Consider the following 60,063-nt stretch of genomic DNA (forward strand, 5'->3'; position numbering starts at 1 on the left):
AACTCTTCACTCGTGTCAGTTTTATAACTGGAAAAAACCATCGTTTTTTATTTATTAGAGCTTTAATTTCTCTGGTGAGCCACGGGTTGTTGTTGTTTCTTTAGATGTACCAGGAGATCAGTTTGGAAGGGATATAAGAATCGATGAGGTCAGCTAACTTGCCCTTGAACCATTTGCACAGCTTTTCAACGTTATATGTTAAGCTTAATTCAGAAAACACTTGAAAGTACTCCTCCAGGGTCCGTATCATTGGATTGTGGTTTCCTCTTTGGTACATGAACACTTTCTGAGGTCCTCAGATAACGGGTAACGGACGCTTGCAAAAAATTGTTTGGTTGCTACCGAAAAGCGGCTGAACTGTAGCAATGCGAATGGTCCGCATTTGTCCATACAATGAAAATATTGTTGAATAGGGATGAGGTTTAAAAATTGTTACAGCGCAAACACATATTGCAACCACAAAGTAACAAAGACGAGACACAAGCGCTGTTGTTACTCCCTGTTATTCCTTGTTACTCTGCGGATGTATGTGTTTGCGCAGTTACATTTTTTAAGTCAAGTAAGCACCAACTCGCCCAGAAAGCAGTTTTAATGAGGGATGAGGTATGTAGCGCTTATCTCTCCTATTTCATTGCCCCCATAGATGTCATTGTAAGGATGCTCAGCTACGGACCTGCTTTCATTAACCTCCTAAGATGCTAGAAGGAAGTAATCTTTACGGTTCGGCAAAAGCAGTTTTCATCTTAGATGTGCTATGGTCACTGTACTGTTGCATACGGCTGCCAAGCGCTGGAGATTATTATAACAATCTGCTCACCTCTACTATGATCATATTGTTATCAATGGTGCCACTGCTCAATAGGTCCCGGAAAACGCTAGTTTCGTTTTCTTCCTAGAATAAAAAAAACGACAATGGAGTGAATCTGCCAATATGACTTCATTAATCCTGCTATCACTGGCAGGTAAAGAATGTACTTGTCTAACACTGAAGTATAGGGAAGCAAAGGCTACTCAGCTCTAATATAATCATATCATTGTTATCAATGGCATCGCTTTCCCGCAATGAATCATGAAAAACTTCGGTTTCACTTTCTTCCTAAAATAGAAAAAAATCATTATCGCACTTAGGTTTACTGCTATAAGACCTGAAAATTGTGCTCTTTGTCATAAAGCTTTGAAGACGAACTAGGCGGTCAAAATAAAGAGAGATTAGGAAAACATTAAATTGTGTTTCGACTGATAAGAATAATTAAAATTACGGTCAATGTTCTATTTTTTTCGTTTCAAGCTGGAACCCGAGCACCGGTACATCAGTGTGACGTCACAGATGGCAAAGTATCTTTTCATTCTTAGGTCGTTATTTGTCAGTAAATGTTCGAGAAACTTGCGCAGCTTAGTCTGGTTTCTTAAAAATGTACTATAGTCCATTTTTGCCGATAAAAAAAAAGTAACTGTGCCCGAAGCAGACACCATCAAAATCCATGACGTCATTGAAAGCTAGTTCAGGAATTTCAAGGAAGCGTCGCCACCGCCTTTCCATCACTCACTTTTTCTGGCTTAGAAAGCATCTTCTCCCAGCATCTTCACCAGTGCGTTGGCGCACGCGTGTGGTATACTTTGTTTTTTACTGTAGCAAGGTAATTTACTAATTTCATTCAAATAATTTTTGTCTGTTGTATCTCTTAAATATACCGTTTAAGTGCCTCACAGCCTTAAGACTTGCCGAGTCTGCGTCATCCTTTGACGTGAGCGAAGCTACAGTGTGGAGAGGATCCACATATTCGAAAATTTGTGCCAGTGCGCCTTTAAAGCCAGAATTTCCTTCACGTTGTATTTTTTGCAGTATTTATCAAAAAATATTGACGCGTGTACTTATCTTTATCGGGCAATCACGTTTCGCCGCCTAACAAATGTAATCGCACAGCGTGGGACACGCCTGCATGTATCCGAAGTTTCTGGAAAGTTATCGATGCTTCTATCCGCTGTCTGTTGTCACCGAACCTTATGTTATCTGATTTCATCACCTGACGCGAATGGTGTAGAACTTTGTGGAAGGCACGCGGGTCCTAACGATTAGTGAGGAACATTCGGCGACTGTTCTTTAAAAGCCGACGCGCTTGACCCGCTGATCAGATTTCCGACGATCGCCGACCGTGTTCGCCGCCATCGTTGTGCTATAAGTGTAGCCTGTTTTGTGGGCGCAGGTTCGCCCAATAAAAGTTAGTTTTGCAGTTCACAGTATTGCTACTGTGTTATTCACCGTCACTACCACGTGACAATATTGAAGACCTCAATAAACATTTGCTCCCAATAAAATTGTGTTTTAACCTCCTTGGTTAAATCAGTAAAACTCACCGAAGCTGCTTTTCAGCGGCTGTCATAGAAAAAGCAACATGATTCCTGCGTTTTAGATGTGGGCTGTTAGAGGGGAAAAACATCTAATCTTGGTCCGCATTTTGGAACGTTCCGCTTCCTTTTATTACTACAGCAATTATGTGGACACTTCAGGTGGCTTTCTTTTGTCGGCGTCGCCGTCGCCGTGAACTTCCGTATCAAGTCCAAGGGCGATAAAATTGTTGCCGCGCGCCGTATCCTTATGTGCAAGTGAAAGCGCGCGACGGTGAGCCAGCGATGGCGGCGTAATCTCACGCTCGTGCGGCAGGGAAGCGGGGAGGAAGCCCGCAGCCTTCCGTCGCGCGCACGGCCGGGCCGCTGTATTTTGCAGGCGATCTGCGACGGGTGCGGGGTCCGCGCTGCGCGGTGTTCTCGCGGCTCAAGTTCACGTTGATGCCAGCGGCAGCACTAAGGTCAATTTGTTCGCTGCTGCTGCTGCGTTTCCTCAATGCAGCATTTGGACAGCGAGTTTGTGCGTTCATCGAGTGCGATGCCTCCGCGTTTTCTTGTGCGCGCGTGACACCATGCTTGTTAATTTACTGAGAATGCCTGGGCTTACAAATTAATACGGCCGACAAAACTACTGTCCTTACTTCGCATAGTTGTCAACTAATTTGCTATCGCAATCAATGCTTCGCCTTTCAGGCGAAACCGAAATTTTTTCAATCTCCTTTTCTTATCTTGCAGAGCGCTGAGTAGCCGGCTCCAGCAATAATGATGGGGAGGTGGCATGCAATTTCAGGGCCAATGATGGAGGGCGAGAAGAACAAAAGGAAGCTGCTCTTTCGCCTTAAAGGCGACACATCGAGAGCGATAGCAATGTATTAGACAAACACACAAAGTAGGGTTCCTATTTTTTATTGGGCATATATAATGCAGCAAGCGTGCGCATACCAATTAAATTGGCAAGCGTGATGTCACGCGCACCTAGACAAACATGAACAGATCTGACTTGATGACTGCGAACACTCACTCTCAGTACACTGGCATCATGAAGGGCGCAAACAGAGGGGAGTGAACGCTTCTACTTCCTCTTGCTTTAACGCGTCTCCGAAGGTTGAAGTACCGCGACCTGCAGTGCTAGGCGCGCGGAAAGACAGCGCCCATACAGCTACCAGCCATCTCGGCTCGCCTAGAGTTTGTGCCCACCGGAGATTAGCTCCGAGATAGCGCACGGGCGGTGTACGTGCTCAACCGCGCGGACAACCACGTGCATCTACGACGGGGCTAGCCGAGACTTTCGCTCGCCCTGAGCCTCGCTAGTTAAGCAGGCGCACCGAGGAACGCCGCAGTCTGTTGACTAAGATCTTTGAATGATCTAAATACCTGCATAAATTTTTTCTTCCTTCCTTCAACTTGCTTTAATGACTGCCCCGGCACGACACCAGCTTGAGATCACATCGGCCACGCAACCACTGTCCAAACAATATGCGCGCGCTTTGCACAAGACGTGATGCCACAGGATATAGGTACGTTGGTTTGTCGACTGCAGTCTCACCGAGCCAATTGTAGTAGACGGAAATACATATGCCTGTCTCCACACTCTTATCATTTTCAACTTGTCCTTGCTAAGTACAGCTAGCTGCTGGCCGATTCTGTGCACTGCTGATTGATTCCCTGGACACACAGGCGTGTGCACACGGGCCAGAACTCAGCTACATGGAGTGTTATATGGTCCAGCCTGTGCGTGTGGTCTGGCCGCTCAATCGGATTACGTTAACTGGCATAAACATAGCGATAGTGAGCTGCGCTTGAGAGCTTTAGGCCAGTCAGTGCACAAATCATCGGCAGGATTCCGACATTGCCTAGGCCACTAGGCCTAACCTGTGCTCCGCTCCATCGGGAGTTGGCGGAAGCTGATGTGGTTTGTGGTGGCGGTGTGGTGCCGAGTTCGGCAACGCCAGCTTTTTTTCTGGTAAGGATTAAGTTTGCCTATGCTGTATATCAATAACCACCAAACATCAGCCGGGAGTGACCATGTACACAGCCTCACCTCGTTGACTTCGTAACCATGCTCCATGATGTGTCCATAACCGAAGATGTCGCTGTATGCAGACTGGGTAAGAGCACCGCCCTCGTTCGGCTTCTGGAATGCCAAATACAAGATCACTTGCCAGTTGTCCTAGTAAGGAATGAACATGTCCCGCCCCCTCCTTTTCTATGCTGTATAATAGAGAGTTATACTCAGTGGGTTTATGGGTCAGCGGGCCCAGTGGGCAAGTGGAGATGCCACTGCACATGTGCGGTACACTAGGGCGGCCAGCGTGTTTACGCAGCGGGCATCCAGCTTGCTCGCTGGTATCCTCTCCCCAGTGGAGCGCGCGTAGCGGACGAGCATTTTTACAAAACAAACATGCCGACCACCCGCAGGAACAGCGCCATGTCGTCGGCTTCGTCTTCAAACGCAGCAGTGGCTCGCCTGCAGACTGAAGAGGACCTCTGTATCCTGCGAGAGGTTCCAGCAACGAGACCGTTTGGCGACTATTTGAAGTGGGTGAGCGTGATCGGGAACCTGAAGCGAGCGTACTGATCTTTTGACTGTAACTCTAACCTTATTCGATAGATGGCGCAGCAAAGCGCTCTGCTTTAGTGTCCCTGTACATGTATATATAGAGGAGCACTACTCCGATCGACCAAGCGCGTGATCGCTGAGCTAAAGCATCCTTTCGTGCGGCGCTCCGCTGCCGTCTCCACGTGCACTTGCCTGCTGGCTCATAAAGCCGCTCAGCTATAACTCCCTAATATTTCTCACCAAACATCACACACGAGTGACGTGTATACAGCCTCACCTGTGTCATAGCGAATTCTTCATAATCAAAGACGTCATCGTACCAGCACTAGAATGCAAAAGATTACAGGGTCACACATGCTGCCTTGCAATGGACTGTGGCTTCCACACGATCGATGTGCATAGAGCTTACCTCTTGTGGTGTTACTTCACTTCCAAAGATCTTGCTCTGCGACAATTCATCATAAAGATAGCTGCATTCTGCCCCTTCCTCCTCAGACACGTCATTGGCATTGCTTGAAGCATATTGTTTCTCGCTTATCGTAAGGAAGCTGTCACTGAAGCAGAAGAAAATGGATCAGTGAATGAGATTTAGATGCCCCGTGATCTAAAGAGTGAAATAGATTTTGGATAGTCCGGTGCTGTGCTGTTAAACCCTTAGAGTTGCTGTTTAACCCATAGAGCAAGAAGATTCACAGCCATAGGAACAAGTGATAGCTTGGATGAGGCCGCCGAGATTGTGCACATTACTGCATGACGTAGCGCACAGTTCCCATCATACCTGATTAGGGCTATGGAACGCTTTGCTGCTAACCGTAAAATCGTATATACGAAGCCAGCCTCGCAGGTTCAATTTGCAGGGCTCAAGGAGAGACCGCACGAATGTCGAAACCGCATATTTTCGATCGCCACATTGCGGCTCTTCTGTGAGATCCTCAAAACCTAAGAAACCAGTGTTGCAAATGAGGCGTGTGTGGTTAGATTGTAGGAGTATTGCGAATAGCCGTTTGCCCTCTCGAATGAACATGGGCAGCAGCGATTACTTAAGCAGAAATAATGGGCGCTATAACGTAAAACTATTCCGAAATCTTATATTCCAATTCTGCAATCAGCCCAGCGCGATTGGACAAAAACTTTTTTGGACCACCGCCACTTCACCTGTCTGTCACGCGACGTCACGAAAACCACGATAGGTCCCCATATAATGTGACGTGTACACACTGGTTATGCGTAACTTGACCGACCAAAACTAACATAGCTATTTCTGATTTGACGCCTTTTTGCCATTAGCCCTCAGCTATTGGTCAAAAGTTTTCGGGCTGCACCCACTTCACCTGCCTGTCACGCGACGTCACCAAACCGCGAAAACTTACAGCGTCAAAGTGACGCATACGCGTTGAAGATGCATTAATATGCCGAACAAAACTGAATTTTCTTCTGGGGCCCTCTAACGTAAAACTATTCCAATATGTTTCTATTCCAATCTCCTGACGTCAAATTTTCGCAACCACCGACGCAAGCACCGGGCGGTCACCCGCAGGGTTGTCTGAACACACCAATAAAACGCTCTCCTCTTTCATAGGAGGTCACTTTTGTTTGCTTGAAAAACGAATAACACTGCCTACACTGAGCGGCTTGTCGTACCTAATTGGCTGACAAGAGGCGAGGAGAACGCTCAAGTGGAGAGGGATTCGATGGGGCAGAGCCAGTGCACTGAAAATCGATAACCAGATAAAGAGGGTGGTGCGGCGTCTGCGATCGGTCAGCTTTCCCTTGCTTAGCTTGCGGTGGCTGGTCGAAAATCGCGGCGGCGTGCAACGGAAGCTTAAGAATGACTCTAAAAGGGACACTCCGCAAAGAAGAGTTGGCAGAATGAGGCGGTAAACGTGCCGAAAGTGCTCGAAAACGTTGCAGGGCCACGCAAGAATTTTTATTATGCGCAAATACACCCATGCTCTCCGGCAGGTGCGAGTAGCCAGCGCCTGAGCGATCGGCGGCAGCCATCTTTTATTCCTTTCAGAACGGGGCAGCCTGCGGCTATTCAGAAGAAAATTTCAGTTTTGTTCGGCATATTAATGCATCTTTAATGCGTACACGTCACTTTGACGTGGTGAGTTTTCTCGGTTTTGTGACATCGCGTGACAGGCAGGTAGCCCGACAGGCAGCCCGAAAACTTTTGACCAATAGCCGGAGGCTAATGGTGAAAAGGCGTCGAATAAAAAATAACAGTTTTTCTTTTTTCTGTCAAATCATGCATAATAAGTGGGTAGGCATCATATCAGATGGGGAGGTATCGCGGTTTTCGTGACGTCGCGTGACAGACAGGTGAATTGGGGGTGGTTGAAAAAAGTTTTTGACCAATCGTGGAGGGCTGATAGCAGAATTGGAATAGAAAAGTTTGGAATATTTTTGCGTTATAGCGCCCCTGGATAGCCGCAGGCTGCTCTGTTCCGAAAGGAATAAAATATGGCTGCCGCTGTTCGCTCTGGCACTGGCTACTCGCCCCTGCCCGAGTGCAGGAGTTTATTTGCGTGTAATAAAACATCTTGCGCGGCCGTGCAACGTTTTCGAGAACTTTCAGCACGTTTACGACCGCGTTCTGTCAACTCTTCTTTGCTGAGGATCCATTTTAGCGCCATTCTTAAGCTTCCGTTGCATGCCGCCGCAATTGTCGACGAGCAACCGCAAGTTAAAAGCGGACCAATCGCCGACGCCGTCACCACCCTCTTCATCCGGTTATCGATATTCCGTGCAGTGGCTCTGCCCCATCGAATCCCTTTACACTTTAGCATGCTCTTCGCCTCTTATGAGCCAATTAGATAAGACAAGCCGCTAAGTGCAGGTAATGTTGTTCGTTTCTCAAGCAAACAGAAGTGTCTTCTTGTGAACGAGGCGAGCATATGATTGCTTTGTTCAGACAACCCTGCAGGTGACCGCCCGATGCTTGCGTCCGCGGTTACGCAAATTTGACGTCAGGAGATTGGAATAAAAACTTATTGGAATAGTTTTACGTTCTTCGGCCCAATAACATTATAACGGACGCGCTTGGCCTGAGAGTTGAGAATCGAAGACTGGCGATATTGCTCAGCGCTGTTGCACGTGACTTTTTGTGTTGCTCGTTTTTCTGGGCACAAGCGCGCGTAATAAAGAGTTAAGTTCTCACCCCAGAGCATTGGCGTGACTTCGTTGTTTCGCGTCGCCGCAATGTCATCAAAGATTAAACGTAGAGATTGTTTACAATCTCTACGTTTACACGTAGAGATTACAATTTGTTTACACGACAGATTACAATTTGTGTACAGCACAGGGTTACAGCGCTCTAGACGGCTATGATGGAGAAGACGGTACAGAGAACGTTGTTCTTCACTGCGTTGTACTGCATACGATGAAAATACTCTTGAGCAATATTACAACCGAAGTTATTTGTGCGATATACGTTTTTAAAGCTGCCTCTACTTAAAATGAACACACACTTAAAAGTAGCGTTGCTCTCGGCGTTATGCGTCCAAACGATTTTGGTGGCATACGTGAAACGTGTCACGCTGCCTAAAATGTTATACCTGTTGCCATCGCAACTACAAGAGAACAGTAGCCGTCAATGGCAAATCACTTTCCTAACTTTAGCACTTTTTTATATTGCAAGGTAATTTCATGAAGGACAAAGTTATTTCATGATGAAGATAACTGGGATCAAGACCGGTGGTGGCATCTCAGCGATTATGCCTGCGCAAACATTCAATTAGGATCACTTGCCTGTTAGGCAGTTGCTTGCCCCATGACAAGACAAGGTGCGTCAGTGTGAGATTGGTGCAAAGACGCACCGCCATAGGATGCCAGTGAATACCGTCTTCAGCTCGGTATTCAATCATCATGCGAAGGTAGTAGTGAATGTCAACTACGTCAATTCCGTACTTCGCAGCGGTCTGTAATTACCCACAAAAGGAACTTATCAGTTTATGTCAACAATTTTGATATGAAGAAACAACTGTGATTTTTAAAGCGTGCTTGTTCTGAATGCCTGCTTTGGTATCAGAGTCATTATATATAACGGACATACAAGCTATAATGGAGCATCTCTAAAAATAGCAAAGCCTTCTTTGTGGATGAGACCAACTGTGTGTTGGCCGCCTACTGAAGAAGCCGCCAGTATTTCTTGTGCTTCTACTAAGTGCGAGTGGTAATTATATTTAAATCTTAATAACTTCATAGCTACCATTTCAATGCAAGCTTAGTGGAGTAATGCATTTCAAGATATATCACTTTCAATTCTTTACGACATGCAGCGTTTAGCATAGCTTTTTTTCCCGCAATAAGGAAAGCCGCTATGGCATACAACAAATGGGCCGCAATGGCTTTTTAATAGTATTGCCGGTTTCCTTTTAAGGAAGACGAGGCACTTTAAAAACTTTTTTTTTATTTTCTATACAATTTGAGTAAAATTCGCACAGTGAATGTATTTTTACCAGCTGTTTTAAAAAATGCAACTTAATTGTTTTTATAATGAATATTTCTTACGATATTCAAAAAGGTATGTTTTCTTTTGTAACCTAGTTAGCTAAACAACTTGCACGGTAACATACAGCACACCTAATCGATTGTGAATGTACATAGTGTGACGTAAGCTATAACTGATTCTAGTAGGCCACTTTGAAGCGAAGTTTTAGGTTGTCAAAGTTAGCCATAAAAAATGCCCACCTTGGTGGTAGCAAAATACCAGTAAGGACATTGTTTATGACGAAGTTTGACAACCTATAACTTTGATTGAAGATGGAATAAAACAAGACTTTATAGCTTACGATACACTACCCCACTCACAATAGATTCCGTGCGTTGTACGTTGTCGTGCAAATTGCTGCTAATCAGCTAATTAGTCTCCAAACAAAGAACACACTGTGTTGGATATCACCAAAAATACTTATCATAGAAAAAAATAATTGCATTTTTGAAATCAGCTCGTAAAAATACATTAACTGCGAATTTCATTCCGGTTCCTTGAAAAATAAAAAAAAAGCTTTTGAAGTGCCTCGTCTTAAGCGTGATAAGAGAAGGTAACGCGCCGCAAGAAATAAAAAATAAGAAAAAGGAACTGAGACGTCTTTTACATGTAATCTGCCAAGCTTGCATCAATATTATGACCATAATGTTGTGAAACAATTTGTTAATTACCCACTACTAATTATTCAATCAATGAGAACCACAGAAACACCGCAGGCTTCTCCAGGAGGTTGCTAAGAAAAAAACAATTAGTTTCGCTGATACAAAATAAGTATAAATTTGCTTTCGTTGTTTCTTTGAAGCATGCTTCGAGTAAGTTGACGCACCTGGTACATTAAAACCATAAATACTTCAGCAATGTTAAGTGCCTCACAGCAGCTACACGTCATCAACAACAAACTATGCTGCCAGCTTTCCTGCCATAGCGGAGATGATCGTGGCAATGACGTGAGCACACTCAACGAGTCGGAGAAACACACTGTTAAGCACCAAGGACAAAGCCGAGTTAATTAAAGCTTACTGGTGCATTTAACTCCGATAATGTTTGCTATACAATTCAAAATTCTGTTAATTATGCATTATCGCTTCCTTCGCGACAACAATCTTCCAGCCATCTTTTTATTCATTTTACCCAGGTAAATACATTCTCATTTCGCCTGCTGACCTCAAAGACCTACCGCCTCGGTGAAGCCTACTGACTCCGCATTTACTGATGGACGGATACTCGCAGACAGTCTAACAATATATGCAAATTGATTTCTGCACCACTTCCTCACCCTATGCACCACTCTCCCACTGAACATCTTCGTTTACGCGTTCTCGAATACACTGATCTGGGGGCGTATTCGCCGACAGTATCGCCTCGGCTGTCAGGCGCGCGCTGATTGGCTGGTTTACCAAAGTCGGATAAGCTGATTGGCTGCTAGACCACAACATCAAGCAAAGTCGATAGTGTTGCCGAAGTAAGCGTATTGTATTGTATTGTATTGGGTTTTATGGCGCATAAGCAACTCAGGCTATGATGCGCCAAACACATGGTATAATATATTTCAAAAATTGGGTATTCTCAGCGAAGGTCCTTGTCCGGACAAGGACTCTGAGGAGCCCAACAAATGAAATGAAGACCTCAGCCTTCTTCTCAGGACTGAGAAAGTGGGTGAGGTGCATCATAAGATGCGTGGAAAAGCTGGGTAAGAATTTTTAGAATTAGTAGTTCTGTGATATATTATATTTCGTTTAGGATCGCTGCGTCTTTCAAAAAACTAAAAACAGATGATGTTCCTACAAGTGGTTTGTCTCCTAAAAGTAGACTGGGATGGAAGGGAATGCGTTCATTGTAAAATTTAGTAAAATATTTTTTCCTTAGCCGTTCGAGTTGTGTGCACGAGAATAAAATGTGATTTACAGTGAGTTCATCTCCACATTTCTGACATAAGGGTTTGTCTTGTTTTGTCAGTAGAAAGTTATGTGTTAGGTGTGTGTGTCCGATGCGCAGGCGGCATAAAATTACTTCTATAAAACGTTCCTGATGTCTGCATGATCTCCGTTCTCCTAGAATAGGTTTTACTAAATGTTTGTTATTTTCTTCGCTATTGCATGGACCCTGCCATTTCTCTTTAAGCTTCTTTTTTACTAACTTCATGCAATCTGCATAGGGTATATTTACAGTACTGACATCCTTATGGCAGGCTTGAGCGGCGCACACGTCAGCTCTCTCATTGCCTCTAATTCCATGATGGCTTGGTATCCAACAAAGCTTAATTTCCTGTCCTTGTGTTTGAGCAGTTATGTTATGGATTATACTTCCTATTATTGGTTCCCTTACGTTCCTGGCTTTCATTGCTGTGATTGCACTCAGCGAGTCCGTGTAGATAATACTCTTTTGAATGTTCATCTCGACTATTTTTGATACCGCCACCGAAATGACATGACATTCGGCTGAGAAAATTGACGCGCAATGAGGCAACCGGACTTACTTTTCCCATTTATCTTGCACTACAGCACTTCCGACGTAAAGTGATGTTTTAGAGCCGTCAGTATAAAATGCTGTGTGTTCTTTGTACTTTTCGTCTATCGCCAAAATTTCTTGTATTATATGTTCACGTGGAGTTTGCTTTTTATGAAATTGTGTCAGTGTGTAGTCACCTACACAGGGAAAGGTGTGCCAAGGTGGCAGTGGTTCGGGTCTCTGGGCTACATCAGGCAGTGTGTCTAGAATACCTAATTCCTGGCAAATTTCTTCAAATGGGAGAATAAGAGGTCTTATCGCATTCGGTTTGTTGTTAAAAAGCTGCTTAGACGGGCACTTCGTAACTATGGAGTAGCAGAGATGTCTTGGCAGTGAACGGGTTTTTAGGACGTATGCACATGTGAGCATGGCTCTTCTACCTGCGAGGGCTGCTTCGTTACATTCAACATATAGGCTGTTTATGGGTGATGTCCTGTATGCCCCACTTGCAAGGCGCAGACCTGAGTTATGAACTGGATCTAATTGCTTCAGGCAGGACGGTCGAGCTAAGTTGTATACTATGCACCCGTAATCGAGGCAAGAGCGAACTATACTGCGGTAGATGTGTAAAAGGCAGGTCCTATCAGCCCCCCAGCGTTTATGTGAAAGCACCTTCAATATGTTTAATGATTGGGAAGTTTTTTTCTTCAGGTTCTTTATGTGTGGCAGGAAGGTCAGTTTTCTGTCAAAAGTTATGCCCCGAAATTTGTGTTCACTTATTACCGGCAATTCCGCTTTTTTCAGGTATAGTCTAGAATCTGTCTGTAGGCCACGTTTGGGCGAGAAAAGAATGGCCACTGTTTTCTGTCGGGAGAACCGGAAACCATTTCGGTCAGCCCACGTTGAAAGTTTATTTATTGTTAACTGCACTTGTCTTTCGCATGTTGCTATGTTTAAGGACGTGCAAGCTATCTGAAGATCGTCGGCATAGATTGAATACATAATTGACCTTGGAATTATTTTACTGATTGAATTCATTTTAACAACAAAGAGGGCCGTGCTTAAAACACTCCCTTGGGGCACTCCATTTTCTTAAATGAAAATTCTCGACAGGGTTGAACCAAGGCGTACGTGGAATGAACGGTTTGACAGGAAGTCTTTTAGGAAGTTTAGCATCCTGCCACGAATGCCAAATTCAGCCAAATCATGAAGAATTCCGTACCCCCAGGTTGTGTCATAAGCTTTCTCTAAATCGAAAAAAACAGCAAGACATTGTTGTTTATGTATAAATGCTTCACGGACAGTATTAATCGTCGCAGAAAACGTTCCCTAGCTTCAACATTTGAGAACTGCCCTTCGAATAACCATAAAGCTTTTCTCTTAAGTTGCAGAAGTTCTGCTTGAATAGCTGCTCGTTTTCCTTTAAGATCTCTTTTTTTTTCTGACGTCCGATATTTCTGATGGCCGTACTTCCTCTCTGTTGCTGCAATCCGCTACTGCTTGTACGTCTGACTATGTAACTCCCTTTTCTGTGGCCACTGCCCACCCCGTCAGCGTGTACCGTGTGTCCCAGCTAACATTAGTCAAGCTGTTCAAGGAAAAAAAGACATTTAAAAATGGTCCAAAGTACAATTACAAGACCTACCGTGTTCGGTCGTCAGCGTTCTGACAATCGAACAAGTTTTTAAAATGGTACCTTGCACTATGTTCCTTTATTCATTATTTTTTTTTTCTTCAGCAGCTTGGCTAACGTTATCTGGAACATCATGCATAGTATTTAACGTATAGTATTTTTGTTTCCTTTTCTACGGTTTCATCTCTATTTAACAAGAAAGGATGAAGAGACAAACGATCCTGGCGGTATTTCTTTTCAATTCGTCTTCACAGCGCTGAGGGTATTTTTACTCGCATTTCTTCAGAACAACGGTGCATTGGTTGAAGGGCTCCATCGGCGTAGAGAAGCAAACGCTTAACATAACTGCGTAGAGGCTTGGTGAGTGGGATTTGTCAGAAGAATTAACTATCGCAGACGGTTGGCACAAGAGGCATGGTTGGCGCCCAATGAAGCCAATTATTTATTTATTGCAACGTGAGAGCCCTGCGATGCATTACAGATGGGAGGGGCTCTGATAACATACACAAGCAAAATGCTGAAATGCATCATGGCGCGGGAGAACAAAACGAGCACAAGCAATGTCACCTATTGCGGTCATCGCAATTGGAGTTCACAACTTTGAGACGCAATTATATAAGCCGCAGTTGCAAGGAAAGGCCACGTGCGCAAACTAATAAAGCGGCGAATAAATGCAGGCGGTCATTTCGCTTGGGCAGCGCCAACAAAATTTGAACGAGACCACACACACCTGTTTGCAGAAGTAGTTGGCCTCGTTGACGTGAAATCTGAGTGAATACTTGAGGAAATCAAGTTCTGGCACCAGAAATCCACCGCGAATGTTTTTGGACAGCGGAGCTGCAGTCAGCCATATCACGAGGCAACTCTGGGGAAGGACGCACCTAAGTCTCCAGAAAAATCGGTGCAGATTTTTCTTGTAGTCGTCGACGCCCCTAGGTCCCCACCTGTGAATAAGTGCGCTTCGCCATTAACTTTTCAACCGCAGGTTCTCCCGACTCTCCACGAACATAATTGCACACTACTTCCAATCCTCTTCAAAATTATTTCGCGCGTGATAACTTGAAATATTCATTCCCGCTACAAAGTCAGATGTTTGCGGAACTAGATGGAAGTGGTGGATGGATGGAGGTTATGAGCGTCCCCTTTGGAACGGGGCGGTGGGTTGCGCCACTAAGCTCTTGCTATTATACTGCCTAATGTCCTCCGTGTAATGGCATTTTGAGCGACACCTTTCGAGAAATTTGGCATTGATCCGATTCAGACCAGTGTGCGCATTCACGGGCCACGCAAAGCTTCCGTAAAGTGCGTTCCGAATAACACGAGTTGAGGTAAGATTCCAAGATGCAAGCGAAAGCTGTTTTTAGCATATCGAACATCAAAAGATTATTCTTTTGTTCCCGCAAATGGATGTGTTAATTCCACCATCTAGGCGATGTATTTAAACAAGCAGTGTGTTTACCATGGGCCCTATAACGTAAATCTATTCCAATACGTTTTATTCCATTCTCCTGACGTCAAATTTTTGTAACCACCGAAGCAAGCGCCGGGCGGTGACCCGCAGGGTTGTTTAAACAGACAAATAAAACGCTATCCTCGTTTATAGGAGGTCACTTTTGTTTGCTTTAAAAACGAATAACATTGCCTATACACTGAGCGGCGTGTCTTATCTAATTGGTTGATAAGAGGCGAGGAGCACGCTCACGTGGAGAGGGATTATATGGGGCCGAGCCAGTGCACTGAAAACCGATAACCAGATGAAGAGGGTGATGCCAACGTCTGCAATTGGTCCGCTTTCCCTTACTTAGCTTGCGGTGGGTGGTCGAAAATCGCGGCTGCATGCAACGGAAGGTTAAGAATGCCGCTTAATAGGATCCTATGCAAAGAAAAGTTGGCTGAGTGAGGTCGTAAACGTGCCGAAAGTGCCATTGGTGGCAACCATCTTTTATTCCTTTCGGGACGGGCAGCCTGCGGCTATTCAGAGAAAAACTCAGTTTTGTTAGGCATATTAATGTATCTTTAACGCGTACGCGTCTCTTTGACGCGGTAAGTTTTCGCGGTTTGGGTGACAACGCGTGACTGCAGGTGAAGTGGGTGCAGCCCGAAAAGATTTGATCATTAGCCGAGGGCTAATGGCGATAAGGCATCGAACCAGAAATAACTATTTTCCTTTTGCTAGGTCCAACCATGTTTAATTAGAGTGTGCCCGTCATATCAGATGGGGAGCTATCGCGCTTTGTATGAGGTCGCGTGACTGACAGGTGAAGTGGGAGTGGCCCAAAAAAGCTTTTGACCAATTGCGGAGGGCTGATAGCAGAATTGGAATAGAAAAGTTTGTAACAGCTTTACGCTATAGCGGCCCATATTCGCCACCTATGAAATTCAAAATCATGTTTATTTTCCAAAGAAAATTTGGAACGAGGCCCGAACAAATAGTGGAAGCTAGTTCCCTTGACGAGGGTTCAGGCCCACTTTTACAAGGCACAGCGAAGGTGACAAATCGACAAGCAAACAATAGAATCAAGTATCCAGAAAAAGATAATAACTAGTGCACAATAACACAGGCGTACAAATGAGAACATAATCTTGTCGGTGATAAGGGCACGCTTGAAAAGCTATTACGCACCTGTAGAGGTTTCATGTACAGCACACACTACAAAGGCTAGGGAGACCTCTTACAGTTAGCATTCGCAACCAAAGAGTAGCGCGTGGCATATGAATAAAATATATTAAGAATGCGCCATCTAATTAGAAATAAAATTAAGCCATGTCCTTCTACGTCACAAAACATGACGTATTTGTCACGTAAAAGAAGTTGGAGATCTAAACCTGCCTACGACTACACGAGCAAAACAACTCTTTTCAGAGACCCGCAACCACAACGCAACACATCACCTTGCGCCGCGACCATAGTGTAGTGCATCGCCCACTAGACGCACAAATATGCAAAATATCATAAAAAGCCAAGAAACACTGACACGAAGGACAACATAGGGGAAATTACTTCTGCTTAAAAAATGAGATAAAGAAACGATAAATTAATGGAAATGAAAGTGGATGAAAAAACAACTTGCCGCCGGTGGGGAACGATCGCACAACCTTCGCAAGGTTATTCTGAAGCCACACATGGCATTAAAATACCTTCGTTATATGCCCATATCCACAAATAACTTTATCTCTTTACTTCGTCGTTTAAGACGATTAGTTAAAGAGAGGTGCGTTATAGAGAGGTTAGATTTTATAGCTTCCTGGTTGTTCGCTTGGTGCGTGATAGTGGAGGCTTTGCCAAACGTTAGTGAATTTAACGAAAACACCAAAAGAACGGGTCAGCATGCTTGCGGCAGGCAGCTGTGTTTGTTGCATTAAGAACCTACTTTCTGTTTGTTTTCTCTTCTCCGTGATCAAAGACACCTCCTATCTGTCGCACTCAGGCCTCGCTGCATCATTGCGTGATGCCGCCGCAAACCATTAGTAACGTGAAAGGCTGCTATGCTATATTGGCAACTATGACTATTATAACCATTACTAATTGTTGTAATTACAATTCTGATTGTCTGCTGAGATAGCAATGATGCTTCCTCACATACTTACTCAAAAATCCGAGCACACCTAAGTACTCCCTACGAGTTGCGAATGCGAAAGCGTCATTCTCCAATTGAACGCCGCTGAGCGGTCCTTCGAGTTACGAGCTCCTCGCGGGCGAGCGAGCACGCCGAGCCACTCGGCGCGTTTTGATTCGGCCTCACCGAGGCGCAGCTAGAAGGCAGGCGAGAGCTTGCGTGGACAAGGAACGCGTGTGTAACACGGCCTTCAGATAGCGAGGGTGATTTGGCGTGCGGCATCCTCTCGCGCAACACTTGGCGCGCTACTGCGGCAGCAGGTGTTCACATGGAGGAAGGAAAACGCCAGGGCAGAAGGCATTACGTCACGCATCCAGCCTTGGCAAGGAAACGCTCCGTGACGCCAGGCCCTTTGCTCAGCGTCGGCCCAGCACGCGACCTCTTGTGTCGAGATCACGGTGTAAGAATAGGCTATTCTATTCTTACACCGTGGTCGAGATCCCGGAACAAGAATCCAGATTTGCCGAGACGTCTGGTTCCTAGTAGTTTTTATTCGGTGCGCACTTGTTTGGATGCCATGACATGGCTCTACCAAGCACTCCAGGGTAATATTAGCCAATTAAAAAATGGCTGTGGCTTAGCTGAGGTTAAGCCCAGGATGCGAAGCATACTAGCCTTTATTTTAGTTGTTGAACCACTGTTTAGCCTGGTGAACTGCTGTTGCTTGGCTATATTTGGTTCGGCTAGACGAAGAAACAACTCATGCGTTACTCTGCTTCGCCTTCAAGAGTGGAACGCGACAGCGTTCCCGTCGACCCGCCAAGGGGTGTAAGACAATGGGCTACGGCGCAGCGACTACGCGCCCCGCATTGGACGCGGTGAGCGTCGAGCAACGCAGCGTTCGGCGCGGCAACGAAATGTGCGCCTGAGCAAGCGACGCACGCCTGAGCCTTAGAAACAGCTCGTTTCTAAGGCAACACCGCATTCACTAGAGGCGCTTTTGTACCGCTTTGAAGCATCGTACTCGTGGCTCAGTGGTAGCGTCTCCGTCTCACACTCCGGAGACCCTGGTTCGATTGCCACCCAGCCCATCTTGCAAGAGTGGAGCCAAAGCCACTAGAAACAAGCGCAGCTGCTTATATACCGCCGCGACGCCGCGAGCGACGGCGCGAGTTGGAGCCCCGTTTCTCCTCTGTCGTGACGTCACGGTATCACGTGGTATTGAAGGCGACACCGCCGCGCCTGAGGAGCTGGGTTGAGCTCTAGTAATATGCTTCGCATAAAAGCTAACGAATGTGCAGCGAGAAACATAAGCACCATTCAAAATTGGAACAAATAGACTTGAACACTGGAGCCTGTTGTGTCTGTGATGTCTATCTCATCTTTATATCATAGCACATCATTGCACTTACTGTTATTCATCTTTCCGAGCCGTAATGACCAAAAAAAAATACGAGGAAAGCTAAGGACTTATTATAACTAAAGTTTGCTAACCGTGACTTTTTTTCGTGCTTATATTTGCTATCATATAACTTCTTTGGTTGGTATTCAAGTGTTTCGCGCACATGTAATGTTTCCAACTTGTTTCCGTTGTGTCGTATCATGGTTCCGTCATGCTATTTTACTGTATCTTTTCTATTGCACTGCTAATTTGTTCTCTAGGTTGTTCCTTTTGTTTGTCTATCTATTTTTGTTCAGTTGTGCATGCTATCTGGCTGCCCCTATGTAGTGGGCGCCATGGGAGATCTTCAAATACACGTCATGCGACCCACTTGGCAAGGGGCGATTGGGCTTTTTGCCAGAAGCAAATCTTTAAAAATGTTTAAGCTAGGAAAGCGAAGCGGTGCATACAGTAAATTATTCCCTGCCATGTCGAGTAAGAGGCAGGTATTACCTCGGGGCTACTTACGATTTCCGAATTCAAATACACGCAACAAAAAACGTAGAAGGGCTTTTCCGAGACAACCACGGAGTAATAAAATTTGCTGCATTTGAGAGGAAATTTTACACTCTAGTAGCCTTATAGGGAAGAAGGTTTTCATTAAGCTAGGGCATAACATTTTTTGCGAAAATTCACGAATTTGCAAGTTTAAAAAAACATCAAAGCGCGACGTTTGCCAATACGTAACACCAAAACAGACATCGCAGTTCCTTAAGCTGCATTCGTTGAAGCACTTAAAGCCGAAAAATTTCATATATGAATTTACTGCTTGCATATATGTAAAACTTGTACAATGTGTAAGAGGGTTTCGGAAAAGTCCTACTAGAAAATAAGGTATAATTCATAGCGGTATATAATGCATCAATATTGTTCGCTTCAGAGGCGTTGTTTCGATGCAGGCGCAGTGTTCGCTGAGCAAAACAATTTCTCCATTCTCAAGCACTTAGATTGAAGCTGCCAAGCTAAAACTTTTAAGTGCTGTCTGCAGAATCGTGCATCTGAACATTACGTTCATGTTCAGCTGTGCCTAACGCACACATTACTCATTAAAAAATTGGGGTCTTTGTATTCGGATGACTGAACTGTAAGAAATTCATCTCTCGCTCTTGCACTTGGTGTTGCTGAAATACATGCTGACATACATTAATCGCCGCGTCTAGCACGCGATATACTGGCACTTGGTGTCCGTACTTTGTGCCTCGACCAGGCCTCTGCGTTCACTCCAACGCAGTATTGTGGCGCCACCTAGCAAGAACTCAATGAAAGAGTGCTGTTGACTCCGCAATTACGATACAGACTTTTCATGCTCCCTGCGCATTTTAGCTAGTGCATAAGTCAAACTTTTGTGTGATCTCCCATCTCAGAGAATATGACATAGAAAAATAGGCTTCAGACAAGATGTTCTAACTAGCATGACAAGTAATCAAAAATGTATTGCGAAGACAGCGCACTTGTGCAAGTGCACACACTGCATAATTATCAAAGGGAACAGGCGTTCAAACCGTGGTTCGTCAAAATACACAAGACAGAACTCTGCTATTTATTTCGGCTTGAAAAATCTTCCTGATTACGTTTTTTTTTCAATTACAGCCCAAGAAAAAAAAGGCCGGCTTTAATCGTAAATCTACTGTTCCCTTTCACATTGGCACTCAACATACGTGCAAATTACCTCGTGATATCCCAGACGCACGAGCTGACGATGACAACGTCCGGTGGTGTAACAGCCATGCGTGCCATGATTGTCTCCACATACTGGCTATAGATCTTGGTCAGAAAGTAAAAGTATATCGTTACTTCTGAATCGCAGAATATGCGCTCTTCGAGGTAACCTCTGCCGTTGTATTTCTTGCCATGGTTTACCAGGTAATCTCCATCATAACTTTCTTCCATCTGAAAGGTAGTTTTCTTGTCTCTTCTCACATTTTCCAAACACATACCAGCAAAGCAAGCGCTTTCATCCCACTCATAAAAAAAGAAAGGACCAGTCACTCAACATACACGGCTGGTTATAATTCCAACGGAGCAGACCGAGAATGAGCCGTCGTGGTGGCTTAGCGGCTACGGTGTTGCGCTGCTATAAGCGTGGGATAGCAGGATCAAATGCCGGCCACGGCCGCTGCATTTCGGTGCGACGCGAAATGCAAGAACGCCCGTATACTGTGCACTGGGTGCAGGTTAACGAACCCCATGTGGTCAAAATTAAGCCGGGGTCCCTCACTGCAGCGTGCCTCATAATCAGATCATGGCTTTGGCACATAAAACCCAAGCATTTAAGTAATCAAACTGAATACGTAGCCAGGGAATGCATGGGCTGAATGAAGTGTCGTATTAACTAAAATGTACATATGATATAGAAAAGCGAAATGACAAGCCAAACCCATATCTTCGGGTATCATTGCCTGTTTGCTTTGTATGGTTTTTCGTTTGCTCGTTTTTTTTTATCCTAACAAAAGATCGAGTCCATCGGTTCTTATTCCCGCTGGAGCTACCGGCTGAACGCTGGCAACATAACAATACGTCGACGTTCTGTGCATGCAACGGATAAAAGTCCTTTTAAGGTATGACTGAAGATCCAAGTACAACCATTGTGTAAACCATATATCACTGCCTTTGAGAAAACAGTCCTGGCTGGGTGGGGCTGCTGTAACACACGATAATATTAATAATAATAATAATAATAATAATAATAATAATAATAATAATAATAATAATAATAATAATACCTTTATTTCCAATAATGAACTCAGTACATTCATGCAGGCCTGCCAAAGCCTTTGAAGGCTTGAGCGGCAGAGCCCGGCAGGCAGCAAATGCATACACGGTACATTAATAGATTATTTATAAGCAGCGAACTCGAGTATAGCATATCAGAAATAAAGTTATTTTAATTTATACAGTGTCTAATAAAAGACTTTCCATCGAGAATAATTAAACACAGAAACGCAGCAATGCGTGTGAATAAAGTGACCATGAGATAACATAATCATACACCAATCTGACCTTCATGGTGCAAAGTAATTGCACAATCACATGCACGAACACAAGCAATAACGGTAAACAAAAGGAACAAGTACGCCTTTACAAATAGATACGCCTTAGCAGGCTCTTTAACTTGTATTTCGTTTTTGCATCGGAGATGCTGGGGGGTAATTTATTGAAGTAGGTTGGAACATAATGGGCCCGAGCTCTAGTGCCGTACCTTGTGGAACAATGTAGCCTCCAAAAGAGACCCTGGGTCTTAAGCAACGGGAATAAGTGTACAGAACTAGGAATTCACGGGGGGGGGGGGGGGGGGGGGGAGCAGAAGTTTTTAAAACAACCGTTTGCATTAAAAGATCGTTGAAATTCGGCATAGAAAGTATTTTAGAACGGTCTGTGTCAGCATTCAGGCTGACACAGAGAGGGAGTGCAGTATTGCATTTATTCTGTTGTGCCAGCGAACAGCACAGGGCGCGTAAATTGTTAGTCCATACCGCAGCAGACTGTAGCCTAAAGCGTGCATTATTGTTTTCCTTACCGATAAGGGCATGTCATATCTTATATTGTACAGTAGATATGATACAGTGCGAAGTTTTTTGCAAACGTAAGCAAGGTAGCTGTTCCAAGAAAGGTTGCTGTCAAGATATCGACCAAGATACTTTACAACAGATGAGTACTGTAATGGTCTACAAGAACAAGATAAACAATCTGAACAATGCAAAAGAAGAGGCTAATCAAGGGCTACCTTCCTCAAAGGATTATGGAAGCAGAATAATTGCGTCTTAGATACATTTAAATCAATTAGGTTATTTCGAAACCAGTTCATAGCTTTTGTGGCAGCAGACTGTAAAGAAGCAATCGCATCGTAGTAGCTATGGGCAGAAGTTACGATCATCGTGTCATCGGCGTATTCATGAAGAGAGATGGGTATCATGCTATAGAGGTCATTTACAAAAATATTAAATAATACCTGGCTGAGTATGGATCCCAGCGGAACTCCAGCTATAATAATGGAAAAGGCGAACTTGCCCAACTGAGACGACCTGACGCCTACCCCGAAGGAAATTTGCTAACAACGACCAGAAAGCACCCAGAAATGCTAACAAGAAAAGCTTATTTAACAACAGACCATTATGAACACTGTCAAAAACCTTGCTACAATCAAGAAGGAGAGCACAAACAATCTTATTATTATCGAAAGCTATATTCAACTGATCGGAGAAATCTTACAGAAGGGTCTGAGTGCTATTGCCGGGCCAGAAGCCATACTGACTAGCCGACAAAATGCTGTGGGCGTCCAGAAAGCTTGTCATCGTTAATAATAAGTGTTTTTCTAGTATTTGGGCAATAGAAGGTAGAATTAAAATTGGGCGATAATATTCAATTTTATTACGCGCACCGCTTTTATAAAGAGGTATAACTATTGCTGTTTTCAGTTTTACTTCACCACTTGAAATTATGCGATTGAGTAGTGCTAGCAAAACCTCTTGGATATATCCATATGTTCTGCGCAAGTCATTAATGGTAATACCGTCAATTCAAGGAGATTTATTACATTTTAAACTGAACATAAGCGGTCTTAGCTCTTCCTGAAAAATTGAAGGCAGATATGCCGATTCATTAATGCCGTGACGCAAAGTGCGCAGATCTACCTGTAAGTTTGTTTCTAATTATAGGAGAGAAGTGGTTGTTAAACTGATCAGACATATTCTGTCTGCCGCTGGATAAACTGGACGGAAAGTAATTCATTATATTAGCTCGCGTATTAGCACCTCAAAGCTCCTAATTAACGACCATGTTTTCTTACTACTGTAACTAGCAGCTTGAAATTTGTCTCCAAAATATATTCGCTTTGCGGAGATGACTATGGCAGTAACTTTATTTCTCAACGGCTTAAATTTTACGTGTAGGTCTGCAGAATTTGGGGTACGCAAAGTAAGCCTTTTTCTTTTATTGCAGCAGTATGTCAGACGACATCCACTTGTTATCCACGTTACGTTGTTTGACATGAATTGTTCGGGTAGCACTTTCTTTTACATTCTGGAACACTTCTACGAGGTTGTCATATAGGTCAGCCGGAAACACTATTGCTAAAAAAGATTTCTAGTCATATTGAGCCGCCAGCTTATCAAATAATCGATCCATCGATCTAGATTAAACCGTTTTGTGTGTAGTGACATGATAATAAGCCAGCAGATATGCATTTCATGGACGGCACGCCTTCCATCAGCGTTATTTTTACATGTACGCGAAGGCGATTAATCTAAAAAAGCTCCAGGAGGGGTATTCTGTAAGTGTCCACCTAATGGATGTGTCCTCTTCGTCTGCTGCTGATGTTCTGATTGGCCGTGCTGGGGTACGCGTCAGAAGGACCCAGGTGTCCCTAGCCAATCAGCACTTCAGCAGCAGACGAAATGGACATGTGCACTACGTGGACATATACAGAATACCTCCCCTTGTGCCAAGCTGCGGTGAAGGAACGTTTTCAGTGACGTTAGTTTTAGCGCACGCCGACTTGATATATAATCAGCGACGCTACATGTTGTGATTCCCAGGGCCTATGCACTTCTTGCAAGGGGTATCGCGTTCCGTATAGGCGCAGTAACTCGCAAAATTTCACGCGTTTTCATTTCATAGAGCGCCAGTTCGCCTGCGTCGACGAACCACTCGCCGGCACTCGTCGCGAGGAGACCAAGACAGCTTTGACATGACGTCACGGACGCCGTTTCCCACCGCGCTGTTTTTCCAACGTGGCGGCTGGGATGACGTCAGTATAGCATGTTCACCGAAGCGCGTAACCTGCTTCAGTTTCACAGGGACGCGGTCGGAACACTACTGGCGTCTGCGCCAGATCCACGCAAGGACCGATAATACCACCGCGCGAGACGCTTATAGACACAGCTTCCCATCGCGTGCTGCTGGTTGTCCAACACGGCGGCCAAGATGGCGTCAGTGCAGGCCCCCTTAGGTTGCTTTAGATTATCATTACGCTCCATGAACCGACCCTGAACTATCATAAATTCAAACTTGAAGAGCTATCCTGGAAAATTACACATAAAGTCTACCATGTAGTCCTTCCGCAAATGCATGGCTTGCTGGAAAACTTGCATTTACGCGAGGCTTGCCTGCACCTGTAAGACTGGAGAAATGCAGCGTCTCTTGATGAATACTGGAAATTTAAGCACGAGTGCATATGAATTGAATGAGCTACCAAACTTGTTAACGAACGCAGGTGATCGCTGCATCTCACGTCGTACAGATCGTATGTGCAGAGCCAATTGAAGAAGTCACGAATGGACCGCTTCTCTTACTCCGATGCTTAGCGTTCTCATTTAATCAATCACAATGCGCCCGAACTCAACGGTGGCAGTGGCTGCTTAACGGCTCAGTAGTAGGGTAGAGAGGTCTCTGACAAAACACTTTACGCAAATACGGCACTAGAACTTGCTGCAGAAGCTGCGCTGCTAGGCTATGGGAAGATGGCCGGTTAGACGACGTCATTTGAAGGGCGCTGCAGTTACATGCGCTTCGTTAAGGCCAATTCGCGACTACGAAACCACAGATGATGCAAAAAAAAAAAGGATACGCTGATGCGCTCTCAAAACGCAACGGTGGCGCACTAAATCATTTGCGTTTACATCCGCTATAGCATCGGAACGTGCAACAACGCGTTGGGTTTGAATTAACGTGTAACTGAAACCGCATACCTTTTGCTTGAGCAAATCATTTGAGATGAGCGAATTCCTGTGATACAAACAGATTAGGTCCTTGTAAATGGCTCGAACGTCTGGAAGGTCGAAGAGAGAACAAGTTTAGCACATTTACAAGAAAATGAAGTAGAACGCCTGCACTTACTTGAGCATCCCAGAAATACAAGGCGCTTTGACCTTAGCAGCGAACGCACGCGTTCAGAGGTGAATACGTGTGGCATTACGAGGCGCGAAATCACACAAATCAGAACTCAGACTGAGACATCGTACAAAAAATGCCGAGTTCGAAAAGCATACTACAGCTTCCAACGGTCTTCTTCTGCGGACGAGTGCGTGAGACTCATTCGAACGCTTTCGGAAGCGTGTTGATGATGATGATGAAGCCTCAATCAATGACACAAACCCACTATGGGGTATAGGCCACTAATCGGGTGGTAATATGATTGAATAAATAAAATAATTTGGTTAATAAATAACTAACACAAAAAGCAAAATAAATATATAATCCAAGATGAAAAAAAATTGTGTTGCGGGCGTGAATATCACTCACACACACGAAAACACGAAAGAAAACAACCCAATAAATAAGAACGTAAAATATTTCTTATGACGCTGATGGTGATCGCGGCTTGGCCTTATACCAGTTGTCGCGCAACCTGAATATACGCGTATCAACTAATAATGGAGTTATTTACACGTTCAAGGAATCATTCTTTGATTCCTCCCTTACGGATGACGCGAATACAGTTACAGAATACAGAATGGGCGTTTCCTCACCACCATCGTCACGTACCACATGGGGCTGAGTAGCAAGTTATTGATGCAGTGGAGAATTAGGCATTCGCAGTGTTCCGTATCGTCAACATATCACCGTATCGTCAGCGTATCGTCAACAATCCAACCACTCTTACAGCTGAGCGCTGCCTCTGCAGCATGAAAACAAACCGCTGTTATCAATAATAGTGAGTTTCAGAATGAGGGCCACAAAGAGCTTTGCGGATATTAGCCTGGAGGCACGCAGGAGTGAAGAGCTTTCGAATAGGGATTTGCGTTTGCGGATAGTGTCTTGCGTTTGCAGCCCCGCTACGGCGCCAGCGAAAAGATAGTAGAAATAGGTACGGCTGAGCTAGAGACGCGACGCGCACGCTTTTTCTTGCGGCCTGCGCGCCCGACGAGGTAACATAGGGTGAATTCTTGCTGGCTGGTTGCGGCGCTCGCCTAGTGGGGGCACGTTGAAACCATACCTCTGTGGCGAATGGACGTGCTTTTCGGGGTTCCGTGGCGGCGACGAAATCATAAGTTTTATGCGAAGCATATTACGAGAGCTCAACCCAGCTCCTCAGGCGCGGCGGTGTCGCCTTCAATACCACGTGACACCGTGACGTCAGGACAGAGGAGAAACGGGGCTCCAACCAACACCCTCTCAATATTCTTATTCAGAGGGTGTTGGCTCCAACTCGCGCCGTCGCTCGCGGCGTCGCGGCGGTATATAAGCAGCTGAGCTTGCCTCTGCTGGACACTCACGAGGTGAGATGCCTCCTGGAGGAGGAGCTGCTCGTTGGAATGAGAAGAGAAGGTTGCGGCGTGCTACAGAGACTGATTTTCTAGGTGGCTTTGGCTCAACTCTTGCAAGATGGGCTGGGTGGGATTCGAACCAGGGTCTCCGGAGTGTGAGACGGAGACGCTACCACTGAGCCACGAGTACGATGCTTCAAAGCGGTACAAAAGCGCCTCTAGTGAATGCGGTGTTGCCTTAGAAACGAGCCGTTTCTAAGGCTCAGGCGTGCGTCGCTTGCTCAGGCGCACATTTCGTTGCCGCGCCGAACGCTGCGTTGCTCGACGCTCACCGCGTCCAATGCGGGGCGCGTAGTCGCTGCGCCGTAGCCCATTGTCTTACACCCCTTGGCGGGTCGACAGGAACGCTGTCGCGTTCCACTCTTGAAGGCGAAGCAGAGTAACGCATGAGTTGTTTCTTCGTCTAGCCGAACCAAATATAGCCAAGCAACAGCAGTTCACCAGGCTAAACAGTGGTTCAACAACTAAAATAAAGGCTAGTATGCTTCGCATCCTGGGCTTAACCTTAGCTAAGCCACAGCCATTTTTTTGTGCATGCTTTGAACTTGCATCTGTTTTTGATTGGCTGATTTTTTAGCCTTTAAATAGTAATTTAAATAGTGCGCGGGTGTGTTTCGTGTACAGTTGGTTTTGCAGGATGGTTAGAGCGTCCTTTCGCGCCACGTGCTTCAATACGTGAAGCCGGGTGGGACGTTGAGTGTTTGTACCCTTTAAATTGTAGCTTGGAGATGGCAACACTAATAGGTATTAATGGTTTTACTGTGTGTGTTTTTGGTAGGAAAGTGAGAGCATGGCCGCGTGATTGTGCGCGTGCGAGAGCGTGTCATACCTTGGGTCTCCGCGGCATTGATTGCTTTTGAAACAGTGGTGAGAGTTGCTTTACGACATTTTGAGGACTTGGATCCTGTGCGTATGGGTTTTTGCTAAAAGGTACATGCTGTGCATTATTATAGTCTTATAGTATTTGCATTAGAAAATCCGGCCAAAACATGGCAAGAAAGCCGGGAAAGCAGGCAGTGTGCGGGGGGCCCCTCAAGGCAGATGAGGGGATGGATGAGAATGGAGAGGAAACCGAGTCAATCAGCACATACAGTGATGTCGATGCGTGGCTGAAGAAAATGGAGACTTTCCAGGAAGAGCTTGTCAAACAGGTTGACGAGCTAAAGAATGATTCTGATTAGGGAGCGTGATGCACGGAAGGTAGTGGGAAAAAAAGGACTTGAAGCAGCCGAGGAAATGCTGAACAGGGCCGCCATTGTGAACGAGAATGGTCGTGATAATGGAATACAGTCCCCCGACGTGAAAGGAGAGGGAGTACCAGCAAATTACTTGAAATGCGTGCAACGTGGTGAGGGGTTAGCTGGAAAGAGCGGCACCTGCCTTGAGGCCGCCACGCGGAAAAATCAGGAGCGCACGGGTCAATGCCCCTTGTCAAGTCCGAATTACGCGGAAAAGGACAAAGGGAAGCCGGGAGAGGCAGGAGAGAGTGAAATGGTGATTATCGCCGGCGACTCAAATCTAGATAGGTGCTCAGAAGCAATTGTGGAGAGGGTGAAAGGCGATAAAAGAGTAGTGTTCGGGAGATCTCTGGGACGGACGCTGGGTTCTTTCATGGAGCCAGCAAAAGCAAAGCTCGCGGAAAATGCCCACTTGCGCAACCTCGTCATAATAGCAGGTTAGCTAAATGACGTTCTAAACACGAAAGGGACATGACTAGCCAAGCGCTTGGCCAAGAGGGCGGACGACTTGCGCGACCTGTCCCCTCAGGTGAAGATCGTGGCGTTCACGGTGCAGGAGGTGTCTGTACGTGATAGTCACATACAAAGTGCCGTAGTGGCTGCTAATGAGGCGATATGGAAAATGAGCCGACATAAAGGCTTCGGGGCTGTCGAAGTAAACAGGGAAGTGAGAAGGTGTGGTGGTTTTCAACGAGACGGGATCCACTTCAATCCGTCTCTTTCATGGCGTGACAGCGCATGCGCCCAGCCCTAGTGAATGTTGCGAAACGTTTTGCAAGGGTCGCGCGCGTGGCCGCGGCCCGGTAGGTCCCCCGAGAAAAAAGCACTCGGATCGACGCACGCTGCTGCAAACACTCGAGCCGTGTACCGCGTTGAAACTCTACTCGACGTCGGTGAGGTGCCGAAAACGTGCGTAGCGTAAGACCGCAACTCCACTTTAAAAGAGAAAGCGACCAGGGCATCGTCCGAGTTGTCCGGACTGCACCGTGAGCAAGGTAGTTGCCGCCTTTTCATGACGGGCTCGTTAATTTAACGAAAACCCCGTGCGTTACACTTGGGCAGCACTTAAGTAGATCACGTTGCTGACGAAGTCTTCTTTCAGCGTCAGTCCTCACTTGCTGGTGGTGGCAGCGCTTTCCTGACTGCACGTACTCGTAAGACACGGCAACACTGGGTCGATACGAGACCGACACGACGCTCACTCCAATGATAGACCGACTATTGTGCGTCACTGAAACCTTTTTACCATGCCAGGGGCGCTATAACGTAAAACTGTTCCAAACTTTTCTATTCGAATTTATAGGGGTATTACTCAAGTTCGCGCGTGCGCACCTGACCCTTCTCTGGATCGCACAGCGCCAGCGGAGCGGCAGTCGCTCCCTAGCACTTTCGCAGCAGCCCTAACAGTCAGAGCTGTGACCCCTAACCAGCGGTTCGCAGTGAGTTGCGACCACGGCGGGTTCAGGCCAGGGGGGACAGGGTGAGTCTCGACCTAAGGTGTTTATTCACCTTAGAGTACAGATATACCAACTGGCAACAACAGCAACAACACATACAAATACAACACAAAACAAAACCACAGCGGCGGAGCGTTCCGCACGTCTGGGGCGAAGTACCGCACAATGTGGGAACCACAAAAGAGGCTGATAAGAGTTCAGCTCACCCAGAGTGGATCCGCGCTCGGGCCCTGGGGCGGTCAGTCGTTCACAAAGGCCGAACGCAACAGGGGGACGGCGTGCGGCGGTCTCAGCGGCTGAATTGAGATGCGGCCTGTCGCAAGCTCCTCAGCCGAAAGACAACGGTGCATCGGGGGAATAGCGCTTCTCCCCGAGCGGCGGGGAGAGCGTCTCCCCGGTTCCAAGAAAGGGAAAGGAGGGAACGGGATGCCTTGGCTGCAGCGTCGCGGCCAGGCGCGAAGAGCAGCGGGAGCGGCGAAGGTGCCCTCTCCCCAGCTACCCTCCGCGAGCGAGCACGTGATTTTCGCGTCATAACCGCGTGGCCGCTCCGGAGATATCGGGATGCGCGTGTGATCCCCACAAATTCTGGAATTAGCTCTCCGCGATTGGTCGAAAACCTTTTTGGACCACCCCCACTTCACCTATCTCTCTCACGCGACGTCACGAAAACCACGATAGCTCTCCATCTGATATGACTTGTACACACTGATTATGCATAATTTGACCGAACAAAACAAAAATAGTTATTTCTGATTCGACGCCTTTTTGCCATTAGCCCTCGGTTATTGGTCAAAAGTTTTCGGATTGCACCCACTTCACCTGCTTCTTACGCGACGTCACAAAACCGCAAAAACTTACCGCGTCAAAGTAACGCGTACGCGTTAAAGATGCATTAATATGCCGAACAAAACTGAATTTTCTTCTGAATAGCCGGAGGCTGCCCCGTTCCGAAATGGATAAAAGATGGCTGCCGCCGATCGCTCCGGCACTGGCTAGTCGCTCCTGCCGGGCAGCATCGGTTTATTTGCGTGTAATAAAACTTTTTTACGTAGCCGTGTAACGTTTTCGAGAACTTTCGGCCCGTTTACGACCGCGTTCTGCCAACTCTGCTTTACTGAGTATGCGTTTTAGCGTCATTCTTAAGCTTCCGTTGCATGCCGCCACGATTGTCGACGAGCCACCGCAAGCTAAGCGAGAGAAAGCGGACTAGTCGCAGAGGCCGGCACCACCCTCTTCATCCAGTTATCGATATTAAGTGCTCGGCCCCGTTGAATCCCTCTCCACTGGAATATGTTGCTCGCCTCGTGTGAGCCAATTAGATAAGACAAGCCGCTCAGTGCAGGCAATGTTATTTGCTTTTCAAGCAAACAAAAGTGAACAAGGGGAGCATTTGATTGGTTTGTTCAGACAAAATCTGCGGGTGGCCGCCCGATGCTTGCGTCAGCGATTACGCAAATTTGACGTCAGGAGATTGGAATAAAAACATATTGGAATAGTATTATGTGATACTGCTCCAGGTCTACAACGACGCAATTGACGAGCGGGAGTTGTACTGCGACAGGCTTTCTTGTTGAAGGCACCGGCAGAATCAGCGTGCTGACCATCGTTCGACAGAACCCCGCGCGATCGGCCATCGAACCGACAACAGAATAGCGACAGCGTCTTCGCTTGTATATATAATAAATCGTGCTTAAAATGAGTCAAGCACGCCCACCAAGTTGAAGTGCACAAGCTCTAACCCTATCAAGCCATGCCCATGAAGTTTGAGCCAATATCGATCCTGTTCAGCGAAGGTTAACCTGGCGGCGTCGAATTCGTGCACTCATTACCGGCGGACATGAACTGAAATGTCAGCAGTTAGGCCGAACGAAACTACTTTTATAGTTCAATTCTGGCCTTTTTGAAATCAGCTACACTTCGCACGGCGCGTGTACAATAAGCGGCAAGAGGCTACACAGCGCTGTGTCAACATCACCACGTCACTGTACCTGTAGGCTGTCGGCCGCATTCGCTACGGATATGGGTGGGCCTGTACCTGTTGCTTTGCCGACACATTTATCTGTTTCAGAGATGCACTGTTTGCCTCTGCGTCAAGCGGCAAAGAGACGGTGTATTCGGTATACAGCAGCATTAACAACCGCCTCGCTCGTTTATACCAACGCCGTGTGAGCGATGGCATCCGCGCGTTTTCGTGAGAGATCATGGCCTACAAATGAGCACTTATGCGTGCACAGTTTTCTCTAATAATGCTCTATGCCACGCTAAAACTAAGTAGGGTGGAATTAAAGAAAAGCGAGAATGAGTTAATTAAGCGCACGTAATATATGTATCTGGATCACAGTTGGCGTTGTTTAAGTGGTTCCGCCGCTCATATTGATTCGTCTCAGGGTGTAACAGCATGGCACGTATGCGCAGATATGCATGTTTTGCCACATTTTGACACTATTTCATATCAGTGATGAACCTTTTTTACAATATTTGACGATAACAATGACCTGCGGCTGTAGATGTCGATGTAAACAAGTGCACCGCTTTAATCGACGCAGAAGGCTGCGCTCGAATACTTTTGGAATATGTGAAACGGTCTAAATAATGTGTAAAAAGAATACAAAAAGTGTTGTCCAAGTGCAGAAATCAGGGACGAATTCCAAGGCAGCCGTGCCGCCAAACGGAACTCAGCGTGCCTTTATCCGCCGCACTGTTTGCAAACCAACGCACTCAGGCCTGCTCACCCAGTCGTTATTGAGAGCTACATGGCTTCAGGAACGACATGCTGTCCCGAATAAGCCATTAATAAGGATTCGCGATCCACGTAACGCACAACTGACGCGCACTCAACGTGGACGCAGGCACACAAATCAACCGGCGAAAGCCCCGGGACCCTTATGAAACGTTTTCAGCGGCGTGCGGCCGAGGGCAGCATAGCAAAATAAAAGAGGCGGATTACGCGCTTGCCCGAGAAGTGGGCTGGCGATTCGCTGGTCGCGCTGTTGCTTATTTAGGGGGCCTACGGGTGTTCAGGAGGCCATGGAGAGTAGGTAGTAATGAAGAAAGTCCCCTAAGGGAACCTCAGTATAGCATAGCAGTCAATAACAGAAAAGGGAGGAAAGCAAGAAAAAGAGCCCGCCATGCAATAGGCTACATAAACATGCAGGGCGGCAGAAGAAAGGAAAAGTGGGCAGAGATTGAGGAGCAGTGAAATAGCGAACAAATAGGGTTGTATGCGGTTTCAGATACGTACCCTAGAGATTCGGAAGAGCCGCTAGCAATTGGGAATTATGTTTGGGAAGGGTGCAACAGAACTAAGTTGGAAAGAAAGGGAGGGTGAGTCGGAATTCTCATCCATCAGGGAGCCAAATGAAAAACAGCAAATTCAAAATGTCAAGAGCACCTTTGCTTATCAGGTACAATGAGTGGGAAAAAAACTTGGCTGGGCGTTACGTATTTCTGGACCGGAAATAATTGCACAGAGAAGAGAAAAAAGTTAGGGGAATCCATAAGCGCTGATATTGAGGGTTTCGGGAATGGTGCTGTAATTGTCCTATTAGGTGACATGAATGCCCACATACAGGATTTAGATGGCTATACCGACAACAACGGGAAGTCAATGCTAGACCCTTGTGAGCAACATAACCTCGTTATCGTGAACACAGGGCCTAAGTGTGAAGGGCAGATCACGTGGGAAGTGGGAAACCGGCAGTCGACCATTGATTACTGTCTGATGACAGAATGAATTCATGATAAGTTGAGAAAAATGGTCAGTGATGAGGAAGAGCATAGCAGCATAGGGAATGTCCATAAACGCATCATTTTGAAAATGGGATATGTAGTTGGGAAAGAGAGCAAGGAGTGCAAGATGGTCAGTCCAAATTCGAAGTCTGACCAAATAGCAAATATAGTCACTAGAGTCGATGAAGAACTGGATGGCCAAGGAAAGAGTGGGAATATGGCGAGCTTCTAAGTACAATAACGACAGAAATACGGAAAGAGAAACAAGATGTTCGTTGGAAAGGAAGAAAGGAACCGAAAAGCTGGTGGAACAAGGAGATACGAGAAGCCATCGCCCAACGACAGAAAGCATCTCTAGAGCACAGGCAGGCAAAGAAGGCGCAGTTGCCACAGGATGAAGTAACCAGTACATGGGAAATATACCGGGAGAAAAACCTATGGTTGAAATACTGGTGCAAGCAAAATTAAAACGTGAAAGTGAACGTTGGTTGTGTAAGGAAGATGAGGAAAGTGCGCGCAGTCAGCAGCATCGGCAGCATCAAGCGCGCAGCAGAGGCTCGAGCTCGGGGACTGTTCTCGGTGCATCGTAGAACCGGCGGTCGCTACGAACCCCAATAAACCTCCTTTACAAGTGGTGGAGGTGCGGGGTAACGTTCCACTCTACTTCCTGCGCGCCATCGGCTTGCGGCTGTCGTCGACGAAATCCGAGGCTATCCTGATCCGCCCCTGCGGTGTTCGCCGCCGCACCGGCTGCGTGCTCGTCGAAGGAGTGCCCCTGCCCTGGCGCCCGACAGTGCGGTACCTGGGGCTCACGATAGACAACCGCCTCACGTGGTTCGCTGCTGTGCGCCGGCTGCGCACTGAGATGCGCCGAGTGGAGAGTGCGGTGCGCGGCCTTCTCGCCCGTGGCGACGGCTGCCCTGCCTCGTTCGCGGCGGCGCTCTACTCTGCGGTGGCACTGCCGAAAGTGTTGTACGCGCTACCACTGTGTCGTGTCAGTGCCCGGCTGTGGAAGCTCATCGACAGCAACCACCGCCGAGTGCTTCGCATGTGCCACGGCCTCCCTCGCTCATCGCGGGTTGCGGAGACGCTCGCGGAAACTGGCGCGTGGCCAGTCTCTTTGACGGCTGACCTGCGTGCCCTCGGCCACCTCGAGCGCCTCTCCTGTGCCCCGGACGCAGGACCCATCCTGGCCCTCATCCGCTGCCTGCCCCAGTCACGAGTGGGAACAGTGTGCGAACTGTATGACAGCCTGGTGGTCGACCCCCCGCCCGTACCGCCGACCTGGCCACCGCCACACCAGCGCACGCCACTTCACGTGTGTCTAGACCTCCCGGGCGTCCGCTCCAAACATCGCACGCCTCTCTGCGCTGTACAGCAGGAGGCTGCTGCCAGGATCGAGGACGACCTGGGAGGAAGGACGCACTTGTATGCCGATGGCTCCGTCCTCAGCGACGGCTCGGCGGCTGCCGCCTGTGTTGCTCCCGAACTTGGCATCACGAAGCAGTGCCGGCTCTACTACCGGGCTTCCTCTACCACCGCGGAGCTAGCTGGACTTCACCTCGCTGCGGACATCCTCGAGGAGTCGCCGCACATCACCAGCGCGGCGATTCTCTGCGATTCGAGGTCCGCGCTGCAGCAGCTGCTGCTCGACGAGCGCGCGCCGCCCCTTGCACAGCGCCTTGCCGTCCGTCTGCACGCACTGCAGGGGCGATGCAACCTACGCCTGCAGTGGATCCCCTCGCACGTCGGAGTCGCGGGCAACGAGACGGCGGACCAGCTGGCCAGGCGCGCACACGACCCGTCAACCGCGCTGACAGACCGGGTGAGCTCGCTGGATACAGCGCGACTCCACTTCAGGCGGGAGCTCGCACTCCGCCATCCCGACGACCGAGTTGCGCAGGGTAATCAAGGGACTTTAGCGCAGGGTAAAGTCCCTCAATCATTTAAAAGTACCGCCAGGCTTTGATCCAGCCGACAACGCCTGCGATAGGCTGATCGGTGACATGTGACCTTGCTCCGCCCCTTTGCCGCCATGAAAGTTCCTGCGCGCCGGGCGAAGAGCGCGCGTTTCGCCTGTTGTGCTTTGCACATCGCTGCGATAATTTCGTTCCGGGAGGGCGGAAATGCCTTGTTGCTGTGTGGTTGGTTGCCGAGACCGGACGAAGGATGGCAAGAAATTATTTTGCATCGCGCGCGGCAACCAGAACCTAACCAGGCGAAAAGTATGGTTACACAGAATTGCACGGACGGACTTTGAACAGTCGGTAACAGCACGACTATGCGAGGCAAGTAACATACAACGATACAACGGTGCGATAGAAAGTATACACGTGCGTGTGTCGAGCGGTGATAGTATTTCACTCGCGTGCATGGATGTTGAGGGCCGAAGTTTGTAGAGGTTATTTATTTTAGTTCGCTGTGAGCCCACTGAATAGATCGGTATGACCTAGGATGTGAAGAACCCAAATGCCTTGTTGCTGTGCGGATGGGTGCCGAGATCAGACGGAGGACGACAAGAAGTTATTTTGCATCCCGCGCAGCAAACAAAACCTAACCAGAAGGTAATTCTGGTTGCATAGAAATGGACGGAAGGACTGAACCGTCGGTAACTGCACGACTATGCGAGGAAAGTAACGTAGAGCGATACGAAGGTGCGAGAGAAAGTATACAGCTGTGTGTGCATAGGTGCAGTATTATTTCATTCGCGCGCATGAATGTTGACGGCCGAAGTTTGTGGAGATTACTGATTTTAGTGCATTACGAGCCCGTTGACTTAGCAAGTGCAGTATGACCTAGCATGCAAGCAAATAGTGGGGCAGAAACGCATTAACTCGCTGACAAATATCCGCATTGCGTTACGTGCGATAAAAAATAAAATTCAGCAGCGAATTCTACTTTTACACTTTCCTGTGTTTGTGCGCGCATTGTTAACTGCGCTTTACAACACGTCCAAAATGTAATTTCCAATATTCTAATCGTATTTTGTGCATTGCATGTGTGAATAAATATATTGCTAAGTGCCTGCATTACTCTATTTTTAAAAACGAATACTGCATAGCCACAGCTACTGGCCGTCAAATAATAAAGCGTAATACAGTATATCAAAGTACATTACATACAGCTGCGAGCTCGTTCCGTCCAAGTTTCCCTTACACTCGAAGATGTTTCAGTAATCGGCGATGCCATTTTACTGATGAAAAACACACAACTGCAAATTAACATAAGAAAAACGCCACAAGCGATACACGGATTGCCAGCAAAACACAGTGCAGTAATAGCTGGGCCAATCCGCGTGCGTTTCGTATAAGGGCCCTCTAATTCTTACGGGGCTTTAGCGGTACACGGAGGCGAAAAGGGATAAACACAACAATGCGCGTCATGATTCGAGTTTACGCGATGACGTCGCACGGTTCACGAGAACAGTCAACCGCATTCACACACGCGCACACACTACGCTTGATATTGGTGTGCCGTGAGATCAGATCGCGCTGGCAGCCCGAACACGATTGAGGAGACACGCTGACACGATCCATACCGCCTCTTCATCATGTCACGACAGTTGCACTGGCTCGTAGCATTGAACCACAAGACACAGCAGTCGTAGTGTAATCGCTACACGACAGACACACTCAGCGGCAAGAAGACTGTTGGCGCACTCGTTTCCACACACACACAGGATGTTGTTTAGTTGCCGTGAGGGTCGCGCGCTTTGAGAATCGCACGTTTGAGCCACCTTATGTCGAAAGTTTTTAGGTCCAAGCGACTGTCAGCCTTCATTTTTACACGACCTCTTCGTTCAATGCAACCGCTATGTGTACGCAGCACACTTACATGCAAAAGATTTCCCAGAGCAAACGGGATGAAGCGCAAGCAATCACCAAGGCTCGCGCGGTGATTGAGCGCAAACGAACGAAATGTAAACACGCGGAATCGAGGCGATCAAGCCCTCATTACGCTCTCTTGAGCTATTTTCTTGGAGCGCTCATTTGAAATTAAAGGACTAAATTTAGCAGTTCGGGTCCTTCTCTCGTTTTTCGCCACAGTCAGGCACCAGTAGGTTTTATTTCCGCGCGTATGCAGGTATTTTTTCACCTCACGAATACCGCGGCGCCGCGGTTTAGCGTGGGAGCCGTCTGCTACAGGAACTTCCTAGGTGGCGCGCGCGGCAGATGTCGCTACCTTGAAAATTATAGGCCGGCGCTGGGTGCACGCACGTGGCAGCAGACGACCCCAAGTGGGGTTCGCTGCTGCCACGCATGATGACGTCACAAAAAAAAAAGTATAATATAAGAGACATGAAACGCTAATATTTTGGTTTTATTGTTAATTATACTGCGTTTAAATAGATAAGTCGTTTTACTTGACGCCGTGTTTTAAAATCGAAAATGACTGTCGGCGTTTACACGCGCGTGCACGCAGTGGGGAATCGCTGTGGTTCCTAGTGGCCGTGTTGTGCGTGCTTAGTACTGTGTAGGATCTGCTAGTACGAATAACGTTGCTGTTACGAAGATAGGCAAGCTTTCAAGGAACTGTACTGTATCCATGAAGTGGCACTACATATCGCCTGCTATCGATTGGGGGTTTCGAAGAGTCGTGGTGGCACTGCGCCGCCGACTGCATGGTGCCGGCACAGATAATTCGTGTATTGCGGCGTGTGTTGCTCGTTTTAGTTGTGAGTGCGTCTTCTGATAAAACTGGATGCCATTTTGCGCTTAAACACTACGTAGAGACATTGCTCACGATCCACTGCTCGAAAATGCATAAGTCGCACACCAGTATGCATTGACGGTCGATATAGCATGCATATATACGTTTCCTCGCTATCTTTCTGTAACCAAGGGACCTTGCAAAATAGGAAAGCATTTTGTCGATGAACAAATTTCAATCATGCATTTCGTGCCTCTTTGGGCACGCAGAATCCTAGTAATTCGGGCAAGCCCACGGTCAGATACCGTGAGAATTGTGCACAAAATACAAGTACCATACGGGTAAGGAGTGGATGACACCACCATCATCCGTCTGTTTTCTGCGCAACTAATATGAATTGTGACCATTTGGCCCATATTTCAGTTCTGGTGTCAGCAAGTGTTCGTGACGAATTTTGAAGTCCGTGACATGTATACATCACAGTTGACTGCAGTGTAGGTTGCTATTAGGTTTTCGTGCACTGAGACAGAAAATTACTTGTAGAAGAGATACTGATGCGATGGCTTTTTCTTTTTTTTTTGGAATAGTGATTGTCATTATATAACATGAATGAGAATGCAATACCACTTCACTCTCTGCGCGTGTAAACGTAGTTTTAATATTTTCCGAGCGTGATATATATATGTCATCGTACCTTCTGTCGTAAATTATTTTCTGTGAATGATACCCATTCATCAGCCATGTCTTCATTAAATTTGCAGTATTTGGGGTTAATAAACATTTAACCCTTGAAAACAAGTCTTATTTGTTGTCCTTTCAACTTTACAACGTCGAATATTAGAACACAAATGCAAGAAAAGAGATATACACTGAGGTAGTGTTTGTCCTCTTTCTTGTTTTTTTTATTGTTCTGCACAATGTTTTCTTAATTATCACGCAAGACCAACTAGCCGGTTCTCATAGAGCATGCTTAGCTGCAACGAAATATTAAAAAAAAAGTTATTGAGCCCTTTGATGAACAACTTCTGCTATAAGAAAAAGAAAGGGGAAAGAAAGAAGGAAAATTTCATCTATAAAGTGACCTCTCTCAATGTAATTAGAAAGTAGGATTCAGGTACTGAATTAATTGCATCAAAATCATATTTTTCTGGTACACAAGCAAGTGTTCATTGCCAGACCTGTCTGTAATTCACATATTTCCTGCATGACATATACCACAATGACATGGTCACTCAGACAGTGTATGTGCATTAAATACAATGTTAAGGCTATTACACAGCAGTAAATATTAAGAATGACCTCTGTTATCATTATGTGGCACATTGTACTCATACTTCTAAAATGTGTAATCACTAATAAAGTTAAAAAATGGCCAGGCTTAGCTTGGTTAAGCCAAGAAAGCGTTGCATATTGTGTTGGGGCCCAGCTTTTCCTCCGGCTGTCGTGACGTCACGTCACGTGGTTGCGCTAAAGGTCAATGGTGGCTGCCCGGCCGCGCCCAAGGGCTGAACTGAGTGATTGCAATATGCAATGCATAAAACTCTAGTGTAGGGGTATGAGCCACCATAGTGGCTCATACCCCCAATGGTGGCTGCCCGGCCGCGCCCAAGGGCTCAACTGAGTGATTGCAACATGCAACGCATAAAAGAAAGAAAAGTATAATCCACATCTGGCAGTGCTCCTAGTGATCTTAAAGGGGCCCTCAAACCATATTCCAACGAATCATAGGATGGCCTCATTATTAAAGGACATATCAGGAATCTCTTGCCACAAAATTTGTTCAAATCCTTCACATATTAGTGGAGTTAACGCATCGATACATGGCTTTCTCTCTCTTTTCATCTCGGCTAGCAAGCTGGAAGCTACACAGAGAAGAAGCCTAGAGGAAAAAGCCGTGCCCTAAAGTTGAGTGTCTCAGTAGTGAAAGGGCTTGCTGTGGCACCCTATATCGGCTGCCCTAGTCTATGCCATGCAAAGTGCCACTATCCTCTTGTACACCACATGTAGACCGGCAGTGCAAAGAATAAATTATTTTCCTCTGTTTTTGAGGTGTCATACATGTATAGGTTTTAACTAAAAATAATCAGTAATGTATTTCTGAGAATGCTCTCGCAATCCCAAAATCAGCCAATATGAAGTGCTGGTGGGATCAGCCGCTTGCACTGACGTTGCTTGATGACAGTGCAAATGCAAGAGCAACCTATTTTTTGCTGTCTTTGACATGAGATTTTAAATTTCCTGCTGTGTGCAATGTTATAATACTTGGCTCACATTTTAACAACAGCCTTTACAACAGATTGGCAATATTTTTTTGCTATTGATACGGAACAGTTGTGTGGTTGCACTGAACAAGATGAAGACGACATCTTCCCGATTGATAAAGGGTCACCATCATAGGCTTATGTGTAAATATATTGTAAATAGCCTAATGCATCAGCTACACATAACACTATGTTTAAAAAGTCTCAAGACCCCATTAAATGATCACTTCATCTGGAAGTTTAAAGTCATCAATTGGAATGCGGCCAGCCCTAACAATTTCAGGAGGATCCGATAAACATGAAAATTGTCTGCAAGATAATTAGATGCATTATTGTTAACAGAAAAAATAAAGAATTCGGGAAAAGCTGCAATGAGCAAGCCTGCTTGTTACTGGAAAGATCGCATATAAAAAAGACTGGGGAGCATTGTGCTAGTGGGCTTTCCATTTCTATGTATGAAAAAGAAATCGGAGTCCTCAAGGCATACATCAAGTAATCAAATCCTTTTTTTTTCTCTTTCTAATAACGTGTCTGCCCATGTGCATATCATATACATATTTCATGACGACATTGTGGAATAAACAGCTTACATTGGTGCTTGTCCCATGTCTACCCTTTTATTTCATGCCATGCCTGCTTTTTGCATTCATAAATCACGTCATATATGCACAGATGTGTGCATACTTGGTCAGCATACAAGGCTTATATCATCTCGTTTTCTGTTTCTTTCATTCGGCACAGAGAGTGTTCGTGTATATATTGGCAAATATACCCGCTGAGATAGCGACTAATTCAACAGTAGCCTGCAATCAGCCACGTGAAACCCAGGAAAGCAGGCAAAGAAAGATTCTTTTTAAAAGTCCAAAAAAATAAAGTTCTAGCAGCATCAGTGCTTGAACTTAATAAAGCGGTCAAGCACATGCACTGTAGGAAGAGCAGATTATGAGTGAAAACATTTGCTTTATTTGATAAATCGAATGAACTAACATTTTTTTTTTGCATAGTTATTAGGTATACACTTTAATCTGTACAAAGCATCAAGCTTGAGATTGGTGAAAAATAAAAGTATTGTAAATGTAATCACTCTCTATTATGAATAGAACATTTAAACAATAAATTTGTACACCATCACAAGGTATTGAAATAACATAACTAATTCACATACACCAATGCCTGTCCTATAAAATTTTAATTGCTTGATGTTCGTAATTTGATTGTATTTAGAACCTTACAGTGGGCTTTTTATGTAGTAACCAGGCTCAACAGATCATTTTCATATTGATCATCAGCCTATTTTTATGTACACTGCACGACGAAGGCCTCTCGCACCAACCTCCAATTACCCCTATCTTGCGTTCGCTGATTCCAATTTGCGCTTGCCAATTTCCTTATTTCATCACCCCGCCTAGTTTTATGCTGTCCTCAACTGTGCTTCACTGCCCTTGGCATCCAATCAGTAACTCTAATGCTCCACTGGTTACCTACTCTATGTATTACATGGCCGGCCCAGCTCCATTGCTTTCTCTGAATGCGAACTAAAATATTGGCTATCCCCCTTTGCTGTCTGATCCCGACCTCTCTCTTCCAATCTCTTAACGTTATGCCTAACATTTTTCATTCCACCTCTCTTTTCATGGTGCGTAAGTTGTTCTAGAGCTTCTCTTTAACCTCAAAGTTTGTCCCATATGTTAGCACCAATACAATGCAATGATTGTATACTTTTCAATGGAAGTAGTAAGCTCCCAGTCAGGGTTTGGTAATGCCTGCTGTATGCGCTCCAGCCCATTTTTATTCTGTAAATTTCCTTCTCATGATCAGGGTGGCCTGTGAGTAATTGACTTGGATAAACGTACTCCTGTACAAACTCCAGAGGCTTACTGGCGATCATGAATTCTTGTTCCCTTGCCAGGCTGTTGAACCCAACCTGTCTTCTACCGATTAATCTTCAACCCCACTCTTACACTTTCTTGGTTATGTCTTCAATCATTGGTTGTAATTCATCTGCGGTGTTGCTGAACAGGACAATGTCTTCTGCAAGGGAAAGGTTGCCGAGATATTTGCTGTTGATCCTCACTCCTAAGCCTTCCTAGTCTAATAGCTTGAATACTTCTTCTAACCATGCAGTGAATAGCACTGGAGATATTGCATCTCCTTGCCTGACCCCTTTCTTGATAGGTAACTTTCTACTTTTCTTCTGGAGAACGAAGGTAGCTGTTGAATATTTGTAGATATTTCCCAAGATATTCACATATGCCTCCTGTACTTCTTGATTACATAATGTCTCTATGACTGCTGGTGTCTCTACTGAATCAAATGCCTTTTCATAATCTATGAAAGCCATCTACAGGGGTTGATTATACTCTGCAGATTTCTTGATTACCTGATGGATGGCATGGATGTGATCCATTGTAGAATATCCCTTCCTGAAGCCAGCCTGTTCTCTTGGATCTCCATCCTAAGGATCTCCACAAATGATCCTGAAAAGTGCTCCATGTGAAACACCAAAAGATGTTCTATGGATGCACCAACTAGGCCTTTCTTTAGATGTCATTGGGACATTAGTCAGATGTTGAATCCTGGCATAGTCTTGATGTTAATAATCACTTGTTTGTTGATGCTACAGTCCCTGTAGCTCTCCAGGCATGCAATGTGTCATAGAGTCACTGTGAAACTTTCAATGCTTTATTGCAACTGCTTATAATACAATGTGTCAATTAGAACCTCCAGCAAAAAATAATGAATCTATCCCTACTTTACAAACCCTAGACAATCTTCCAATAAAGATCTCTATTGGTCTCATATGAAATCCAATAGGAAAACCTACAAGTCCCATATGGCCAAGTGTACAGGTCCTATAAATATTCTTGCCGGTGCTGTGCCAGGGCAGTACAATGTTCTATAATACAAATAAAATGTGTGATAGTGATACAAGCAGTGATATGAACTTGTATTGGACAAATAAACTGCTTTATAGATCCCAATAGATGCAATATAATTAGTGATCATAACATAAACTTGTATAGGTAGCAGTGCTCGGCAAGAAGCAAACCAAGCGGACGCGCCCAACATAGAGAATGGAGGCACAGAAGGTGTCGCTTTAATAAAGCAATTATATGCATTCCAAGCTGCATATTCGTTGTACTGTAGATGTTGGTACAATTTGTTGTTTCACTGTGTAATTTCCTAGAGATCAGAGCTGGCTGCTAGCACATCTGTAGGAATGTACAGATGGGGCTATATATAGGCCAAGATTCGTTATGTAAGTGTGGTCCTATGTGTCAGCTGTTTGGCTAGGCAGCAGCAGCAACCACGATGAGCAGAGGCCAGGAGGGTTTGCCTATAAAGCTTCGTAAAACAATTTGGTATACATCATTCCTGTCTACACCAATCTAGAAGTTGAGCTAATACACAAATACAGGTTATTAGTTTTATCAGTGTACTAAGTCTGTTTCATAAACCACTACAGGCTATCATTGTATCAGGTCTAGTTTATACTCCAATAGATCAATACAGGTTATCAGCATCATTAGTGTATCAGACTTATCATTTCATTATCCAGTAATATGAAACCTATAGAAACCAACCAAATATTTCTATTCCAATTTTTCCTAAGGAAATATAACACAACACAAGCAGAATTTAGCATAAACACAGCTGTCCAATGTCTTTTGCGAGTGTTTACAGAAGACATTCGCAGTCCATGTGGTAGACACTGAACACTGTGCATTGCATCTATATCTTTTTATTTATATTGTTTATTTAGACATACATTAACACAGATGAAGGGACTAAAGGCAGATGCAGCTGCCTAAGCAAGGCCCTCCTACCTGTACATTGCACAGAGGTGGAAAGCAACAAGAACACAGCGAAACAATACAGAAACAGAGAAAAACCAAAATCTGTGCAAAAGGCAACTAAAAAAAATTACACAAGAAGCTACAAATTGTTGTAAATCTATACTTGCATCATTCTCAGTAAAGCCTAAACAATTAGGAATAATTCTGACAAACAACAATGCTGAGCAATTGTGCAAGAGTTTAAACAATAAATAAGGAATATAGAAAGGACTGACATGACCACAGCAGCACTACGTATCGCACGACAAGCATTATTCAAAAGCTTAACAAAAGATAAACTTTTTTTTTTGTTAAGGCTATAAACAAACCTGCATTGGCGAATCATATTAGCACTTTCACGATTTTTGATTGCTAGGTAATCAGGTATTAGGATGAGCAAGTGCCTGTGTCCCATATTTACTTCTGAACATTGGTGTCCTAAGTCAGCTATGCCTAAGATGGTACTGTGTATTATTGTCAGGCAGAGAAGATGAGGAGGGAGTAATATACTGGTCACATAGAATGTTCTTCTGTCTATGCATAGGAAGCATTATTTGGAACAGCTAGTTAACTTTGAGTATGTTAAGCTTAGGAAAGAATAGTGCTGTGTTGGCATTTTGTTCTAGATTTTTTATAATGCAGTGCAAATCTCTTTTTTGTAGAGCTGTGCACTGCACAGCTCTACAAACCTGTCTAAATTTGTCTCAGGAGCAATATCCCAGATTAGTAGCCAGTAGTAAACATGAGAATGAACAAGGACATAATATAACTTAAGTTTTAACCATTATGGCACCAAATTTCGAGTATTGTTCATTATTGATATTGCCCTACAGATATTTGCATGGAGCTTGTTTATTTGAGGTGTCTAGCTCATGTTCTCTTCGAAAATAACACCTAACAATCTTTAGGTATGTACTCATTCAATAGCACAGTTAATAAATTTAACCCGCCGTGGTTGCTCAGTGGCTATGGTGTTGGGCTGCTGAACACGAGGTCGCGGGATCGAATCCCGGCCACGGCGGCCGCATTTCGATGGGGGCGAAATGCGAAAACACCCGTGTGCTTAGATTTAGGTGCACGTTAAAGAACCCGAGGTGGTCGAAATTTCCGGAGTCCCCCACTACGGCGTGCCTCATAATCAGAAAGTGGTTTTGGCACGTAAAACCCCATATTCATTCATCAGTTAATAAATTTAGTAGAAGCATTGTAATTTGAAAATAATAAAAATAATTTTCCTAATATTCAATTGAAGTAATTTAAATATAACCAGTTTCACAATTCAATCAACAGTCTAGTAGCTACCTTTTCAAGATAGAGTAAGTGCATGTTTATCTGAAAAAAATGTACTAGTGTCTTTTGCATACAGTAGCATATATATAGCATATAGTAGTGTAGTTTGCATGTAGTAGTTTGCATACATATTCAGGAAGTTGCAGTATATTCACAATATCTTTTGTTTATTTATTTATCAAATACTTCAGGCCCTCACAGCAAGCCCTAGCAGGTGTGGCATAACTATACAACAATGCATAATATGAATTCAGCGTAGTGACAGCACAAAACATAGGAGCTCATTTACAATGGGACAGGTTGTACAGTAACAGGAGAAAATTTATACAGTGTGAAACATGACTATGAATAAAAAGCAATCAATTTGTCAATAAATTCAATGGTCATAATCACATCAGAAGGCAGCTTGCACCATTCCTCAATTGTACGGGGAAAAAAAGAATACTTAAAGGTGTTTATTTTGGCATGGTGTGGAGTTAGACACTGATCATGATGATGCCTTATACGACGAGTAGTAATGGGCATAAGATAAGGTTGAGGACTCATAGAAAGTTTATTGTTCTTAAGTAAAAATAGAAATTTTAGTCTTTGACTTTTCATTCGTGCTTGCAGCGATGAGATGGCATGCTCTTTCATTAAATCAGAGGGCGAGTCTGTACTGTGGTATTTTGAAAAAATGAAGTGTATGACTTTCCTCTGGGTCAACTCCAGTGCCTCAACATTCTGTTTAGTGTAGGGGTCCCAAACTGTACAAGCATACTCTAGTTTTGGTCTGATGAGACTATATATAGTATACTAAATGCTTTATCCTGGGAGGAACATTCTTTAGTTTGTGGTGAAGAAGACCAAGTTTTCAGTAGGAAGACAAGAAAACATTGGTAACATGATTGTTCCAGCTTAAACGGTTTGTTATGGTAACACCGAAGTATTTATATTCATTAACTCCTATATAGGGGATGCGATGGAAGGGTGTATGGAAAGGAATGCACAAGTTTTTTGTTGGTAATCTTCATAAAAACTGTTTTTTTCAGCATTAAGCTGCATATCCTAAATGCTGCACTGTGTGTGAATTCTCTGGAGTTTAGAGTTAAGCAGAACTTTGTCACTAGGACAGTTAATTTTGTTAAACAGAATGCAGTCACCAGCAAACAGTTTAATTTGAAGCGGTTCAGTTATAACACTAACAATATCATTTACATATATTAGAAATAACAATGGGCCCCAGTACACTTCCTTGTGGAACACCTGAAGTAACTGGTAAAGTATTTGAATGATGACCATCAATGTTAACAAACTATATGACGAAACCCATGCGACCACAAATTTAGGAAGTCCATTTAGTTCAAGTTTGCGTATTAATTTTGCTTGAGATGCAGCATCAACTGCTTTTCGGAAGTCTAAGAAAATGGCATCAACCTGCCCTGAGCGGTTAAGCACTGTTGCAAAGGTGTGTGATTTGGGTCACAGTAGGACAATCCTTTCCTAAATCTGTGTTGAACAGATGAGAGCAAACCATTGTCATTTAGAAATTTAGTTATATAGTTACTTAAAATGTACTCTGCTAACTTACAATAAGTGGTAGTGAGCGAGATGGGATGACAATTAGAAATAAGCGTCCTATCACCCTTTTTAGGCACAGGCACAATGCAAGTTGTCCTCCAATCAGAAGGCAGCTTTCCTGTGGCAAATGAGGTGCGAAAAATTATGTAGAGATTAGGTCCTATAATAGAGCCCTGTGGTACACGCGATATATATATATATCATGTGTGTATAGCATATGCAATATGTATGTATATTGCAACCAGCATGTGCCTGCACACCCACATGGAAATGCAGTGGCAAGTTCCCTTATTTAGGACCTTCTGCCTAGCATAGGTGGGATATTCAACCAGCTAAATTTTTCAAAGACAATGCTATCCTAAACTATATGCAAACTAGAGTGTATGCATATGAGCTTGAGATTTCATAGTTTTGGGCTATAATTTGAACATATCAGAAAGCATTTCTTTTCTCGAAAATGGAAAGATTCAACCTCTAGAATGCCGACCATTAATGTGTGGGCAAAAAAAAGAGGCCCAGATGTGGGACATTCCTGGTAGAATAACCTAAAGTCTTAGGTAAATTTAAAGAGAGCATCTATTTGAGAAGAGGACTTGCAGATATCTGACACGCCATCTCCTGATGCACATTCACCGAAAATATTTTGCATGCTGATTCCTTATCCAAATTATGCCCAGGATGCTGCATTTTGAAGACTTCACCGAGTACAATGTCTCTTCAAAGTCCACCAGACGTTTTGATTTGGATGTGGGACGTGTGGATCTTTTTGGGACGTCCATGGGGACTTTTTGTGTCATCTCGCTGGAATCAGTCAACCTTACAAACGAATTAAATGACAAGTCATATTTAGTACATCTTTTTTGTACATGTCTGCACCACACAGAGTGTAATGCCAGTAGTACAAATATTAATTTTCACTTGGAAAATTATTTCCGCCCAAACACATGGTGCATTTATGCCAGCATTAACTCTCACACTTCTGCACTGAAAAAAAAAATCTATACTGTTACTCACAACAAATGTTTACCTAGGTATGAACAACAGAACTTAACAAACAAACCTTTTCAATTTCTGAGCCTAAGCTACACTCACCCAATTTGTCCAAGCCATATATCTCCTTTCAATTTTGTTGCAGAATTAGCAAATGATGTTCATTCAACACTAAATTGTGGAGCTAAATTAAGGTGCTCAAGCAGTTTTGGGGCAGTTAATTGCTATATTCATGCTGAAAACTTGGTGGAGAAGCAATGAGTAAGAGAGAGACAATACAAATACTGACTTTTGATTGAAGGTCTGTTTTTGAAACATTGGTTAACATACCAGAAAAACTTGCACATGTTAAGAAAATCAAGACAAATTTGGGCCTCTGTTAATATAGAGGTCTAAAGCACCTCAATGTCTTCCCACACCAAAATTATTAGAAGGATCGCTTGTCACCATAAAAAACACTAGAGGGCTGGCTGACATACTTTCCGCACATTTTCTTTATGTGGAATTGCTCACCGATTTCCTCATCAACATATGTCTCTATGTTGGAAATGCAACAATGTATGTGCAACATGAAACACTCTGCCTTAAGGGTGTGCACATTTTCTTTATGTGGAATTGCTCACTGATTCCCTCATCGACATATGTCTCTACATTGGAAATGCAACAATGTATGTGCAACATGAAACATTCTGCCGTAAGAGTCTATGAGCCATTGCATCTTTGCTTGCTTACAGCGTATGAGCCATTGCTGATGATAATATTTTTTTGTACCACTCGACTAGACGCCGCATTCTTTAGATGTGAGCCATTGCCCTGAGCCACTTAAGGCTTTGCATCATGGAATGTGCAAGTGTGACTGAACGAGGACATAGAAAGAAACAGATAGACAGAGACAGCACTACTTTCAACTATAGATTTTATTTTCACAAGCATCGATAAATATATACTGAACGAGCAGAAACAAATGAGACAGCAAAAAAGAACATTTAGTCGTGCATGTCGATGAACCATACACATGTCCAAGGTATGGTCAAAACATAAACTGCAATGGTTACTACGATAAACCGAGGAATCATATCTCTTTTTCAGATGTCGACACTAATGGCTTGCTCATGCACCTTTCCTCTAATTTTCCTATTTCATAGGCCTCCACAATCTCCCTTGTCATCCTACTATGAGCACTATACAAAATAGAAGTTCTCCCTAGGGAAAATTCTCACAGAAATATTTTATTGGTTTCTATATAGGTTTCATCTTACTGGATTATAAAACGACAGACCTGATACCCTAATAAAGCTGACAGCCTTTATTGGTATATTGGACTACAAAATAGTATGCCTGAACACTGGCAAAACTGATAGCCTGTATTGGTATAGATGTAGATATCGTATCAAGGTGGTTTGTTCTACAAAGATGCATTAATTGTTCATTCTAAAGCGAATCTTTCTACGTGAACAACGTGAACCCTCCCAGATTTTGCTGTTCTTGGTTGCTGCTGCTGCCTTGCCAAATAACTCACACACAGGACACAACTTATACAATGAATCGTGGGCTATATATATATGTATATACATGTTGAAACAGGCATGTTCGTCTTGTCAACATGGGCACAGCATCTGGAAAAGGGCCACTAACACAAGGCAGTCACAGCCCAAAAAATCGACAGAGCAAGACACACACGACCGTCAACTTCTTCCTCCATGCTGGCACAGAACTGGTGCCAAAGTGCTCCGGTGCAACATATACATGTATATGTAGCCGCCGCATCTTTTCTACCTCGACATGTCTGCTCGAGGCCAGCTCTGATCTCTACGAAATTACGCAGTGAAGCAAAATATAGTACGTAAATATCCTCAGCACAACAAATAAACAGCTTGGAATGCATAAACACTTTATTCAAGCAATGCCTTTCCCACCCTCATTCTCTATGTTTGGCGCATCTGATTAGTTGGCTTCTTGCCAAGCAATACTACCAATACAAGTTTATATCATGATCACCACTTCTATTGCATCTACTGGGACCTATAAAGCATGTTATTTGTCCAATACAAGTTTATATCACTACTTCTATTGCTTCAATTGGGACCCATAAAGCATTTGGTTTGAACTCTCTATTGCCTTGATAGAGGACTGTAAAATATGTTTATGAAACCTGTATATTTGCTATGGGACCAGTAGATTCTGCTATGGAACCTGTAGGTTTTCCTATTGGCCCTATATATTTCGTATAAGACCAACAGAGGTCTCTGTTGCAATTTTCCCTAGGGCTTTCAAACATGGGTTTGCAGGGACAATCTCGCCAATGAATGCCCAAATGACCCGAGATTACTCTAGTGACCTTATACATTGATGCTCTTTTAGTATCTCATTGATGCATCTGCCAGTTTGACCAACACATGTTCTTGCACACAAAAGTGGAATGGCATAGACAAAGTTATGAGTGCCGGTTACAAATTGCAAAATTAGAGGAAACGTTCGTAAGCAAGTCATCAGTGTCGCTATCTGAAAAAAAAATGATTCCTTGGTTTATCATTGTAAGTATTGCATTGTATGTCTGGACCAAGCCTTGGACATGTGTACAGTTCATCGACATGCACCAGTGAATGGTCTTTTTTGCTCTCTTGTTTGTTTGCGCTTGTTTGGTATATACTTATTGATGCGTGTGAAAATAAAATCTATAGTTGAAAGTAGCACTGGTGCTGTGTATCTGCTTCTTTCTACGTCCTCATTCATTTGCACTTACACATTTCATCATGGAATCAAACCAACTAGCCCGCCAACATGTTTTAAGGCTTTCGTCTTAATATATTCTAGAATGCCTCTCTGACCACAGACATAGCACTGAAGCTGTTCACTACCTGGCCCAGGTTTTCATATCTGGAATAAAGTCAGAGAGCGATACGATACACATATATCAGGACAATAGTGTGCATTCGTATGCATGTACAATATTTGTCGGGCATTATACATATGTGCTAATGAACAATGCTGCAAAACAAGGAAAGAGAAGAATGCTTGTGCCCTCATTCTTTTGCATCTTTGCACATTATTTACAATAAACGCATTCCAGCTGGCCCAACTTGCAACTGTTCTACCTTTGAAGCCACCGCATGCACAAATTGTGCTGTCGCCAGTCTATGCATTTTCCTTACTCCAAAGCATCAGAGAGGATCCTCACTTTTGTGGGCATTCAGAGTGCAAAGCATTTCACAAAAGCCCTATATAACCTTGCCTGATCATGGCAATTGCAGCGTGGCTTTGAGACTTTTGACAAAGGTTATACTATGCTTGGATATAACACTTATCTGCTTGCACAACTAGGCCAACTCACATACATTTAAATACTACTGAGTAAGCACATAAAGTTCAGTGGTTTTGCTGCAGCAATGTGGTGTGAAATGTTGGAGCATTCATTTTGTATTGCTACTAAGATAATTCCTGCACTACTGGTAGTTTCATTTCTGTAAACACATACAACAACAACAAAAAGGTTAATCACTCCCCACCACAATTAAGTCTTGTGTGATTACATGCAAAATATAAGACTATGCTAGCACCTCGCTGTGCAGAAATAAGGCACAGCGCTCAAGCATTACTATAAAAGCGTCCTTCACAATAATTTTTCAACTGCACGAAAAAAGACAAGAGGGGTGATTTACTTCAACACACATACTTGGATGCAGTAATCCTACTTTTTGCCTTCCTTAATGTAGCCTAAAGAGATGAACAAATGCCAACCTGCCCAACTATTTATGACAGTTCATGATTATGGGTAGGAAAAACAAGAAGGGAGGGTAAGAAATAAATAAATAATAAAAAAATAAAGAGATGTATTATAATAATTGCCGTCGATGCCCTGCCTTAATATATGCACCAGTTTATCAATATTTATAATCAGCCTAAGGTAACTAAATGTGCTCAATGTTTAATTATCTTCCTAAGCCACTAAAACCTGAAAAAATATTTGCAGACAATTTCGTTGGCTCCCTAGCACATCTTATTTTAATTATGTAATAATTTTCGATCGTCAGGAGTTCTCTTATTCTTGGTAAATTATCCGTTAATACGCTCACAACTTGCGGCTATCGGAGATTATTCGCACACCTACACATCGAGAGCAATAAAAACGCCAAAAGAACTCACAACAGCTACATATATCCACTGCAACACATAATTGTCTGCAAAGGGGCTTTACAACAACCTTAGTTAGCATGCAGTGAAGCGCTATCGGTCATCCTTTTAAGCGCAGTGAAAAACTTTGTACCGCCTCATACATTCTTGATATTTTATGTCTCACAGGTAGCCACTAATAGCTGTTTACCTGCGAAGTAAGTTTTTGCGGCATATTGTGATGAGTTTCAGGGGCTGTGATTGTATCGGCTTCACCGCGACAAACTTGTTGGGCAGCGAGGGATGCCGTTGGTTTGAACTCTATTTCTGATTGCACTGTACGATGACAGATCATTCGCAACTAAATATAGGAACGATTTACGTAAAGCTGCAGTGTTGTAGTGTCTTCATGCCGGCGAGAAATTTCAATTTCGCCTTTTTTCTTTCTTTTTGCGCACGTAATATTTGTTACGAGTACTGCAGAGAAGCTGTATGTCAAACATGCACGTTTTTTACTCGTTACACTATTTCTAAGAAATGAATCGTTTTAACAATGAACTGCTGCGCATAGTCACACTAATTTCGCAAGAAATCCTTGCAAATTGGTGTTTGTACTACATGTCTTTTGGTGTGTGCAGCGTTATCGAATCCTTTTGCTGTATCCGTATCGTCCGTCAGCTGCAGTTGCCGTTAAAGCTGCGTAACAATGCACCAGTATTCAGACATAAAACAATGTGAAATAATTTACGCTAATATTTTATGTAACATTTAGCAATTTATTTCTTAGTTCTTTCCTTTCTGTTTATTGATATATCAAGTGCGCTGCTGGTGCAGTTTACCAGTGCGGGACTCGTGAAAAATGGCGCTTTGTGTGCCGTGTTTTGAACGTATGAAGTCATGTTTGAATGTGGTCAGCAAAAACTGGAAATCTTTTTTGGTAAGGTGTTCTGGCTGTACCAGAGCCTGTATCTGACTTTGTTATAGCTTCGTGATTTCTCTGTACCGCAGTTCTTTAATAATTGTATGGATAGCATCAATACATAAGCAACGTATCCACTGGCATGGTTCCTCGGCAAGGTGCCAGCAATTTTTAACGGAGTGTTTCCACGCCTCAAATTCAGTAACCGTTGTGTTGTGGCTTCCTGCTTTGCGTGTCTGACATTCAGGTCGCATACGCTGGCATAATGGGTAAAGACCGCAACTTTTTCGAGATGGGTTATGGTCTGCGTTTTTCGGTGGTTGGAGTCGTCAGTTTTTTTTTTCCTACTGTTACTGAAACTTTCACAATCCAATTCACAGGACGTGAAATTGGCAGTTTATTTGTAGCGTGAATCAAACATTGGCTCAATATAAATCTTAGTTTACCACAAGAAAGAAGTGATTCATGCTTTATAGTATATTGCAGTTCTTCAACCAGCTGATCGACTTACAAAGGCAGACCTGTCAGAATAGCTTTTCAAAAAATGCCCCAAACGAATTGGCGGAATTTTGTATTCACATTTCATGCCCATACGGGCTACTCTGAGAAGCACTTTAATCAATAAAACACGTTGCTTGGTAGTTGGTGCATGATGTTTTACCAGTATTGGGGCGCCGCAAGAGACCAGAGACGACAGAACCAACTGTTAACACCAACCAACTGGTAAGTGAAACTTATATTGTTATCTACTGTAATGAATGCAACTTTATGGGATATCGCTATTGATTATGCCTATGGGCATGATATTATGCCTAAACGTATGTGCAGTATGTACGACTGTCTATATAGTCTTGTGTTCTGGAAATAAATTAGTCGGAAATGTGCACCACACAACGTTGGTTCTGTCGTCTCTGGTCAATTGCTGCGCCACAGTTCTGGTAAAAAGAATACCTTGGCTTAAATTATGTCACCAGCTCTCAGAAAAAAAATTTAGGAATCAAATCTCAGTGTTAAAATTTTTGTTTTGCACAGTTAATTAGGCATTTTAATATGGCTGAGCTACTAAAACAGCAGAGATACATTTTTTTTAATAAAAAGGTGCCAAAATATGGGTGTTAGGTCAGCAGTAATAACTACAAACCTAAAGGCATAAAAGATTGATTTGGTAAATATGTAGAAATATTGGGCTGTGCAATGAACTACTATGATTGCCATATTGAAGCGTGTTTCATAAAAAAAATTCTAAAATTGCACCTTTATTGCAAGTTTTTAACAAACAATTGCCCATTTTATCAAACTTAAGTGCACTTTTCAAACTATGCTGGTTCATTGCACAGGTTTGTGTACCAAGAAACAGTACACACCATTTATACAGAAATGCATATGAGAAAAAAATGTCACGAGTGTTCGCATAACAAGATATTATACATAAAAATCAAGTTCTGAAAGAAAAACATTAAATTTTTGAAACAAATGTACACGTACAAATCCACCAGGCTCGTAGCTTGGGGCCTCCTTGGAAGTGACACGGTCTGATTTTACATGAGCTGCAGTTCTTTTATTTTGTACCGATTTACTGCCTTCTTTTGGTGGTTTTGGTCTGCTAAGAACTTTCACAAAAACAGTCTTTCAGCGTAGAACTTTTCCATGAGTCAAGAAATACTACAACTTCGTCTTGAACATATTGTCACAGGTATAAAACTATTTACACGGTGTATTTACAAGGTGCATATGAACAGCAGCCGAGAATCCCAAGAGGCTGTTGCCACTTCGTCGTCCTCACCATTGACGACCTTTCCTCTTTTACCATTGTAACACAACCCCCGGCAGAAAAAGCACCATCCCAGTGCTTCAGATGGGGCCGTCGGTAAGGGCATAGTAGGGCTTAAGCTGAGAGACATGTACGACGTCAGCTGATGTGGAACGGGTAGCGTGACGGAGGTCTCGGGGATTATCTCATATGTGACATTGGTCACTTGACGTAGATCACGGTAAGGGCCTTTGCAGCATGAACGGAGTTTCTCGGAGAGCCCCACTAGGCGGCAAGGGCACCAAAGTAGCACGAGAGAGTCTGGTGAAAAATATTTGTCACGATGGCGATGATTGCAAGTGTGCCGTTGAGATTCCTGCGATGCCAAAAGAGGAGTACGGGCAAGCGTGGGCGATGGCGTCGCAGGCATACTTGGTCCTCGAATCCTGTATCAAGGGAGTGAAGTGTCCTATGGTAATACAAGGTCACGACCGAAGAGTAAGTTAAAGGGGGAATACCCAGCAGTATTGTGGTGCGCTGAAATATAGGTGAACGTGACATAAGGAAGCGCCACATCCCAGTCCTTGTGGTCGGGTGAAACGTATTTCGATAACACGTCAGTAAAGGTCCAATTAAGTCGCTCAGTAAGGCCGTTGGTCTGGGGATGATAGGAGGTAGCCAGTTTGTGCTTGGTAGAATATGAGCGTAGGATATCGGCGATGACTTAGGAGAGGAAAGTGCGGCCGTGGTCAGTAAGGAGCTGTCGCGGGGCACCATGAACTAAAATGATATCCCAGAGCAGGAAATCTGCGATCTCGGTCACGCAGCTCATGGGAAGTGCTTGAGTGATGGCATAGCGCGTCACGTAATCAGTAGCGACAGCGATCCACCTGTTGCCGGAGCTGGACTCGGGGGGGAAAGGGCTAAGGGGCTAAGGAGATCCAAACCCATGCGAAAGAATGGCTCAGGTGGAATGTTGATCGACTGTAAGTACCCAGCAGGAAGCGTCGCTGGCTTTTTGCGATGTTGGCAGGGCTTGCAAGGAGCTACATAGCGCCGTACGGAATGTGCGAGGCCGAGCCAGTAAAAACGGTGGCGCACGCGGTCGTAAGTGCAAGCAAACCCAAGGTGTCCGGCAGTTGGGGCGTCATGAAGCACGGTTGAGCGGAGGTGTTGAGGGACGACAAGGACAAGGGGAGGACCGTGCGGATGAAAACTGCGTCGGTACAATATGCCGTCGTTGAGAACGAGCCACCGTAACGATGGATCAGTAGCAGCAGATTCCATTCGGTCAATGAGGGTCCTCAAAGTAGCGTCATGGCGTTGCTCATTGGCCATTTCCAAAAGCTGGGAAATGGAAAGAACACTTGCGGAAGTGTCCATGTCAGCGTTGGCTGGCGTGTGTACAGGGTAACGGGACAAGCAGTCGGCATCCTTGGTTAGGCGACGAGACCTATACACCACCGAATAGGAATACTCTGTAGCCGCAAAGCCCGTCGTCCAAGCCTCCCTGTGGGATCCTTTAAGGACGAAAGCCGTGTTGACGAGAGCATGTTGATCCGTTACAATGGAAAAGGGCCTGCCATGTAAATAGGGGTGGAATTTCGCCACTGCCCAGACAACTGCCAAACATGCGTGCTCAATAATAGAGTAGTTCCGCTCCACAGGTGACAAAAGACGGCTAGCGTATGCGATGACACGTTCATGGCCGTGTTGAACTTGTGCCAAGACGGCACCGATTCCGTGGCCACTGGCATCGGTGCACACCTCTGTAGGGGCTGAAGTAGCGAAGTGTCCTAGAAACGGTGGGGTCAGGCACGTACCCAAGGGGGGGCCCGGGGGGGCCCGGGCCCCCCCGGCCCCCCCCCTTACACCAGCACTCCTTACACATTCCTAAAGCGCCGCCAGATCAATGTTGAGACTTGGCAGCTGTTCATCGGTCAGCATTATGCTACCTTTTTCACTCCTTTTAGATGGCGGTAGTTATCGGCATCTCTTGTAATGTGAAGGACGGTTTTCTCATAGATTCCGCACCCGCGCGATTAACTCGAGATGCGTTCAGTTGTCACCATCTATTCAACCGTCACGCGCATAGCTGTTGCTTTTGTTAGTTCAACCTTCTTTGTTTAGGCTGATCCTGGGACCAGGAGAGGGTTGCGGCCGGAGAAAACGCCAGTTGCGTTTAACTTATCCCTTTGCTTCATTATTTCCTTGAGTTACGGCTCGCCGCGACTCTGGCAGATGCGCCGGAAGCGCTGCCCGGAGCCATATACACGTGATATGGGTTAGATAAGGTGGGAAATAAAATAATGTGAAAGAGCATCCATCATGAAACCCTGCAATAACCCTTAAACCCATAAGCAAGATGACTGTCGCCCGTTACCTCGTCTGTTTTTCCCTAATTGTATAGCACTTTTCGTGTAAAATTGGCAACTGGAAACAAAAATCGCAAGGAGTTGAGAAATTAAGCGATCTACTAAGGAAGAGAGCCAAGGCAACTACCAAACTGCGAGCAAAAGCGAATAATAAAAACGTTAACCGTTGTTTATGAGAATATTTGTGGATCAACATCTTTTTATTTAAAAAGGAAATAGAGAAAACGCCGCCGGTAGTGGAGAACAATTGCTTGTTTTGAATGACGCTTCTACAGTTATCGGTCGAACCACCTCACGTAGCCGCTTCTCTGCTGTGCTTATGTGGGCGTTTTTCTAACCTTTCGCGGTGAGCGCAGTACGTCTAGAATCGCAGAGTTCTGCGCTCTACGCGGTTGTATGGGACTGGCGGCCGCACAGCGTTACGCAATTCGCGGAACTGTCAAAACTGATCAACAAGGCGAAAATAACTGATGTTCGAAACTATAACATGAGAAAGACTGAAGAAGCCGTAAAAAAGGAACGCAGCCTGAAATCAGTAAAAAAGAAACCTGGCATAGGACAAACCACGATGTATGCACTAAAAGATAAGAAGGATAATATCATCAGCAATCTCGAAGATATAGTAAACGCAGCGGAAAAATTCTAAGCTGAGCTGTATACTGTACCCAGAGGAGTCACGATACCTCACTTAGACACAGTAATGAACAGGATACAGAAACTCTCCTATAACTAGCGATGAGGTCAGAAGGGCCCTGCAAGACATGAAACGATGAAGAGCGGGAGGAGAAGGTGAAATAACAGTCGATTTCATCAAAGATGGAGGAGACATAATGCTTGGAAAACTGGCGGCTCTTTATACGAAGTGTCTATCGACTGCAAGGGTCCCATAAAACTGGAAGAATGCAGACATTCTATTAATCGACAAAAAAGGAGACGTTAAAGAATTGAAAAATTATGGGACCATTAGCTTGCTCCCAGTGTTATAAAAATATTTACCAAAATAATCTCCAATAGAATAAGGGCAACACTGGATTTTGTCAACCAAGGGAACAGCCTGGCTTCAGGAAGAGATACTTTACGATGGATCACATCCATGTCATCAATCAGGTTATCGCGAAATCTGCAGAGTACAATAAGCTTCTCTATGTGGCTTATATAGATTACGAAAAGGCATTTGATTCAGTAGAGATACCAGCAATCGTAGAGGCACTACGTAATCAAGGAGTACAGAACGCTTACTTAGAAAGCTTGGAAAATATCGCTACATGCGTGTGGTTTTTGTTTGTTTGAACGAGGCGCGTAGGCGCCATCACTCCAGAAAAGAGGAGGAAGAACGAACTGGGCTCGCGCTGTGAATGTAACCGGTCAGCGCTGCAACCGTTGTTGTAAATATAATCTGTAAATAGTTTCTCGTCTTACTGACTCGTCCTTCGCGTAAGGATATCTACAGAGGTTCTACAGCTACCTTAATTCTACACAAGAAAAGCAGGGAGATACCTATAGAGAAAGGGGTCAGACAGGGAGACACAATTTCTCCAAAGCTATTCACTGCGTGCTTAGAATTCAAGCTATTAAACTGGGAAGGCTTAGGAGTGAAGATCGACGGCAAATAGCAACCATCGGTTTGCCGATGACATTGTTCTATTCAACAACAATGCAGACGAGTTACAACAAATGATTGGCGACCTTAACAAAGAGAGTGTAAGAGTGGGGTTGAATAATAATATGCAGAAGATAAAGATAAATAGCCGGGCCAAGGAACAAGAGATCAGGATCGCCAGTCGGCCACTAGAGACTGTGAAGGAGTACGTTTACCTAGGTCAATTAATCACAGGGAACCCTGATCATGAGAAGGAAATTCACAGAAGAATAGAAATAGGTTGGATCGCAGACGGCAGACATTGCCAGCTCCTGACTGGAAGCTTACCATTATTATTGAAAAGTAAGGTGTGCAATCAGTGCATTTTGCCAGAGCTGACATATGGGGCAGAGACTTCAGAGCAAGTTAAGGACCGCGCAAAGAGCGATCGAACGAAGATTGCTAGGCATAACGTTGAGAGAGAAAGAGAGCGGTTTGGATCAGAGAGGAAACGGGCATAGAGGATATTCTAATTGACATCAAGAGGAAAAAATGTAGCTGGGCAGGTCATGTAATGCGCCGGTTAGATGACCGTTGGACCATTAGGGTTAGAGAATGGGTACCAAGAGAAGGGAAACGCAATCGAGGACGACAAAACACTAGATGGAGCGATGAAATTAGGAAATTCGTGGGCGCTAGTTGGAATCGGTTGGCGCAGGACAGGGGTAATTGGAGATCGCAGGGAGAGGCCTTCGTCCTGCAGTGGACAAAGAACAGGCTGATGATGATGATGATGATGATGATGATGATGATGATGATGATGATGATGATGATGATGATGGAGGTGGTGGGCCCCCCCCCCCCCCCGAAAAAAAATCCTAGGTACGTGCCTGGGTGGGGTGGTGAGCATGGTGGTAAGGAGTGAAAAGGCGGTGGCCTGAGAGGATCCCCGTGAAAAACTGCACACTTTCCTTCAGGAGATCTGCAAGAGGGCGTGTGATGGTAGCCAAATTTTTAACAAAGCAGCAGAAGTAAGAGCAAAGGCCCACAAAACTCCGACATCTTTTGCGGACCATCGAACAGGGAACTCTTCCGCGACGCGAATTTTCTGAGTCTGGTCGGATGCCAGTCGCATTGACGACATATCCAAGAACAGTAATCTCAAAATGACCAAAGTTACATTTCTTGGAGTTGAGCTGTACACCGGCCTTGCGAAAGACGGCAAGTACAGCTGAAAGACGCTCATTGTGTGTGCTGAATGAGGGCGAGAACACCATAACATCATCTAGGTAGCAGACACAAGTCGACCACTTGAATCCTTGGAGTAATGAGTCCATCATACGCTCAAAGTTAGTCGGAGTGTTGCATAGCCCGAAAGGCATAACATGTTACGGTGGGAAAAGAGGACAAGGTCATCGATGGTGAAGACAACGAAGTGGCAACAGCCTCTCGGGATTCTCGGCTGCTGTTTATATGCACCTTGTAAATACACCGTGTAAATAGTTTCATACCTGTGACATTTTGGTGGAAATGCGGGGTACGCATCTTTGCCACGGAGCTCTGCAGCGGACGTCTCGC

The 60,063-nt window shown here is 44.7% G+C and overlaps 2 protein-coding genes across 2 annotated transcripts; one reads left to right on the forward strand and one right to left on the reverse strand.

Annotated features, from left to right (window-relative positions):
* Positions 1-5,246: 5,246 nt before the first annotated feature.
* LOC129385944 (PC-esterase domain-containing protein 1A-like) lies at positions 5,247-25,387 on the reverse strand. The gene is made up of 6 exons (XM_055073134.1): positions 25,312-25,387; positions 25,164-25,243; positions 20,147-20,367; positions 14,210-14,423; positions 8,657-8,826; positions 5,247-5,460 (listed from the first exon to the last, which is right to left on the reverse strand). Exons 1-6 carry the CDS (start codon positions 25,385-25,387, stop codon positions 5,247-5,249), a joined length of 975 nt encoding a protein of 324 aa, XP_054929109.1.
* A 7,076-nt stretch (positions 25,388-32,463) lies between these two features.
* Positions 32,464-45,820, forward strand: LOC126535421 (uncharacterized). The gene is made up of 3 exons (XM_050182303.1): positions 32,464-32,470; positions 33,960-34,990; positions 45,815-45,820. Exons 1-3 carry the CDS (start codon positions 32,464-32,466, stop codon positions 45,818-45,820), a joined length of 1,044 nt encoding a protein of 347 aa, XP_050038260.1.
* Positions 45,821-60,063: the final 14,243 nt, after the last annotated feature.

Source organism: Dermacentor andersoni, chromosome 7 (genome assembly GCF_023375885.2).
Source record: "Dermacentor andersoni chromosome 7, qqDerAnde1_hic_scaffold, whole genome shotgun sequence".
Classification (NCBI taxonomy): domain Eukaryota; kingdom Metazoa; phylum Arthropoda; class Arachnida; order Ixodida; family Ixodidae; genus Dermacentor; species Dermacentor andersoni.

What these genes read in the sequence shown, in the direction of transcription:
- LOC129385944 (XM_055073134.1), bottom strand. Translation starts at nt 25,387, where the DNA reads ATGCCACACGTATTCACCTCTGAACGCGTGCGTTCGCTGCTAAGGTCA. An exon ending in TGTATTTCTGGGATGCTCAA is followed by an intron (nt 25,244 to 25,311) that starts GTAAGTGCAGGC and finishes TCGACCTTCCAG; the next exon opens with ACGTTCGAGCCATTTACAAG. An exon ending in ATGATTTGCTCAAGCAAAAG is followed by an intron (nt 20,368 to 25,163) that starts GTATGCGGTTTC and finishes ACTACCTTTCAG; the next exon opens with ATGGAAGAAAGTTATGATGG.